The sequence below is a fragment of the Sabethes cyaneus genome, chromosome 3 (genome assembly GCF_943734655.1).
Source record: "Sabethes cyaneus chromosome 3, idSabCyanKW18_F2, whole genome shotgun sequence".
In the NCBI taxonomy this organism is placed as follows: Eukaryota; Metazoa; Arthropoda; class Insecta; order Diptera; family Culicidae; genus Sabethes; species Sabethes cyaneus.
Genome location: NC_071355.1, coordinates 217,330,067 through 217,393,805, shown reverse-complemented (window position 1 = coordinate 217,393,805; position 63,739 = coordinate 217,330,067). Strand labels below are relative to the sequence as shown.

The following is a 63,739-nucleotide window of genomic DNA, read 5'->3' as shown; positions in this document are numbered from 1 at the left end:
ATCCGGAAGCGGGCAGGTAGGCGATCATTGTTATATCTTGAAGCAAATAAGATATCATCATTTAACTGTTGCTATAAACTGATGGTATAAATAAGCAGTAAGGAAAACACATATAACCAACCAAGTTCACATATGTACCTCTGAAGAAAAACTTTTTCAAGACAAAGATACATTTTAAAAGCCGTTAGAAATGAAAATAATCGAATTAAAAAGTATATATTGACACAGAAAGTTGGAGTTAAGTATCAGCGATGGACAGATCATATGCAACCGAAACATCATCACACAAAACACATACATAGCTGGTTTTAGAAATCAGAATTCAGATACGAAACACAAACGCCATTATTTTGGCGATACACTTGAGAGACAACTATTGGTGCAGCTATTAGGTAGGATCCTAGATATGTCTGACAGACAAAAAACAGGATTGAGGATATTAGACAGGAACAAAAAGTCCGCGAGTAAAGAGTTGAAAATATATATTTTTTGATTCCTTGTTGGATTTGAAAACGCACGGAAAACAGTAGACTACATGCCGACTCTTATTTGAATAGCGAACCGTACGATTGTTCGATGAAAACATTAAAATAATAATAGAAAGTAGCTTTCAAATAACAACACAAGAGATAGAAGAGATGGCTCTTCACGCATTTCTTTAAAATATATAAAAATAATATTGTATTATAGTTGTATACATAAACATATACAAAAAATAGGGTACATTTCCGCACGTCTCCAAGATGTTATTAAAAACAAATAATGCACAGACATAAAATACATATTGGCTCATTCTGTTCTGTCAACGTACCCTAAACTATCCAGCCAGTTTAGGTTCATTGGCAGGATAAAATCATGCAAACTTTTTGCTATTTTCCCTTTTTAAAGGATGCACACAAATCGACCTTAAGATCGGTAAATTTCCACTCAACACCGACATTGAGCTGGTTTATTTATTTACTTTCGGGGGCCATACCGAAAAATTACTGATAATTCATAATTATTATCGAAAGCAAGCGTTGAAGTCTCTGGTTGACAAACGAAGGTGAGAAATCAAAGGAAACGAACTTCTGTTACAATGTTTTATTTGTTCTCATATGAACTGTCAAACTGTCCGAGACTTGACACTTTTTTGCTACTAAACTTTTGTCGAATGGGATAGCTGAAAACTTTTTAGCTAAATCCTTTTATTTTCAGTTCAAACAAACTGTTTACCGTTAATATTTCTAATTGAGAAACGAAAAGAAGAAAAGCAGCTCTTAACGATATATATATTCTATTCCAAATGAAAAAAATCCTATAAAATATATTCGATGTAACAAGTTTTAAAGAACTATTCAAAACATGCACTGATGTAAACATTACCTTTTAAGTATTTATTCATAGAAAGTAACATATTGCATTAGACAAAGTCTCACAAAGAAACCAACGGCTATATACAACAAAAAAATATCTCAAACTAAAACAAAATCACAAATGGGGCTTATTATTATACATTAATCATTGTTTGACTCTAGCTAAACGACGGAAACATTCTTATCACAATCAGTTGATGGTAAAAATTTTGTTGTTTAGTAGTCGCACCAACGACCGTGGAAACCAAGCATCCCGAATCGAAAATGGAAGTGCAGTACCAGGCTGCTGTCTTCTGTTTCCGACGGGAAAGTTTTCCGTCTGCCGGAGCGAATTGTTGTGAGAAGGAACATTGAAGGTGTTGATAAACAAAGAAGTTAGAATGACACAAAATAAAATAGCATCATTTAGATCAAAAGAAGAAGTTATGAAAGTTATGTAATCTGTGGTAAAATTAACAAAACAAAACAAAAAAAAATATTCATATATTCTTGTGTATAAATGTCCACAATAAAGCAAAACTATAACTAACAGAGAACAAACGAAACAAAATGTATATCAGCTAATCACAAAGGGATAATTCAATAACTGGAGTAAAGTGCTTGTAAAAACTAGAGGACACTTAAGTTTGGATTCAAGACGTAAGAAATCGGAAATTTCAAGCAAAGAATAAAGAATGATTTATTTTTTAAAGACTTCTATCAATACGTTAAACTAAACAACTTTGAACTGTATTTTTATGAGCTGTATTAAATGGTGACGTAGGACTGTGTAACTTTATTGTATCAGTTTATTAAAATTTGGAGCTTTTTCATTATTAGTTAGTTTTGATTAGTACAGTTTAATTTTACTTCAATCCGTCGTTTATCGTAAAGTAAATTATAAAAAAGCGGATTGCAATCATACAACCTCTAGTCGTTATCGATGACACTCAGTATGTAAAATTTGAACGCGTACACTAGTTAATAGTATGACTGAAGTTTTTGAAGCGTCTTAGTAGCATACGAAACCTGGAAATTAAATAAAAAGAAAACTTATCCAATTTAATTCTACTACGTATATTTTATTCTTGACAGATACGTATTTCGTCTACGACTTGCAGGCTTCCTCAGTGTCTGTGTTCGTATTCGAAAACAGACACTGAGAAAGCCTGCAAGTCGTAGGCGAAATACGTATCTGCCAAGAATAAAATATACATAGTAGAATTAAATTGGATAAGTTTTCTTTTTATTTAATTTCCAAGTTAATAGTATACCTAATTTAGTTTCTTTCACAAAAACACAAATACTGTCCTATTTCGCTTACATCCAAGATAAAGTCTGAAAGCTCTACATCAGCATTTTGTGAACCTTTTCGTACTTGCATTATATGAGTACGTATGTCGCAAATGTTCTGGGTATTTTTCGAAGCCTGTAACTTCCAAGAGTCTGTTCTCTGCCGAACTACGAATGAAGAAAGAAATCCCTACAGCTAGCTGGCGTGGTAAAGTTACTGAAACATCCATTTACTATTTTGGCACATGCAAGGATTACATAATCCTTTGCTAACATCTTTCAAGCAAACCATCACTGGTTTGGGAAATGATGAAATCTTTGGGAAATCTCAGTTTCCTTACTATTTAGTACTTGCATTAAAATATCACAAGATTTTCCCTCTAAATAAAATCTTTAGTTCGATTTTACGCCGTGACATGTTATAAATATTTAAAGCCTTTCATTTCAACGTTACACTATGTACCCGGTCTTAATGTCTTACCAGTATAGCAAACCGAGACGACGACGTCCTACGTCAAACAAATGTTTTGCAAAACAATGAAAGTAACTATCACTATTCCCAGAGAAAATTCTCTCAATTATAAGTTAAAACATGCAAGACGAAGCGAATATAATTTGCTACCTGCACTAGATACAAGTATTGAGCCTTTTCCAGACCAGTTTTCGACCTATTCAGTACGAAATATTAACAGAAATGGGAAAGATAAAGAATAAATCAATCACAATATCAAATTCCTTTATCGCCACAAATCTTATTATACACAAAAATAATTTACCAATAGAGATTATAACAAAAAGTACTAAAATCACAAACCATTATAACATGTTGTGTAATGCAAGATATATACACAATAAAGCAGTATAAAAAAGTATGTAAATATCTGAAAGTATTCTATTGGAGAAACAGGCATACAATCGAAGTGATTCTTACTCTCTGCAATCACTTGATTTAATTTATTGTGGCGATTCCTCCTTTAGTTTAGCTGCTCTGATTACAAATTGTAAGAGTGGCTTTGGTCTATCAATAGGGCTTAGTCGTGATGCCATATGTGGCACTGAATGGTTTGACTAAACTATTTTAAAAGTCGCTTGTCAGGCGGATTCTAGGATCCTCACGGGTGCGGAGCATCCTAATCAAATTATTAATACATGTTTCTCAAATAAAAAACGCCCAGTTAGCTTCGAGGCACGATACTAGTCTAACAAGCCAGTCGTCTTATGTTCGAATCGCGGTTGAGCGCTGCTGCTAGAGTCAGTAGAATCGTTGTTCTAGCCCCGTAATTATCCTTCTGAGTAGTCTGTCGATAAAGGAGGGTCAAGCCTTAAAGACGCTTATACCTTGCTCCGTTTAAGGCTTTGCTTTGCTTTCCTAAAACAAAACTTCTATGTTTCTGTTTCCTACTTTTAAAAAATAATAACAGCTGCTCTACAAAATAAATCTAGCACTAAAACTCATATGAGGTAGTGCAGTGGACAACCTGGAACATTCCCTTTTTGCTGGTGCTAGTGCATCATGAAAATCCGAACTACTCGGACGTCTGGTCATCTACAAGCGTGGATCGAGCAAAAAATTCAAGCCGGACTGTCGACTTATAAAAAGATAGTAACATCAAAATGCGATGTTAAACAAACCAAGTTGACCCGAACACGATTGCGGAAACAGAACGACGACGAGGCTGACGAAGTTTGATAGCGTGGCGAATGACTATGCTGTCTCTACGGCGATGTGAAGGCCAAACGGTACTGAATCCAACAAGGCCGAACATCCTATATCTTATATCCCCACGAGGACGCCATTTTTTCAGCCATGTTGGGATGCAGTACGGTATCACCTTAAACAGCCCTGGTGGTGATCGATGACTGCGTCTAGGCTGACTTCAAACAGCTTCTTGGGTACGATTTCCATACGGCAGGCAAAAGGATAAAGATGACAGACATTTTCAAGAATACAAAACTGTCTAAGTTTACTAAGAAATGTCTGGTTTGACAGGCTATCTATAGGGTGTTTTATATATTTTGTACAGACGGTACGCGTAACGCCTGTCCAAAATACATAAATCACCCTACCTGTGGCTTGGTAAGTGAAATTTTCATTGCAACCGGGACAGTAAACCAGAAAATTAACGTGAACGACGATTGTTTTGTTTTGTCTGGTTTAGCTGGATTTAGCATCCTACCATTACGGAGCAAAGGCCATGTAGTGGTATGACACTAACAACATGCAAATGAGATGGTGCCCAAGGACAAGAACCCTCCTAACACGCCAGAGCTTCGACCAAATGAGAAATATTGAACTATCGTCAAGCAAAACATGAAGAAGATCCAACAAACCGGTGGAAGCGAAAAGCAGTTTGAGGCAAACTGCCGTACTGAGGCTATTCGACAGTTCGATGGTTTTGTTCTGAGAGCTAATGAGATATGCCACAGGCGAGGAAAGAGCTTTGATGTGTTTCACTGATTTTTCCTTGAATTTTTTTCACCAATGTATCGATGTTTAACATATAACAAATTTGTTTATTCAACCCGAAATGAAATGAGATAAATTTTATCTATCAAATATGAGCAAATGAACACGAACAATTCATCCAATATCAACCTGGACTGAATAAATAAATTCGCTGTTATAGAAACATATCTTCATCCTCACCTTATATATGCTCTCATTGAGTAAAACAACTATCAATCTGTCAAACATGAAATGGTTCGCATTCTGAACTGACTTTAACCACTCGAGGAGAAATAACCACCGAACTGTCAGATTTTAACTAAAAAGTTAAAAATTTCGTGAAATGGTTCACAGCCTGAGGCCAACAAAGTGGGTGAGCGAGTAGTATAAAATAGGATGGCAGGAGGTGAATGAAAGGCGAGAAAATTCGGATTCCGTCAACTAGAAACTATGCTGAGTATTTTATCTCTATTCTATAGTAAAAAACTAAAACTTAGATGCTTGGATTCTACGCGAGCGCCAATTCCAACATCTTTTGCAAACTTGCTTTGTGGTTTTGGCACACAGGCGAACACGATGACAGAATCTGAATAATTCACCAATCTTTAAAAAGTAAAACTTCAGTAAAAATGCCGAATATTAGTTTTCAGCTAGAATTTTCAATAAATCATCCTCTTCTACTGCTGCAGTATCTTTTATTACCGAAATTCATCGCCATCACTAAACGCCTATCTGTATGCAATCGTTAGTCCATGTGCTATAAAATTGTTGCCACTCTAATTGAGAGTGACGCATTAAGACTTGCTGCCTTTCCGTAGCCGCAAAAGTTTTAATAGTCACATATTTTATTTGAAATGAAAATAGGAAAGAAAATAAACTGCAATCTTAAGGGAAATTTAAATTTTTCCATTTAATTTCCATTTTTCACATTTACCTACAGGTACCTACTTACTAAAATTCCACTTGATTTATTCCGCAAGCTTTCGTATAGCAATTGATACGAGCTTTGTTTTCCACTTCTGTTTTCAAGATTTACAAAGAATCATTTTCTATATGGCACACTTGTTTAACACATACAATACCAACAAAGTCCCTATTTTCTCCTTGTTTAAAATACAGTTACAAAATGGTTGAAGTGAAAATCGAGTGTTTTTGTTTCTTTTAAGGTGAAGGTCGTCAGAGTCCAGCTGCTTTTTTACTGATTTCAGTACTTGTTGCCACTATCGTTTTGTTTATGCAACGGCAGTTTTTCAAGGAGCACAGAGTTAGTAAGTAATAATCTGTTATGAACAATTATGAAACGTAGAACCGCCTATCTATTTTTGCTTTTGAAGTAGATCCGATAGTAATTCTAGTACATAAAATACTGTTTACGGTGAATTTTATTATCAGTGATTTTTATAAGTATATTATCGACACTCTACGACCCTTAATTTAATAGCGAAAATAATTGGTCAATTTCAAGCTCAACTGTTTACGTTGGCATCACTCCATATATAAATCCGTTCCCTTGGTAACGTACAGCAACGATGGTCGTGGTCTCGGAATTTCAAAATGAAGTGAAGTTTTTCCTATCAATTCAAGTGAACATTTTGGGCCAAATCGTTATAATACACTACTAAATAATGATTTGATTTGATGAATGGAACGACCGAAAAAATTAATGAATAATCGACGGCGAAAAAGTGAAAATATATCGGTTAATTTTAATTGGGCAGAAATCTCAGCATTTAGTGTAATTTATGGCCCAAAAAGTAAAAGAATCTAAAGAATGGAATGCTTAGTGCCTTGAGTTGCAAGATCTTATTACATCTAGCAGGTTAGTTGAACTAATTTTAATTTTCTGTTGTGGTTTCCCGAGCCAATAGGAGCATGTTGGTAGACTGAAGAAGGGAACGGAAGGGTGATATTCGGTGCCATACTGACAGCCATAAATGGACTCTGACGACCTTGTTGTTAAACACTAGAAATTGAAAATAAATTAAATAATGTAGGGGTCACGAGAAAATATTTTTCTATCTACAGGATGTCTGTACTTCGATTGTTGATTTCGTATGACTTGGTTTTAAATTATATGTTTAAAAGAACTGAACAAATTTGTTGCTTCAGGTGTCAGTACAATTTTAAAGCAAATCTATTTTTAGTTTCCTTCAGACAATACGCTTGCTGTAACAGCAACCAAACTATGAATTATATTTTCATTCCTTGAATTCTACAGTTTAATTGATTGTATTGTAGTTTTCGTTATAGGGATTTTCATATAGCAAAAAGATGCATACCTAGCTACGTGACAGAATAGAGAGCTGACTGGGAAGGAGCCGACATGATGGGGAGACGAGGAACGTTAGTATAAATGTATGTTCCTCCATAACTCGAGAACGTCTCGACGGTTCTTCATAAAGTGTTGCTTGTCACGCGCAAGTTTTTTGACATAAAATATTCAGCATAGGGGGGTTGACAAAACAGGGAGACGGTCTCTTACAAGGGGGGAGGTGGTTCAAATGGGTAAAGTGGTCCATTTTTCGCATTTTGGAACGATAGCAGTTGTACAAGTGGCTGGACTTCTGAAAGGGGGAATAGGGTAGTCATTAACTAGGGAAAGCTCCAAAAACGTAAAAAAGGCATTGTGTCGGTTTAGAGGGATTACCGAGAAGAAGACAGATTTACAAGTGGCTGAGAGACTACAGGAGGGAAACTGTCAAAGGGAGTAGATACATTCAAATGAAGAAAAAAGGTTTTGTTTCTTGCATTATGAGAATTTTTGGCTACAATAACAGATGTGCAAGTAACTGAGAGACAAAGTGGCCCCGAGTAAGACCGGGCAATCAGTTAGTTTATAATAATAATAATGTAAACAGAACCGTTGTTTCAGGATGTTTAAACAGATTCATTTAGCATTATTTTTAAAATTGATGAGATTTTCAGAGAAAAAACTGTATAATCAATACAACGCAAGTTGGTCTTTCGCAAGGTAATCTTAATTTGGTTTTGTATCTGAGTGCAGTCATTGAATTGAAAACGGCTTTGGCCAAGTACCAAATTTCGTATACACGACGATGATTAACCAGAAAGAAATCGACAACAAGTTGCCGCAGCAACTTTCATTAAATGGTTCAACTACTTGCAAGGTCACTGAACCGGTCGCATTACCTACCTACTAGTCGAGTATGAGTACGAAAATTAATTCATTCAGGCAGTACTGGGGATTTTTACCATTATTTTTAGTGATGGGCGGTGGTTTTGGGGGACGTTCAGTAAATTCACCTTTCTCTTGTTAAGGTTTTTCCAATTCTCGTGTGCATCATCGAATCCCACTCTAGAAAAACAGCTGTGGATTTGCAAATGTCGGCAACCTTATGCCAAAAATTTAATGCAAATTCTAATTCTAGCTTGATACTGACGGTGAACATGAAGCTGTTGTTTTGAATTTGCAAAAATCAAGAACAGAATGAACAATAAATGAGATTATGGTGCTGGCAATTAACACCTTATGCTTGTCTACTTGCGGTACTCACGGAGGACTAGGAAATTTAGCTTTCAACTGTTGACGAGAACACGGAACCAGCATATGAATGAATTCATTATTTCTGTGGACGTGCCAGGAAAAACTAATAAACAATTTACCTTCCAGATGATTTTTGTGCTGCGGCACTTTCGGTTTGAGCAGTTCTGAAATATTTATGAAGTACCGAGATGAGGTTGCGCGGCATGATGTATATTTTGTTGCTGTCATATGCAGATAAACGCTTGGGTTAGAAAACATTGTGAGATCATTTCCTAGCGGCTCGTGTACTAACTAAACTACTATGTATGTACGTCCATTTTTGAATGTATAATTTATGCACAGAAAAAAGTACAGCGTCTTCGCGTTTTCAAAAAAAACCTGTTTTGATTGCAAACTATCCTGATTTCTACACAAACGTTTGATATACTACCTACATGCAACCATTTTGTTATTGTTAATTGTTAATGGAATGTTTAACATATTTTTTCGTCTTTCCCTGTAGTTAAAAATTTAAAGATTCAAGCGATAAAAACCAACGCTTGTTGCGAAAAATGACCAAAACCTGTATTCAAAAATATATGGTCGCTAAAATCCTTGAGCGGAACTGTTGTATCCGGTAACACCTTTTACTGTATTTCAGTACGACTTCTCATGCGTGCTATACTAGATTTACGGCTCAACCAAATGACAAATCACGTTAGCTCGGCTGCGAAGATGTTTGTTTTCTCCAAATAGATAAATGTCAACTCAACTAACAACAAACGCGCTAGGGATGACGATATCATAAATGTTCGACAAACTGCAACAGCACCACGGCGGCGGGCGACCATGAAGATTCATCACCGAGCGATTGATCTCACGCAGTTGTACGCTTCTTTCTAACAGACGCATCATAAGGCGGCTTCCCAGTTAGAGTTAGCCACCTGCCACCCAAGATCCATCGGATTAGTTGCAACGTATCACAAAGTTTGAGAAACATGTCAGAAGACACTAATTTATGCAGATACAGAGCAATAATTCATATAGCGATGTAATAATCGAAACGTAAAAAATGCTAATATACAACTCCTTCGCAGTGAGGAACAGACTATGATACAATGAAAATTTACATGTTTAATATTGATGAATAAATGCGAAGAACTATTTCTGGCAAATTTTTATTAATTAATTTGAAGATTGACTATTTGGGGTTTCAAAAGAAGCCAAAATATTTCTATAAAGGTTTATCTCGAGACAAAATTATTTCGCAATTGAAATCGAAAACTATATTCCGATTAAACGTTTTTAGAAGAGAAAATTTTACAACGAAATATATTTTCTACATATTGACTTTAAACAAAATTATTCCAAATTTAACATGCCTCACTAAATTTAGTTTGAGACAGATAATCTGCCCATAAAAGCAAGATTGTCCCATACGACTTACGACTGCTTTGAGAATAGGCAAGTTTCCAGAAAGCCTCTGGAAATTCAATAGTGCATAGAATCACAGTAGACATTTGGTATCACGATAAATTCATTTATCTATATCATGGCGGCACCGATTTTTTTTTCTGTGTCGACTCATCACTGCGACCAGTATAGTTGATCTGTGATATCGCCCGGGTGTTTGCTGTATGACCTGCACTGCATTTCCTTTTGCTATAATCGCTATTGAGTGAGCGGTATGCTTATTAAATTTTATGCGTGCTTGTGTTTATTAGGGTTTACCGTTCCTTCAAAGCTTGATCTACTTTACGTACTTATTCCTCACTACCAGTACTATCCCATATTATAGCCGTCCCTGTCGAGAACTCATTCGTTCCTCTGACCAGTACATTTAACTATAGGAGGGACTTTTGCACTGTCAAGAGGCTGCAGTGCGTAAATATAGAATTCAGCGTGAAGGAGGGGTAAATGGAGGGGCCTGAGAATAAACCCATGCTAAAGTCACTTGACATCGAATGGCTTGATTCTACTAAGATTCGAACCTACGACCACTCGCTTGTCAAAGCAGACTCGGTAACCTTGCCCCCCCCCCCTTCCTCCCATGGCGGCACCGATATAAAAAACATCAAATGCAAATGATCATTGACCCTGGGCTCTGTTTGAAGAGTTCCGCTCCACTATACTCGATCCTGGACTACTCGTCGCCTATTCATTGAGCGTCTCGCCACACGCAAGTCGGGATCAACTAGTCCGGCCACCGTAGTCTCCCAACTTTCGCCAGGTTTCGATAGGAATCTGTGCAAGTAGTGTTGCTCGTGTTCATACACCTGAACCATCATCCGCTTTCCGTTTGTACTCCACCGCTCACTTATGTACTCCTCTCTAAAATAGTCACTGGCTGTGGGAAGCGAACGGTGTTTTCTCTGGAGGCTCTTCCTTACTTTGGTTTTCGGCGCATTGATTTGTAACCTTCGTTTTTGGTCTGGCGTAGTTGCCAGAATTTTCTTGCTATTGGGGATAGACGTCGTAACAAAATCTGGGAGAGCTTCTTGTGGAAGACGTTGATCATTGTAATGCCGTGGTAATCACAGCAGTCGAGTCGATCGCGCTTTCAATAGATGGGGCAAACCACACCTTCCATCCACTCTTGCAGTAGTTCCTCCCAAATCCCAAATTTTTCGATGAAGGGCGGTTGCTTGTGGTTCTAGAACCGGATCACGAAGCAAAATCCGGAGGCAAAAATACCCCCAAGAAAGCTTTACGACAACAATGAAAACAGAAGAAATACGATTGCGTCATTATAAATAATAAGATATAGAGCACGGTCATTTTCGGCCACACTGGAAAAGAATTGTGCACCTCGTCGGCCGACAGAGTTCTTTCAAAGACTGTAAAATTAACACTAGATTTACCAAACAAGTCATTTTGACTGATCGCGTAAATTTAACTCAAAATTTCTGCAACATGTAACATTTGTATTCAGAAATAATGTTATGACTTTGGTAGCTATAAGTAGAGAGTACATTTTATATACCTAATGTTACTTTATATAGATTAAAAATAAATACATTTTTATGTTATTCACATTTATACCGGTACCCAGGGTTGATTTGCTCTTTTTACTTCGTTTTTGCTCTTTTGACTACAGCGCCTCAAACAGAATTCGAAAAAGTGATTTATAGGACAAGTGTAGAAATACTTATTAACTACAATATTATTAAAGAAAGTATAGTTTAATCTTTTGTATTTATAGCGTTACAGAGCTGCAATGCCATTGGTAGCAAAAAGAGTGCTCTTTTGGCTACCAGGGGGGTATTAGCCCCATAGCGCCATAAATATAAAAGATAAAACTATACTTTCTTCAACAATATTGTAGATAATAATCAACTCTATAATTGGTCTATGCATCACTGTTTCGAATTTGGTATGACTGGGACGCTGTAGTCAAAAGAGCAAAAATAAAGTAAAAAGAGCAAATCAGGCCTGCCGGTGCCAGTCAGAATGACTAAATAGCTGGTATATCTAGTGTTAAAAAGAGGTCGATGTATCCGAAAAAGTTCTTCATTTGGCAGGCAAAGAGGAGTGCAATCATATAACTTAGCTGTTGACGACTATTTACTGGATCTATTTGTCGCGTTGTCGCCAAGGAACTTTTCCAATATTCACAATATGTACAGTCAGTCTTCAATCATGGGTCACACACAATTGATGGTCATTTTAGCTTTAGGACCCAGGTATGACGCCTGGGTATGGAATATCGTGCTCTGACGCCATTTTGGAATCAAAGATGGCGACCTCCGTTATTCTCAAAATGATCGCATAGGCCTGAAAATAATGCAAAATCCCCACAATATGGGTATCACAAGTAAGGGTAGAAGTCGAACATTGTGTTCCAATGTAGTTTTGAGTCGAATATCGATTATTAACAAGTCGCATGTACATAGACCATTATAATGCGGAACAAAATGGTCATTCTGTTCCAAACCTACTTTTTTGACATTTTTATTGTTTGTAGAGTACATCTATATGCAAAAAGATTGTGATTTATTTAAAAATCTCATTTTTGATAAAAATGGTAAATAGACCACTATAATTCGGAACGGCTAATATGTTACTACAACTTTTTGGCTTTTGATATAAACTTATATTAAAAATCTAACAGGAATAATTTTAGCAATGCTTTATGTAATTTTATCAACTTCGCTTTCAAGAAAATTAAATCAAGTTCAGATTTAAAGTGACAACTTTTTCTCATTGTTAACGATATACAGCTAACAGAGCTAGTTTATTTTCACTGTTTAGTAAAACTACACGTTTCCACGGTTGATTTGTAAATTATAAACGTGCGCCGATTAAAAATCCAACACTAAAAACATCGAAACGCCAACCCCAAAATGCCAACATAGCAACCAACCAAAACATCGTAAATCGACAATCGAGCACGTGTGTTTCAGCGGTTCCAGCGCTGAATCGACTATCTTCGCGCTTCGAACGAAAGCCTACGGCCGGCGGCGCAGCGCGGTGCGGCATTCCATCCAACCCACAACAACCACCATCGGAAAATCGCGATCCTCAACGTCGCGTTGGGGTGAGTCCAGTGCTGCTGCTATAGTGGCTCACTAGCTTGATCAGTCAGCCAGTTTAGTTTGCATTTGTTTCTTCCAGCGATCGGTCGAGTCGACTCGCTTGTTCGGTGTGTTGTATTTTGTCCCGCAAGGCGACTTATTCGAAGAAAGTCGACAAGACGGGTACCTCCATAACTGTTTCGTGTTCCGAATCCGTACATACGTGCTGTGCTATGTGCTTTCTCTGTTTGATTCACTGGTTTGCTTTATCGGTGGTTTATTAAAAGAAGACAAACGAAGCCGGAGGAATAGGTATATTGGTGGTCGTGATTGCTGACTCAACCATCACGATTGCGCGGAAAGGTGCTGAATGCAAGAGCAAGAAGTGAAAAAAAGAAAGTGATCAACCCGTTGAATGTGTTTATATCTTATTCGTGGATTTTGCGGTGTTTAGTTCAGGAAGTTGCTTCTATTGGATGCTACAAGTGAATGAAATTTGCATCTTTTGACAGAAGTGAAACACAAATCTGCCACGGTGAAACTGGTGCATTTGGACCGTTTTTCTACCCAGATAAACCAACAAGGAAGCAAGCACAAAATGGTACTCCAGATGGACAACATGCTCTATGAGAATCCGTTGGATCACTTCCTTACACTAATCGTGGATTTCATCATTTTCTTCTTCAAATCAATCTTCTACACGCTCGAAACCTGCCTCTTGACCTGCATTCCGTACCGCTTTAGGAAACATAAGGTACGTGAAACCAGTGGCTAAAAAATTTGCGGTACAAATAACTATTTGCCAAAGAGAAAAAGTATACGTACAGCCAAAAAGGGAAATAAATGCTAGGGCATACTATTATGGTAACAAATTCTCTTGCAAATTTGAGCTACATATTTAGGCGAATATATAGAAAAAGCGCATTAAAATGATTGTAAAGAAGGATTAATCTATGTTTCAGTTCTGTGAGATTATGCACAGTACATTTTTCTTCAAACATTTCAATGAGATGGCAAAGATCCATTAACTCTAGTAATACTTCGATGCGAAAGAGTGACTCTCTGCACACAACACTATGCATTTTTTATGGTTGCATTTTTTATGGTTTTTATTTCGCTAGCTTTATTTTACGTGTATTTTACCTTTGGTGTTCAGATATTTATTATTACTAATAAAATTTCATTATCAAGCACCGAATTATTATCGCATTAATCCGAGCTATTCCGTTTTAAGTTGGCCTGACCTACAACAAAGATGAATCATAGCGATATCTGAAAAAACTTACCGGCTAATGGAAAAATATCAGACAAACTGAGACCCCCGGAGATTGACGACTAATGAAGGCGTATGAATAATAAATCCTGACGAACAAGAGGAAAATATTTTCAAAATTTCATAAGGTAAAAAAACACTTGGCAAAATTTTTTGGAAATATTTTTCCAAAAATATATATAATGTGAGAAATAAGATATAATGTGTCTTGAGCTGCTGAGAAAATTTATTTTCATATTAAAAAAAATTTCTTTACGATGGTAAAGATAAGAATTTTTGAAACAAATAATGATCGAAAAAATTTCCTTTAAAGTTTTCTGGTAAATAGAAGACCTCGAATATTTTTAATATTGTTTTCGTTTGACCTCCACAGACTAACCGTGCATAAAATTTTATGCATTCTACAGGGCCTCGGCCCAAACCTACACGATAATTTTGCAAAATGCCCAATTTGTAGCACACAATTACTAATCAGTCTAGATGGAAATGTATCCTTCCTCGTTGTGCCGTTTTCACTGAAAATTAACACCAAAAACTGTTGCTTAAAAATTAACATAATCAATTATCAAAACAATCCAAACATTTTCCATTGCACAAGCTTTTGCTCTGATTCAGTGCATTTGTTGTGACAAAATCGATACTAATTGCTGTTAATTGGTTCAGCGTATCTCTATAGTGGTAGAAAAAATAAAGTTTGAATAGCTAATTGAAGGAAAATATATTTGAAGAGAGGGAGATGAATCTTTGTACATGATTATAGGCTGCACATCAAAAATGAACTGATACACTGATACAGGCGCATTCATATAGCAATTTTTCTGACACAAAATATTTCAGAGGTATTTTTTAATGAAAATCATGAAATAATTCATAAACTGATAAAATTAAACATTTCACAGCGCTATTTCATGACATTCATTTTCATTTCTTTTTTAGATGGTCGAATTTAAGTCGTCCGAACTAAAAATCACAATAATGTTTACGAAGCTAGCGCGCATGGATTTGGGTAGGATGGCATGACAAATGGTATTCTGCAAAATTTCTGCAGGTCATGTAAATTTTCCCGGCTGCATAATAACGACAATGCGTTGCGTGATGTATTTTCATTTTGCGAATGACGGAAATTGAAACGATTAGTCGACATTTTCTTGTCGCAAGAAAAAACGTAAGAAATTTGGATGCTAGGAACTCTTTAATGAAATAAAAAGCATTTAAAAACTTTTCAGCTCACTGTCATAATAATCGCTGATATTTTTAATCATTTGTGTTGGATAGGACATGAATAGGGAATTACGACGAAGCAGCAACATACCCTAAATTGTCTTACCGATACACGAGCTTCTGCGTCATTGTTCTGAACTTCAATATAATCTGATGAGTCCATAGGATCTGAATGCCTGGTCGGATTTAAACTATCAAGCATCCTCTCCCAAAATTGCTAGTAGAACAATACTCTAGATCCTTTCGTAGATCTAGCCAATAGATCGCAACCTTGGCGAATTCTAAATGTATTTGTTTATGCGTTCGAGTTAGATTTGGAGGTTTTTAATTTTAGATCGAATAATATTGTGACTGGTGTGTCAAATCTTACGAACTCTAACCTTCCAAACTGGCAGATTCAATTTACTTAGGTCTTTGATAGTAAGATGGCAGAAATTGACATCAATTTCACTATGGATCGTTTAACCTCCGATGAAAACTTCGACTTTTCCGACTTTTGTGTGATGGTAGCATTTTTTGGTCCTAGAAATACTTTCTTCTTTCTACTTCTACTTCTTTAATACTTTAGGCATTTTTAAGCCATCGGATTTAGTAAATTTCCAAAAGAAGTAGCTTAACCAAATAAAAACTTGGTAAAACACTCCGTGTGGCTGTATCAAATGCATACCTGCGTCTTTTTAGCAAACGCAAAGGAAACATAACAATTCATTCTCCAATGAATATATCGTCTGATCTCTGGAACAATAATTTACAGTTAGAAACAAGAGAATTCAAATCGGTAAATCCACTCCTAGCCAAATAGTCTGAGATGTAGGGGAGCAGGCAGCCATCAACTTCAACCAGAAAAAAAGAGAAGAAATCCGTTCCTAAAAAAACCGAGCAACAAATTGGTACCCTCTATTTTCTTCTTCAAACTTTTATGAAAAGGCTTGTATTTCGGGTGAAAGTACAGCTTTTCCGCACTGAGACGAAGAGAAAACGACTCAAATGCACTTGCGCAGTAGCAGCCTGCAGTCAACCCAATTTGCAGCTGCTTGCAAAAGTGGGCATCGGAATGGTACTGGCTTTTACCGTTTTGGTACCCAAATGTAACGACTGCTTTTATTAATCCAAAATCAACTGGTACATAACCAGCATACACATGTTTAATGCAGGTAAATCAGGTTCGAACGAACTCCAATTACATTTTCACAACAGTAACGTCTGAGTTGAAGCGGTCGCTTTGCACCCTTAACTTCACTGTTTTACTACTCTCAACATATACTCAAACACACCTGGACATTGTATATCTGAATTAAGTTGTTTTCATCGTTAACATTCTATAACAATCTTGATAAATGGGCTCATTGGGTTACTTTGTTACATAAAAGAATTCCGACTCCATGCAACATAAAAGTTGACATTTCTGCTGATTTTTTACGTAATGACTCTTTTCAACCTGACAGAAAGAAAGCAACGACCAACATCGTCGTTTTCATGAAACGAAACCGTCTACCGAAACAGCTTCCACTGAGCTCACTGAGCTGCATCGCAGGCCGATGCGGTGCGGTGGCATTTCGAACAACAAAATCTCCCAACAGCAGCATAAACAACCGAGACAATTCACAACGGTTCACATTCAGAGCATTCAACTGACATGGAAACCGGCGAACCGGCAAACACCATAGGTCCGTGCATAGAAGGAGTTCGCCGCTCAGTCAAATGAAATCACTAAAAGTTGTACACGACTGTGGCAGGCGCACCGTACATACAGGGCCTATTTCGAGTTCGTTCGTTGGAGTTAAATAATTGGCGTTGCATCTGAATTGCAATGCACCGGCCAAGACAATACTGATGCCAACATGAACGCACATAACTGATGTAAGATTCCTGAGTGCAGCCAACTATTATAATTATTTAGTGGCTCTATATAGTGTAATGTTTATATTTATTGAAATAAGATTGATGCCCCTTTTCAATTAATTGATATGTAACAACACGTTGAATGCTATAAACTTTAAGGTAAACATACCGAAGGCGCATGTAACCTACTCAGCAGTGAATGAAATGCTTCGCTCAATGCGAATGCTAATTTGTTAATTTTTAACATAAAATTGGAAATTTATACTGAGAGAAATTTTGCATACAAATAACAACAAAAAACTCCCCATGCAAGAAGTACAACGATCCAATCGCTAATCATTTCCTATAGAGGAAATGTGCGATGGGTAACGAACCCGTAATTACCACCTTTCAGAGCGACCAGTCGTATCATTTTCGATCACACTTCATCACACGCGTGTTTCGGTTTTTACGCTTTTGCATATAGGCACAGGGTGCGGCGCGTAAACCGTGGATAAATTGCATTTCGAGAAGAACTTTTTTTAATACCTTACCTCCAAAGCTGCAAAGAAAACATTTACTTAATGGTTGATGGTCGCCTATCGACGACAACAAATGGTACGATTTGCGCAATGGTTCATGATAGTTATTGTCACTTGCTCTATCTTGTTATCTAAAAAATTGAAGCTTTCGCATTTGTCAGAATTCGGTGCAGGTCAAACAACAGCGTTCAATTCACTTGGTCCTAATTGCTTTGCGATGGATCATGATATCGACGATTCTCCAATCAGGAAATAACAAAACTGTGATAAAGTTACAACAAATTACAACAATAACATGTATATATGAAATGCAGTTATCAGAATTTTCAAACAACGAATCTATGAAACATGCAAATTTTACAAATCACATTTATAACAAAGGTTGATGTAAATATAAACTGAAGCAACAATTTTGTAACATTTTCGCGTAAATTGTTCTCATCGGTTGGTTTCACACCCGCACTAACATTGATAGATAATTGTGCTTTTTAATTCATACTCCGCCTGGCTTAACACTATTCCGGCTCTTTCGAGGTTATAGGAGTTTCTTACATCCATCACGCTAAAACAAAGCAAGCTGCCGTACCCTGTCCATAGCCACTGCATTGACTGCTAAATAATTCATTTGCTGATTTCATCGTAAAATCAATAGGATTTCTGCGAATGAAATTTAACAAACAATAATTACTCAAGCATTGCGAAAGTGTGATTTTTCGAGCAAGCACCAATTGTTGATCTGCTTCTCCGAAATTGAACACCGGTCAATCACTAAATTAGCTTTGTATGAAATTACAAATTACGCCTTCCAGTTGGCTTCGAGGTATGACGCTGGCCTAATAAACCATTCGTCGTATGTTCGAATCTGGACTGGGAGAGGCTGTTAGAGTCAATAGGATCGTAGCAACTGGTCCTGCAATAGTCCTGCACTCTAACAGCTGGCTGCGAAGTCTGTCGTATAAAAACAGAAGATCAAGTTTCGATAACGGAATGTAGCACCTAGGCTTTGCTTTGCTTTATGAAATTACAATATGATGTCAATTCAAAGATTATTGCCTCCTACAAGGAGGCTTTCTTTGGTTACATTCTTTGGTACTGAGCTTTAAAAATAAATTAGACTTGACATTAGATCGTAGATTTTTTTTCCATGTGTGGACTCATTACTGCGACCAGTATAGTTGATCTATTGTAATATCGCCCGGGTGTTTGCTATATGACCTGCACTGCATTTTTTTGGCTATAATCGCTATTAAGTGAGCGATATGCTTATTTTTTAAATTGTATGCGTGCTTGCGTGTATTGGAGTTTACCCTTCCTTCAAAGCTTGATCTACTTTACCCACTTATTACTCGATGCCAGCACTATCCCATATTATAGCCGTCCCTGGCGAGGACTCATTCGTACCTCTGACCAGTACACTTAACTATAGGAGGGACATTTGCACTGTCAAGAGGCTTCAGAGGGTAAATATAGAATTCAGCACGAAGGAAGGGTAAATGGAGGGGCCTGAGAATAAACCCATGCTAAAGTCACTTGACATCGAACGGCTTGATTCTACTAAGATTCGAACCCACGACCACTCGCTAGACCGTAGTTTAGTTTCGAATTTGAATTCGGACTTGAAATTAGACGTGAGGTTTTATTTGAAATTAGTCATAAAATTGAACTTCAAAGTTGACTTGAATATGGATTTGAAATAGGACTTACAAGGGGACAATGAATTGGTCAAGAAATTATATCTGAAATCGCATTTAGAATAGTGCTTAAAATCGGAATTGAAATTGGAGTTAAATCAAACAGGATACCCTCCTGTCTTGACATTAGACATAAAATAGAATTAAAAGAGACTCGCGGCTGGGCTTAAGATGGGGCATAAAAATGAACTTAAATTGATTTCGAAATTAAACTTCGAATTGGGCACGAAATTGGAGATATAGATGGTCGTGAAAATAGACTTAAATTTGCAATAATTTGGGATTGAGGTTTTGCGTCAAATTGGACTTGACCCTGTTGTCGCGTATAGGGTAGGGTGCTATATCTTTGCATATTAGCTTTGGTAAGAGCAAATGCTTATCAACTTAGGGACTATATTGACTTGTTTCATCATGCCTGATTTTTATTTTCACATATAATAAATTTAAGTTTGTCACGTGGTTTTCGAGCCACCGAAAATCTCGCATGTGATAGTATTTTTTTATATAAATTAACCAATTAACCAATTCATATGGCAATTTAGCATCGTTAGCTTTCGTGTCTCGCTCGTTGCATTTTCCGGCAGCGGTTGTTTTTGAAGGTCATTTTGAGTTAATTTGGCCCACAGATATTACCCACAGGAACTTATATTGAAACGTTATAAACGAAGTACCTCGTGCATTGGAGTCGTGAAATCGGTTACCTACGAACATCACGCGCGTGATATCCATTATACGATTATCGAATATCTAAAACTTGATAGCTTTGAACAGCTCCCTGATAAAGTAGCCAGGGTTTTATGTTTTATGATCAAAGGATACCAAAAGGTATATCGCGTAGCCATGGTTTTCAATATAACTGCCAAACTGACACATTTGTCTCAGGGCGGCTTTCGTGCATAGCAACATTTAATATCTGTCGGTATCTAATAACCGCCAGCGCGCGATTCTGGATGGATCGAATAGGTTAATAGCACATAATCTTCGGTGTCAGTAAACTGATTTCTCACAGTTTTTTCTTATATCAATATTTCGGATTTACTAAAATTGAAAAGCATAATAAAACGCCTCCTAATACTAAAAAAAGAAAATAGAAAGCATCTTAAAGTTAATATATAATTATGATTCAATAATAAGCAATTCTAACACAAAACCATCATAAAAAAGAGCAAATAATAGTACATGAGACAAAACAAATATCACATAGAAAATATTTATATTAAATATATCCAAAATCTAAGAGAGCATACAACTATGACTTATATACAACTATGACTTATATATTTATAAAGATGATAAATAAGTGCAACAACAGAAGTAATTAAAGAAGATTATCTAAAAACCAAACTTTAAAAACTAGAGCTGCGGCAATACACACGTGCTGGGCACAACTTTTATAGTGATGGGCGAGATGCAGAAGCGGGAGATCAAGTGGTGGCCGATCAAGCCCCGAATGTGCAGATTAAAAATCAAGGGCTGATTTTTAATGTTAGCATAATTAACGTGCACAGCACTCACCCCGGGAGTGTCGATGACGACAAAGACGAATTTTACGCGCAGTTAGAGCGCGAATACGACCGCTGCCCAACACATGATATCAAAATCATCACCGAGGACTATAATGCTCAGGCTGGTCAGGAGGAGAAATTTGAACCGGTGGTGATTGGACGGTTCAGCACATACCCGCGAACGAACGAAAACTGCCCAAGACTTGTCGGCTTCACCGCCTCCCAGAACATGACCATACGTAGTACCTTCTTTCCGCATAACCTCCACCATCGATACACCTGGAGACCACCCAACCAGACGGAATCATAAATCGTCAGCACTTTTCACACATTATCGACGTCAGAACCTATCCGGGCGCTAACATTGATTTGGATCACTACCTAGTGATAGTAAGGATACGTCAAAAACTATCTGTTATGAACAATATACGATACCGGCGACCGCCACGGTATAATCTAGCGCGACTGAAGCGGCCGGATGTCACCGAAAGCTACACGTTATCTGTCGAAACCGCGCGAAACCAGAAAAGGGTGAGCTGGAACCTCTTATGAGGACTGTTGGAATGCCGTGAAAACAGCCATTAATAGCGTAGTGGAGAACGTCCTAGGCCGCGTGGGACCGAATCGTCGTAACGAATGGTTTGACGAGGAGTTCCAGCAGATCTAGGATGAGAAAAATGCATCGCGGATGCAAATGCAGCGCAAAGCCACCCGTCAGAATGTGGAGCGATACAAACAGAAGCGGTGACAGTAAACCCGACTCTTCCATGAGCAGAAATGCCACCAGGAGAAGAACTCGAACAGCTGTACCGCTTTCAAGACACACTGAAGTTCTATCAGAGACTCAACGAATTTCGCAAAGGTTTTGTGCCGCGGCTCGAAATGTGCAGAGATAAAAATGTAGATGATATTTTGACTGACGACTTTGCGGTGATCGAAAGGTGCAAGCAACACTACGATGAACACCTGAATGACGTGCAGGCGGAGTTAGTAGAGGAAGTGACCTCATTGGTGTAGCAAGCAACGAAGATGTGTCTGCCCGTCAGCCCCATCGATAAGGGAAGTTAAAGAAGGCATCCAGCGGTTGAAGAACAACAAAGCAGCAGTAAAGGAATTGAAGTGAACCTTCTCAAAATGGGCCCGGACAAATTGGACGGCTGTCTGCATCTACTGATTGAAATACGATTGAAAGACTACCGGAGGAATGGAAAGGTGGGGTTATTTGCACTATCTACAAGAAAAGCGACAAACTGGACAAACTGTAACTCCCGAGCGATCACTATCCTGAATGCCGCCGAAAAAATGCTTTCCCAAGTCATCTTTCATCGACTTCCATCGACCATGCAATGGACCATATCTTCACCCTGAGTGGGATCATCCAGAAGTGCCGTGAATTTCGAGTCCCTACACATCACCTGTTCATTAATTTTAAAGCCGCATATGATAGTATAAACCGACAAGAGCTATGGAAAATTCTGGACAAAAACGGCTTTCCAGGTAAAGTTACTAGATTTATCATGGCTACGATGGATGGGATCCAGCGCTACGTGAAAATGTCGGGTGGATTGTCGGACGCATTCAAATCTAGCAGGAGACTTCGACAAGGAGATGATCTTACCTGCCTGCTATTCAACATTGCAGTTCAAGGTGTTAATAGACGAGCGGCGATCGAAATGCGGGGCACGATTTACAATAAATCCTGTAAATTTATCTGCTTTGCTGACAGAACAACATTGTCGGCAGAACATTTGAGGCAGTGGAAGATCAGTACACAAGACTAAAACGCGAAGCAGAGAAAATTGGGTCGAAAAAATACGTCTAAAACGAAGTATATGCTGGCGGGCGGGACCGAGTGTAACAGGATCCGTTTGGGCAGTACCTTGGCTCACTGGCAACAGAGGATAATACCAGCTGTGAGATTAAAAGGCTTATCATCAGCGGAAGTCGGGCCTACTACGGACTCGACAAACACTTGCGTTTGGACAATCTGAGCCCCCGTACAAAGAGCATACTGTACAAAACGCTAATTAGACCGGTTGTCCTCTACCGGCACGAAACATGGACATTGCTAGAAGAGGACCTTCGAGCACGCGGAGTTTTCGAACCGCGGGTACTAAGAACCATCTTTGGTAGCGTGCAAGAGAACGGTGTATGGAGGCGAACCACGAGCTCGCGCGTCTTTACGGCGAACCCAGTATTCAGAAAGTTAGACCTTAGACAGGACATGTTTTAGAATGCCGGACAACTACAACCAGGTGGAGCGAGACCTGGAGAGCACTGGGTGGCTGCGGAACTGGAGACTAGTTGCCATGGACCGAATTAGATGGAGGAATTATGCTACGCAGGCCATGTCATAATACGTAAGACCAACTAAGTAAGTAATATATTCTCAATGCATTTGAAAAACACCTCAGCGCAATAAAAAAAACTCGATTAATGACCGATTTGCATATATTAGGTAAGCAATGAAAACGGATATTACCACCTCAATTCACTCAGTCGATTACGATCATAATTTCTTGAAACGTCTAAAAGTTGAGTAAATAGTTCGCCTTTATACAAAGAAAAACTGCCTCGAAGATATTGCACATTTCCGTTTTAGTAGACAACACATCCTCAATAATATATCAATAAAATAAACTACCCTACTTGAGAAGATACTTTCGTAACACTTAAGTCAATCAACCAACGACGTCTTTCCGGCGAAGGGCTAACAAATACACAAAGATAAACTCTCCCTATTTACGAGACACCAGCCACATTAGTCATAGGTTTACTATGCAAATCGTGCCATTCGTAATCAATGGATCTCCTCAAATGTCCGATCAAATCAATATTTATACAGCCTACATTGGTCAATCATCGAAGGGTAACTGTGAAGAGCATAATTCTACACTTTACACCCCAGACCAGACCACGGTAATGCAGTGGTCAGGATTGAATCTGTGCCAACGATCTCTGTTTACCTTTCGGTTCGCATCGACGAATCGAACTCATGTGGTCAGGTGTTAAAAGTGTTGACGAAATTCATTGTATGCCGCATGTGTACATTCTGGGTATGCTTGAAAATTACCAACAGGTGATAATGGGTCAACACAAGTGCTTTGCTATGCTGCGCCACTGATATTGATACGTTATGGTTGATTCCATTATTTATGGTGAGGGTTTAACCTTGGTAGTGAACTTTTTTTCCAAACTGCTACCAAATTACGGAGAAGCGTAATTATAGTCAGTGTCACATCATGAATACATTTACTATTCATAGAAGTTAATTCGTAATCAATTTCCATGATCGAAAAAAGGTATCTAATAATAACACTACTAAACTAAAATCGCAAATTTATGAGAATGACCTTACGATTTTTTGGAGAGATACTCTGAACGAATGGTTGCGGTCATCATAATTATGCGAAATTGTTAAATATGGAACGATCACCGCGCCTAAACCAATACGATGCTTTCCGTCTCGTAAGCATAATCCATCATAATTCATCCAACATATTGCAAGCTTTATCCTCACCAAAACCAACGTGACACAAGTCAATCATCGGGGTCCGATGTATCAAAGGGAGTGCCAAAATAGCTGATTAAAAATCAATCACGCATTGCTAAGTGGCTTCGCAAGCTGCATACGAAAGTAAATTGGTTTTGTACCTACAACATAACATGAAACACAACCAAACGTATGTAGGCTGTCACTATGATTAATGATCATAATTTGACCTCCCTTTGAAGCCTGCAAATTTCCAACAGTGAATTGATTACCGTATAGAAAACGTGTCGGTATAGCGTAATTCTGCTAATTGAATAAAGATTTATTGGACGTCTCGGTATGCATGACATTTTCACAATACAGATTAATTAGAGCAACTGGAAAAATAATATTTCGAATTTCAACAAAAACAATGCAGTAGATTTCTGAATCCCCTATACAAAGCGCAATCAGACATGATTTAGTAGGTCCAATGAACAATAAAATATCTAATGAAATGCAAATTACATTTATTTCTATTCCACAAAAAAAAAAGAAACTGAACGTTGATCAAAAATCATTCCTGTAAAATTTAAACTATTAAAATTCGTAAATTAGCCGTTTTTATGACATCCGCTGTAATCTAAAAAAATCCCAACAAATTGGTTCCCTTAGATTTTAAATTTAAATTAATTTCTACACGAACATTTCCTAATGCAAAGAAACCGGTTTTCGATTAAAAATTCCTTTTTGCGCAACTCAATAATCAAAAGACCTGGTAGGTTCGAATTGAATCAAATTTTAAACAAGAAAAAGCTAGAAATAAAATTCGCCTTTTTATCTAGGAGTTTCTGGAATTGTCTTTGGTGTATTTTTTAATATTATATTTTCACTTTCAGACAACTTAGGCATTAAAAATCAAATTTTTTTTTCTCACGGAAAATGTCTAACATCAAGATAAAAGATATAAAATCGATTTGAATTCGCTTTTATTTGGCATTTAAAGTTTAAGGTGGTTTAAGGAAGAAGGAAGGCACGCTGAGTGGATAAACAATTGTACCACGAGGTGCTAGAGATTATGCTAAACAGTTTCATCAAGCGATATGTAAGTTCATTTTTACGACGAAAATAAATGGACATGAATTGATCAGCAAACCGTAAAACGGCTATCGCATTTTCGAAGAAGATCCCATACGGTGGGCGTTTAGTGTCTATTATCTGAGATCTGCCTTTGCAATCTATATGAAGCATTGGCATTTTCGCTGAGGTTGAGCTCGAGCTGTGGTTCAAGTGGCGGCACTTGATGCTCGTAATGATCGAACACCCTGACAGAGTTTTACAAAGTTTTCGCCCTGTGGGCATCGTTCTTTCAGCTTTACCGAATGAGTCATGGCGAAAAATAATTACCCGCCTGGTGCATTGCTGGACATGGCGTAAATACATACACTCAAAATATTCTGCACATAACTAATGGTAAATTTCCATATGAAATCCCAGATGATTATCATGTGCCGCATATAAGCACAATTCGCCTAGAAATACACATAAAAAATATACGTATATGAATAGTATGTGCAAAAGTTTCGCGTACCCATAAATTATAACTGTTTGGCATATAAAGTTCATTGACTGGGCACATTGCAAAAATCTATGTGTGGGACACATAGAAACTATACGAAAAGTTTTCTCAGTGTAGTAACAGTAATAAGTACACCACGGATGATCAGTTCTGAAGAAAAACGGAAATTCACTCGCAAAAACAATGAATTTCGTATGAGCGGAGCCAGTGGTTCGATCGTGGAAGCACAACATCATTAATTATACACCTTTATCATGTCTTTGTAAGTTATGCCTAACGATGCGCATTCGAGTCTAGTTGACAAATTGACTAGGTTTAATGATGGATGTTTTATACAACGCCCAAAACACCTCAACAGCCACTGAGAAAAAACAGGACTGGCATATACAATATGCTAAACAATTTTTACAATTTATTTGTAAAGTTGTAGCTATAATTTTCATATGGAAATTACCTTTTTTGCCTTACCTCTTTGGCCTAACAAAGCTAAATTAATTTTAGCTGTCCTTATGTTAGCACAACTAGAACCACTATCTTGTAGTAAGCAAGATCCGCGTCCGGTTGTCTAACGTTTTCTAATCGAAACCAACGAGGAAGACACGACTGAACATTCGGCGGTTTTCAGCGGAAGGAGTTGCTGCAGAGTACTCTCGGAAGACTGATGAGCGTATCGTTGAACAATTTGAAAAAAAAAACCTGAACGGACAGTGGAGGCACATCGACGATGCTTTCAGTACTACAGCGCGAGTAGTGTTGGATACTACTGCTACTACGGCCTCTTCCAGTAAGTGGTTTGACGCAGAGTGCCAACGAGTGACTGATGAAAAGAATCGAACCAGAAGTTACATATTGGCTGCAACTGTGACACGCCAGAGCAGAGAGAGATACCGAGATGCTAGAGCTGCCGAAAAGAGACTAGAAAACGCCAACACTGGACACAGCATGGATAAGCTATCGATCCACCAACTTTGGATGAGGTTAGAAAAGCAGCGAGAGAGCTGAAAGACAGTAAATCAGCTGGTAAGGACGGCATCCCGGCCGAACTTTTGTTAGTCGGGAGCGAACAGCTGTATAGTACAATCCATCAGGTTATACTAAAAGGTATGGACTGAGGAGGAACCAGTCCGTAACTACTGGTTGGAAGGGTTATCGACTCGAATGCAACAATTAGCGAGGCATCACTCTCTTCAATTCTGTATACAAAATTCTCTCCGCATCCTGTTTCTCAGACTGAGACCGTAGCAGGCAACCTTTGTTGACGAATACCAGTGCGGTTTTCGAGAGAGACGCTCCACGACGGACCAAATGCTCACCTTGCGACAAATCCTCGATAAATTCCGGAAATTCAACTTGCAGACTTACCATTTGTTTATAGATTTCAAGGCGGTGTACGATTCAATTAAACGAAATGAGCTGTGGCAGATTATGTTTGAACATGGTTTTCCAACAAAACTAATATTATGTTGATTCGTGCTACCCTTGATGGTTCAAAATCAAGCGTCATTGCATTGGAGGGTGCTATTCGAAGCGCAGGCGTGCAGAAAAGCGGTACCATCATCACAAAATCTCATATCCTCCTAGGGTTTGCGGACGACATCCATATCATCGGTGTTAACCGTAGAGCTGTGGAAGAAGCGTACACGCATCTTAAGAAGGAAGCTGCGGGGATAGGGCTTACTATAAATTCTACCAAAACAAAGTTTATGATTTATGATGGGTACTAGAACATTGCAGCACCTTCGGGTGTTGGAAATGCGGTGGTGATAGATAATCGACGAATTTGTTTACCTTGGTACGTTAGTGACTTGTGAAAACGATGTTAGTCATGATGTAAAAAGTCGTATAGCGGCTGCCAACAGGGCCTTCTATGAATTACGTAGCCAGTTGAGGTCCCGTAATCTGCAACTCTGCACAAAACTCGCGCTTTATAATACGCTAAATCTCCCGGTAGTACTCTACGGCCCCGAAGCTTGGACGTTGAATGAGAGCGACAAACGAGTTCTTGGCTTTTTTGAGGGTAAGATCCTACGATCAAGTCTTGGCGGTTTATTAGATGAAAAAATGTGGCACTGACTCATGAATCGTGAAATATACCAGGAGTACAAAGATTCGAATATTGCGAAGCGACTAAAACATAGCCTGCGGTTGGCTGGCCACGTAGCAAGGATGCCGGATCAGAGGCCAGCGAAAACAATATTTAGCAGAGAATCCGATAGAGGCCGAGAGGCATGGTGTTACCTGCTTAAGGTGTGTTAGGGAGGTTCACTTTACTTACGGTCGGAAATTATAATCTCGTTCGCTTTTCTAAGAAGATGAGTATGATGGTAGTTTGTCGTCTGAGCCTGGAAACTTCTTTGGTTCAAATGAGCTGAGTGCCAAGTTTTCCGACGGATTAGCGGAGAGTTCACAACAAAAGTGTCCCTTAGCTGCGCCATCTCGTTCAACTTGTACACACCGTTGAACGAAATAGTGCACTATATTAATATGACAGCAGTTTCGAAACCGGTTAACCAAAGAACATCAGTTGGTTCCTTGGAAGAACATTAGTTGGTTTTTTGCGGGTTCTTGTATTGTTTTTTCCTAAGAGAGTTGGCCCCGATATCAAAAATAATATGCCTACGACCTGATAAACTAGTTTCATTACAGACATGCCTGTTTTTGATTTTAGCAGCTATTAAAGTGCTAACAGTATTTTTCCTTTGATCGAAAAACTACTAGAAACTCGAGCATTTTTAAGTTATTCGCCATTAAAAAGGTAAAAGAACAACACGTTTTTTGTTATCTCGTTTCATGCATTTTTAAGCCATTTCACACCAAAACTAATACTAATAGGTACTATAGTCTGTCCGTTTTTAGTATCAGCGTATTTAATTTTTTTTGTTTATTTATTTAAAACTGTAGAATGAAATAAATGCAAATTAAATTCTACAACTTGATTAGCATGCATATTAGATTGATATGCGCACCGAAAGTATTTGGATCTGATTCCAACCATCTCCCAACAGCATAGTGTCATGAATTATGAATTTCAGACGGTAAGATTCGGGTTTCCGGAAAAGAAAATAAAAATTCTGTCTCTATTTTTTGTTTTTGTTATTCCACATAAAGCGAACGCTGAACTAAAATATGCTGTGAAAAGTTTCACCTTCTTTTATGCGATCTGGCCACGCCATTGTGGATACCTTCATTACCTGACAACCTTATTTACGGTGAAAAATTTTTGATTTGTGAGCGTCTATTATCATTGATTGATAACACTCAATCTTGACCCAATCGGCGTGGACTGCGTGGCATAATAAATTAATTCAATAGATAGACCCTATTTCGGTGCCACTTTGAAACCCACGCATAGTAAATAAATTTGTATAATGTTCAAATGTCAGACTATAAACCGTTTTACAGCATAATGGTTTCTACATATGTAGTCACGCGAATTATCGTGAAACGAGCGTCAGTTTCCGAAACGGTGTCCATTACTGTCTAATGCGCGCGGTCGATGTGAAATTTTTTAGCAAAGTAGGAACATCGACGTGTTAATTAGAAAGCAAACCTTTGTTATGAACTTGAAATGATGCTCTCTGGGAAAATAGAGAACCTACGCAAATTTCAATAAATATCGTGAGCCCTTCGGTGTGTGCATTTATAATGGTGTATTATTTCTCCAAACAATGAATCTTCATTTCGATGATAGTTTTAGATAGTAATAAGTTCAAAGCTATTCTAATTGAAATGGTAACAAAACACATGAGTTACCATTTTTACTGTAACTTAACACGTATTTGATTCGTGATCAAATATATTTACATTAACAGACATATCAGCAATGGAAGGGTCAGGGAGAAAATAGTTTTACCAGTGGCCTGTAAAAGAAATATGTTCAGCAATATTTTATTAATGAATGTGACCTTCAACCGTAACCATCCGGAAACAGATTGAAATCCACACACACACTAAGCACGATCGCATTAGCATACCTTAAAGGGTATCGGTCGTTCACCAATAATATGCTAATTATATACGCAGCTTTTTCGAAACTTTGGGTTGTAAAACCGCAGAATATCCGTTTGATTATTATAACTTCGTAGAAAACATAGCTGTTGTATACATCACCAGTGACGATCACAGAACAATGGACTGAAGATTTCGACCGACCGACGCCCGCGGAAATCTAATCACAGCATGGAGTGCTATCTTCTGCTGTCTAAGTAAACCAGTTCCTTTTTCGGTTATTATCTATTTCGTGGGACAAAATAGCTTTGTCTATAAAGCGCCCAAAAGTTGTTCAGTAGAACAGGTGTCTGGAAAATTACAGCGACTGTGGTGACAGTAGCTTCAAAAAGGCCTCAGGCAAAGATTTGACTGATGATGACAGATTTCCAGAAAACAAGTTTCGCGAAATGACTAACACTAAGGTGACAGTAATCTATCACTGTTCTGCAGTAACTTAAAGCGTGAGCTCGACGTGTTTTTTCTCACTTCAAATATAGTTAAGTTTGGAATCGCGCCAAATGATTAATCCGATACTTTTTCGTACCTTTACAGGATGTCGCTGGTGAAGTTGTACTAATCACCGGTGGAGGTGGTGGCGTTGGACGTCATCTGGCGATGAACTTTGCACGGCTGAGATCAAGAGTGGTGATTTGGGATATTAACAAAGATGGTGAGTAGTACCATTTATTAACAATTGTGTTGATTTAGATCATCAAGTCATAAGAATTATCGATGGCGTCTAGTAACGCTGCATTTTGATTTCTCGCTGCATGAACGTGACCGCAAAATAAATTGTCTCAATCATGGCGGTAAACACCGGAACTGTCATCTTGTACATTCCTCCGCAAGTAAACCGGAATGGGCGTTGCGAATGCATAATAACAATCAGCATCATGCTTTTCACATTTTTATAATGTTTCACGAATCGGGACATATATCTCATTTGCAGAGGCCAATTTTGCTTGTAGATTACGGTAGCTATGAGATGGTTCTGTGAAAGGTAGAATGTTCAATTAGAGATGAATTAAAAAATACCCACCACAAACACGATCATACCTTTTCATCCAAATCGTCAACTAAGTGGGCGTAATAATAAAATTCACCAATCACTCCTAAAGCGTGAATAAAAGCAAGGAAGTTGGAAAATTTTTCATAGTTTATAATAAAAATTAGTACGGACACCGAAGTAACTATGTAAAAACCCAGTGCGAGAAATATTGGTTCTGCAATCCTTCGGAGCAGCTTTATCTTCCTGCAAAGAAATACAAAAAACTAAACACTGCGTCCCGATTGATTGATTACGAAAGACAACTACTCCACAATCTCCCCATGTCGACTGATGCAATAAACTATCCTGCGCTCGATGCTGGTCCACCGGATCTCTTCGCGCTGCAGTATAACCCGCTGTTCTAAACTCGCCCTCCTCAGAGCATACGGTGGCTTCTCGTGAAATACCATGGAAAAAGCGAACGCTACGATCTCCAGCTCGGTTTGAAACCAATGCATCAGATAGGACAGGATAAGAACCGAACTTAAATATATGCACTGCTGCACCATTGAACACATAGCAATCACCAGCACCAAAAGCCAGTGATGCGCACCGATCTGCTGGTCGTCAATTCCGATATACCGGCTACCAGGGCGAGTTGTTGCAAGGAATGCCACTGTGTTAAACACTATGTACGAGATGGTGACAACCAGCACTTTCCACGTGATAAAGTACGTCTTCCGGCGCAGATCGTAACAGTAACGATCGTCCCTGTGGAACACGTGGGCATTAAAATAGTCCATCAATGTTCTCGCATCTCGGAAGGTAACTCTTATGACAGCCATTTTAATTAAGGTTACCAGAAAATACATCAAAGTGGTACCGTGGTAGCTTACTTCCAGCGAAGTTTCTCCTTGAGCAATCTGGTGCACGTAGAAGATGATGGGTGGGCCGAAAAGCGAGAGCACGATTATCCAGCGTATGCTTCGTTTCCCATCAAGTGCTGAAATTGAAAACGGGAAATTCGGAATTTGATTTTATTTACATCGTTTTGATTTAGACATTTTCTTATTAATCAACAGTTGGCGTGAATGCCAAGTATCCATAGGCCTCCGTACATCGCTATTTGAAACTGTGGGTTTTCTGAACCCGGACCTTTTTCTGTGTTACACCATCTCAGGACACTGTCCTTGTCATTCACTTCAGCAGAACAAAGTGATGAAGTCAGGTTTCTCCACTATCGACGATCACTTCCCATGGATTTCACCACCCGTCTGGAAAGCTTCACATCAACCGTCTGAGTATTGTTGGCTACGCTATGACGCCATGAGCCTTTGGGTATGCCTCTTCTGCGCTGTTCCTGTTGATTCTAGTCAAGTGCCTTCATGCAGATTTCATTCGCTCCTCTCCTCTGTATATGTCCGATCCACCTCCACCTACGCTCGCGAGTCTTTATTTTTATCGAGCATTGGTTACATCGACGATGGAGTTCCGAGTTGAATCTTGAATATTTGAAGTAAGATTACCAAGGCTCAGTGACGGGCAACGAAGACCTACAGTTTTCGCGATGTCTGATTTACGCACGAAATATTCCGTAAACCTACGAGGACATACCAGGCCATCTTGATCCGTGGGTCTATATCAGACTCCTTGGGACTCTTTTTCGCCTTAGTGTGTCAGAGATGGTCTCGAGATGGAGTCATTTGCAAAACTATGAACAACATAAGAAGAGAGTCTTTGCTTACTTACCTACTCATCTTGGTGCGATAGCCGGTAGGATTTGACCTGCATTGTAATGTTCCGCCAACATACTCCATTAATGGCTGTTTGTCTCCAATTTCTTGACAGTCCCACTCTTCCTCAATCTTGCTCCACTTGATTTAACCACCTGCGTCCTATGCACACAACGACGAAAACGGTTAATGCTTGCTATGCAAATGTTCGTCGAGCATTTCGTACCCGTTTTGTACATGATACACTAAGTACGGCGGTGAAGATTACCAGATCGTAAAATCTTCTAGAGTACGTAGTAAGCAAACATACATCTGCTGCAGTTGTTATCCGAACACACCAACGACCCGAGCTCACTATACCCGCACGTTTCATATCACTTTCTAGCGCGATGATGAACAGGAGACAGGAAATACCGTCGCCTTGACGAAGTCTCTCGAGTGTATCAAATGTAATCCCCACACAACAGTATACACTATCCGTCGTAGCCCGAATCAGTCTGGTCAGCTTCCCGGGAAATCCGTTTTTGTCCATTGATTTCTATAGCTCTTCACGGTTGATATTATCACACGTGATGCGCAGTGACTAGATGCAAACGATAAGCCATGGGTATAAACGTCCTTCAGAACGTGACCCTTCTTTATCGACAGACTTCGCAGCCGGTTATTAGAGTACAGGAAAATTATGGGACTAGTAGATTCTAATAACTCTGTAGTGGCACCCCCCAGTCGAGATTCGAACATACGACGACTGGCTTGTTAGGCCAACATCGTACCCCGGAGCTAACTGGGCGGGCGTAATAGTGACTATAGGTATTCGTAACATTTTTGGAAGATTTACCGCAATATACAGATTTGGGCCCATTGTTAATAGCCCGTCCGCATAACCGGCAATAGACGGTGAAAGTTGATTCGAGATAGCACTTTATATGCAACGCTGCAAATGGTGATCGTTTGGTAGTTCTCACATTCCAACTTGTCGCACTTCTTGTATATTGGGCACACTATACTCTCCTGCCACTTCTCCATCAGGTGTCCCGTTTCCCAGACTCATATAACCATCAGCGCGTGCAGATAGGTAGCTAACTTATCCGACCCATCCTGATAAGCTTGGCAGCCTTGTTGTTATTGAGCCGCTTGGTGGTGTCGATCATTTAACCAATTGTGCGAGTCGATACATTTTCATCTGAGAAAGAGTCGCGAAGACGGTCTTCTTTTTCTCATGCTTTAGCTGTTCTTCTTCTGCCCATTACGTTTGCTTTCATTTTCTGGCGAACAATTCAAACTTGTGCGTGGACTCCTCATTAGACATGTAAATTGTGCGTTTTAGAAGGACATATTTTGGTGCTAATCCACGGGCATTTCAGTTTTTGCAAAAAAGTCAATTTACAACTAAGAAAAACAATAATAATTCAATCTCAAATGTGTGTTTTTCAAAAAAACACCAGCAGAAAAGTTATGTGAATTATCAATACTTTTCCATTTGCGACCAACGATAACAACTGACTGCATTTGACGTTGGATTTTTTCATCTACGCGAATCTCTCTCAGATTTTCATCATTCGCCGTTCTGATGTAGTCATACCCCTGCTGTCTTGGTATACTGTCTCTGCACCATTCAAGTGCTCATTGTAACGCTGCTTCTACCTTTCGAACGCCTTATTATCCGTCAAGGTTCCTCCAACTTTATTCGGAGTGTCGGACACGTTTCGGCACGCAGCACAAAGCCTTTGCGGGGTATGCTGAGTTTCTTGTAGAATTAACGTGTTTCCTGAAAACGAAACAGCTGTTCCAGTTCTTACAGGCAGCGCTTCCTATCCCGGAAAACCAAGGTGTGCAGTCTTCGTTTCTGTCTGTACCGCTCCACGTTTTAACATGTCTAACAACGTCTGGCATTCCTTGTAGAACCAAATTGCTACATCGAATTCTCTCCATGAACCCAATATCACCTTCCACTGTATTGTCAACGGCTGCTTTAACTATATCCCAGCCGTCCTCGAGAAGGGTTTCGGTTAGTTCCCCCTAAAACTGCAGCGCTGCCGGCCAGAGACCTAGAACTCGTTAATAGAATACGGAGCGTTGTCATATAGTCCACACATGGCGGCCTTTTCTCTCTTCTCACCTAGGAAATTGACCCAGGTTTTCTTGTCTCGTCTACAAGAATCTTCAAACCTTTACAGCTGGCATATCGTTGACGGGCTTCTGTGCTGGCACAGAGTGCCCTTCTAATTCTGGCTTGCGCCTTTCTACACTCATCGATTATTCTCCAGATTTCATCCGTGGTCCATTTCCTCTGGCCACTGCGCACCCTTCTGAGGATTTCATAACTCGTTGTGACGAAGGCGTTCTTGATGCTGGTCCATGTTCTTCACCGGTTCCACGGGGGGTAGTACTGAGGTGCGGGATGCTAGTTGTAGTAGTTGTTCGACGAAGGCTTTTTCCACTTCGGGATTTTCCAATCGGCTGTCGTCGTAATAATGGACAAGATGGTGGTCGTCAGTTGCAATGTTCAGAGACTGTAGATTACAGAGGCGACAAGACACTCATAAACCGCTAAATTTTATATCAAAACGGCGAGTACCATCACAAATAAAGGTAACTCTCAGTTTTGATTCAAAATTTAGCGGTCTTTTGAGTGCCTTGTCGGCTCTGTAATCTATAGTCTCTGTTATGCAATGTCAGCATTGCGTTTGTTGCGTACATCATGCAGGCTCCTTCTTCACTTTCGTCTATGCCAAATTAGGACACTCACCCCATCCTCTCTATGAAATTTAATGTAAAAATTATAATTTGTAACATTACAATCTGAATGTCCGAAGTTTTTAATCTAACTGTACGAGATTTTTGCGGTAAGCAATCAAGTGTGTAGAAAATAGATCCGTCATAATACGACTATCTGATTTTTCTAAGTCTGGAGAGGTCTGTATCCCATTTCTATCACTGTTAAGTTCTCGGTCAGTGTTCACAATATATGATAATTTTGGTTTTTTATTATGTAACCAATTTTGTAACGTAACAATAGAACATTTTATTCATTTTTCGAGCAACAATTGTTCACACTTACCGAAATAGTAGGCAAGCCAATAAATGTGACTGAAACAATTTGTGTGGTTTGAAAAATACATAAATCTCCGGTGGTAACGACGAATCTTAGCCTTTTGCTGTTCCAACAGTCGCAGTAGCATCTTTGTAAGTGCAGGAAATGGGTACTTCAAGAAAAGCGACAAGCCACAAACAATTTATTAGTTCAACTTGTGCAGTGATTTGTAGACGACAGACTGCACAATGCAAAGCTGACTAGCAGCCGAAGACTTATAAGTCAAATACGCGTGCTGCCTGTATTGAGTGTTAACTTTATCGACTGAATTATTAAACATAATTCATCCGAAAAGTTTTCATTTCGAATGCTTTAATTGAACAATTATCAGAGACATTTATTATTCAGTTAGGAGTTCAATAGCGGCATACTCAGCTCCTTGTATGATCATAATTCATCGATTTTATTCTGATCACAACTGCTGTTAAGTATGGATTCATTCAATTTTATAAGGATGGTGTTATTTAAAAAAATGCCGAAGAAACCAGTTTTTTATCATCACCGTCTGGCTTCGAAAGCTGTAACTTCGCAGCCTTGCTGTCGCCTTCAATATGTACACTAAAAGAGGGCACGTCTTGGCCACGACTGAACCTATGACGTTTTTTTATTTACCGGGAGAGCCACCATCAACTGAGGAGATGTAGTTTCGCTTGCTGAGGAGAAAAGCTGCGAAAGCGAGTTCTCATTATGTAATGAAGGCTTGGTTGCCAAGCAGCGCTGCGGCATCTTATCTACCCACAATAAAAGATCGAAGTGGCCGATGCGCGGACAAGTTGGGGTGCTTCAGCGAATTTTTGTCTCTTCATTCATTCCTAGATATCATGATTCCATGCTTGCTCTTACTATACTGGCAACCTGAACAAAGCACCGTTTTACGCGTTTGAAGCGCCGAAAGCAACCGGTTTCGGCATTTATGCAGAGGAATTCGACTGACATAGAGCAACCCACTAGTGTCCACTTTGACTTTCCAGTTAATTTTCAATTAATTTTTAAGCAATTGGTTTTTGCTACACTTTTTTTATAGGGTGATTGATCGTGGTTCGGCCTATTCTCATTGTTTTACATAGCACCCATGGACTAATGCACGTATATCTACAAAATCACAATGTTTTTCGCAAAAATTTTAGAATGTTTTGGAAGAATAACTAAAGACGATTCTATTTATTAATTTAGAAGTAACTTTAGAAGACCAGTTGATTTAGAATTTGATTTTTAATGACAGTCCAATCATGATCCTGGTTCGGCCTATGTTGACCGTGGTTCGGCCCATCGATGCTCTTGGTTCGGCCTATTCCGATATAAAGTTTCCAAAACGAATGTTTTTATATATTAATCAATTAGAAATGGTATAAGCTCATTTTTGGTGCCTAATACAGTATCTTACTTCAATTTTTCTACCTAGCAGTGTTAAATGAGCTTGTACATGGTCAATATTCGAACTATTTCGGGTTATATAAAATCAGACAACTTTTTACTTTCTTCGGAAGCATTACAAATAGTACAGTTGTATTTTTTTTGCTAAATATAGTATCTTTTTTCACTTTATCTACCTAGCAGTGTTAAATAAGCTTGTACATAGACAATAATGCGGTTATTTCATATAAGATTAATTTAGATGTAGTTTTTAACTTTCTCCTCCCAGTTGACCTAAAGGTACAACGCTGATCGAACAAGCCAGGCGTCGCATGTTGTAATTTCAACTGGAAGAGGCTGTAAAACTCAATAGGATCGAAGCACTAGCCTCGCAATTGGCCTGTATTCTAACAGGTGCCTTCGAAGAAAGACAGAATTTACATTTAATTTCAGAATATTTTCCAATAGATCAATGAAAATAGCTGCTTTTGAAATTACAACTGTGTTAACAAACAACCGGTCATACACCGACGTTAGTCATTGGTTTTTGACCTAATTCAGGAACAACAAATAATGCTAAATTCCTATCGTCAAAAGAATAGAAATTGGCGAACCGAAATACTTTAAAAAAAATCCAAAGGTAAAGCATACTTTTATTAAAAATTATTTACGAGCGTCTTAGTAGAACTCACGATATATTGCGAACTAATTGGAAACGAATTCCCTTTAGTTCTACTATAATTTCTGCAGAAATTTGTCTTGTCACGCAGATGAAGGTTGCAAGTCGTAACCGAAAAACGCGTATAAGTGACGTAAGACAAATTAGTAGAACTGAAAGGAATTCATTTCTAATTAGTTCGCAATACTACTTTTATTGATTTTTCGTTAGAATTCCCACAATCATGAAATGTTTGCGGAAATTTTTTTCCAGATAGTATTTTTCTGGATTGGTGAGTAAATTTGCTTACATTAGCATGAAAAAATATTTATTTTTCAATACTTGGCTCAACAGTTATTAATGTTTAAAATAGGGGATGTACACTCAGTCCACAATCATGGGTCACACATTTTAGTCATTTTAGCTCTAGCTGCTAATTTGCGTTTAAATATCACCTAATTATTGATCAAATTATTAGTGCTACTTATGAGTAACAATTTTAGCCATCACTTCGTATAATATTCACGCATTAATCAGTAGAAAAAGCTAGAATGATCCATAATTGTGTGTGACCCATGATTGTGGACTGACTGTACGTGAAAATCGGAAAATTTCCATTTTAGTTTTCTAGGAAAACACGATACCATGAATTTTTAAATATTGTTTCATGCACAAGCCCTGAAGCCTTTTATAAGGTTGCATAAAATTCTGAAACATTACAACCCAGTTTGTACGCTTCTTTGGCAAAAATACCTCATATTTATTGTTAAAAGAAAAACTCAATTTTAGGAAGATAATAATTTTGTTTCTGAAATGCATGAAATAATAAAATATGGAATAAAACACAACATTTAGATTTAACACAAGTGGTACGGGCAGCAAGAAATTGGTTAAAACGTGGGCGAAGCGCGGCACCACTAGCGGTGATTTAGTGAAGCTGATAGGCCGAACCACGATCATTTGTAGGCCGAACTAAGATCAAAAAATTAAAATCGTATTTTGTCAATAAGTCGTAATCTCGCTTTTTGTTTGGAATAAAACGTTCCAATAATGGAAGAATATAGATGAATCTATGTTTTAAAATGGTTTTCAACATATACTTTACAGACTAAAACACTTTCTAGGCGTTTAAAAAGACAGCTTTGATGGCGACATTGGAAGCCGCTTTTACATATGTTATAAATTTAATTATTTGAGCTAGTTACATTAATTTTTATGGCAAATAAATGAAGGCAATGCAAAGGAAAGTATTATAAGCTGCTTATAATTTACCTTTCGCCTTTAAATCTGTAAGTATTCAATGAATTATCGATGATTAAGCTGATGGGCCGAACCAGGATCAATTTTTGCATAGGCCGAACCACGATCAATAACCCTATGGTTAAATTGTAGATCGAGGTCTAATATGAGAAAATAATTGATCTCGTTTACAATAATTGACATATTAATAATGGTCAAACTGCTGTTCTATCAATGAATCTTAGTTATTTTTCGGATATGATGAAAAACGGTTTTAAAAAAATAATTAAGTAAGAACATAAACACTTACTAAGATTACAAGTAATAAATAAAATACGAGTACCAACACCTGCCGCAAAATTAACGGCTTATTTAAAAAAAACCTTTTTCTGATCTCATTAAATTCAAATTTTGCTAGGATGTTTGGCGAAATCTCATTAAATATGAACGAGTAAAATTTACAGAAGAAACTCAGTCACCTCGACCAAATTGTCAATTGTTTTGTTGTTAAGATATCGTCGCATCTATCTGAACAACGTATTGCTAAATAACGGAGATGGAAAATTAAACAGCGGCATGCAATTTAAATATTTACCCATGTATAACTTTGCTGTAACAGCACAGGTGCAGTTGTGCATGTGCCATAATAGTGTATTGCTACTTATTCATGTTTCTTTTATCTTTCCATCGCAGCGCTAAAAGGCACCGCCGATGAGCTGGCATCCGAAGGGTACTACTGTCATACCTACCTGGTGGACATTTCCGATCGGGAGCAGGTGTACGAGGTAGCGAAAAAGGTCAAAGAAGAAGTCGGTGACGTAAACATTTTAGTGAACAATGCCGGAATCGTCGCCTGTAGAACGTTGTGGGATCTGTCGGACAAAGCCATCGAGAGTACTTATGCGGTTAACATTCTTTCACATTATTGGGTAATTTTCATTCTTCCATTCAGTTTCAAACATAAAATATCAATTAAATTACTATTTGCAGACTACAAAAGCCTTTTTGCCGGAGATGATGAAATCCAACAAGGGACATATTGTGACAGTAGGATCTGTTGCCGGTTTGCTTGGAACCTATGGTTGTACGGATTACAGTGCCACCAAATTCGCTTGCGTCGGATTCCATGAAGCACTATTCACCGAATTGAGGGTAACATTTTCTCTTTCTTTTTGTTTTTCTGATTATTTAATTTTTCTTTTGCAATTATTCAGACCCACGGTTACGACAAAATCCACCTGACGTTGGTCTGCCCGTATTACATCAACACCGGAATGTTTGCCGGATGCAAACCCCGTCTGCTACCTATGCTGGAGCCTAAATACGTTGCCGATAGTATGGTCAAATCGATTCTAAAGAACGAAGTCAACTGCACCTTGCCAGATAACGTACGCATGTTCCTGCCCCTCAAATGCCTGCTACCAGCTAAGGTGTGCTGGGAGATGATGTACCGTATCATGAAAGGTCCCCAGACGATGATGGGCTTCCGTGGTAGGGGTAAAGCCACTGCTGGCTAAAATGTGGCACTTTTACCAAAAGGAATTTCTTGCATTACTGAATAGTTCGCTAGTTTAATAAGATAACCGTTTCTATTGATTTATCACCATGTCGAGTTCAATAGTATCTTACTGATTTATATTTCTAAAAACTAATTTATAGCAATAAGCAAACTTTGAAACTGTATTTTTTGTTGTATAACGCCTTGTGCAACAGCTTTTTGTTGTTATAATATATAAACGATGTTTCTTCGGAACGTTTTGAAATGACTCAAAATGTGCTACTGGTAACGTTGTGTGCTAAATGACTAGAAAAGGTCATAAAAGTAATCCAAACCCTGACCCAATTCCCACAGTGATATTCCAGTACCCAACTCGCGAGCCAGTTTCAGCCGTGCATTGATGGAATACAGTGTTGGGTAAAATACCATGTGACGACCAGTCGATGTTCTGAAAAGTAATAAATAAAAGATTTACTCGAAATTTAATGGCATATTTTAAAACATTTACTTCACTTCGAAAAAGTTCTCCACATCATGCTCGTCGAAAGTTAAATGTCCCTTGAGATGCTTCAGCAAAGCCAAGTATTCATGAGAGACGATGGGTTGTCCTCCGTTAGGGGTAAAGTCACTTCCATAGAGGTTTAAGCCGAGCAAAATTTTTGCTCGCTTCCGTTCTAAATCACTCGCAGAGTCTGGACAAATATGCATCACGGCGTTCTTCACCCAATAGAGAGGAGCATTCGCACCGGGCCTTTGTACACTAGAGAAGTCATACGTCATCAGCGAGAATGCCGTAACGATCGGGACAAGAGTCTCGAAATGCTTCCGGGAGAACAGATCATAAGTTTCTTTGCGTGCCGGAGGAATAACTAAGATGCAATCGAAATGAGCACTAGTCAGCGTTTGACAGATTTCCGTCACCAAAGCTATTAGAACCTCATCATCTACTCTGGCGGAAAGCTGAGACCACACCTCCAACACAATACCATCAAATTTGTATTTCTGAACAGTATCCAGGATCAGCCTGGACGCGGCGGTTCGCTCTTCGCCATACGTAAGCAGCTGCGAGAAGTCTTTGTCGGTGAATTTATCGAATAAGATGCGTGGAACAACTAAAATGTATGATTAGAACAAATATATATTTGAACGTTACTTCGACTAGACTGTCTGTATGTTAGGTTTACAAAAAAACCAAATTCTGAATCGATATGCTTTCAAACGGATAGTTTTGATATTTGGTTTCGCTTTAATGAAGGACCTAATCACAGGTGAATATGTTGCAAAACTCCGCTTGGGTTAACATGTTATTGCGTGGAGCCTATAAAATAACCTCGAAACTAATACCTAATAATAAATTAAATCATATCGACATTTGCAAAATTAAACAGTAAATATAATCACTTTATAATTACTTTATTGTAGAATACGAAGTATCATTTTTGCAATTGAATAAAAATACTATTTACACAAAAATGGTAGTTATTAATATCTAATTCGTTTGCATCATAGATTGACGCCGATTGTGCACTACTTTATACTGTTCAGACTACAAAAATGGATAAAAATTTCAAGTACAGTCAACCAAAAAAGTATTCGGACAGCAGCGCATGAATTTTTCTTTTAGTAATTTTGCGCAGTATTTTTGCAAAGAATGGTAACACATATTTTTTAAAACAATGTTTAACTAAAGCATATTTAGATGCACAACAAAAATTCGGGGAAAAGCTTTCCGTTTTGAAGATAGAGTACATATAATTTGAATTGCCTAAAAATGCAGCCAAAAAAGTATTCGGACAGTTAACTATTAGTTGAAATAAATGTCCTTTCTCGCTCAACTACCACCTTGTAGGACCATTTACATTCTTGATAACCTGTTTTAATCTGTTTGGGATAAAATTAACAATTTTTCAAATATCCCTCTGTGCATTGCTGACCATTTTTTTTGCAAGAGCTCGGTTTAAGTCATTTTGATAAGAAATCAAATGATTTCTCGTTATAGAAATGAAATTATCTAAAAAGATGTTCAAAAGGGTTCAAATCTAGACTGAATGCTGATGTTTCGATAGCGCTAGAACAACTGCATGGTGCCTACCGCTTACAATTATCGACAGTATGTTTAGATTCAACATCGCGGTACAATATGTATGTACCACACAATTACAATTTTGCTTTAATTTCACCTAAAATTGTTCGGATAATTGAGTTTACACTTAGTTCTATCCAAAAATATATATCTTTGCTACCTCGGAGCTTTCCATGCACCCCAGCAAGGTACGACAGCACCAACCCTTATGCAAGAATAACTAAAAGAGAAGGATTACAAGAGGAAAATCACTCGTCGGCAAGTAAACAAGCACCGCGGTTAGTGTCATACCTTGTTGGGATGCATGGAAAGCTCCGAGGTAGCAAAGATATATATTTTTGGATAGAACTAAGTGTAAGCTCAATTATCTGAACAATTTTAGGTGAAATTAAAGCAAAATTGTAATTGTGTGGTACATATATATTGTACCGGGATGTTGAATCTAAACATACTGTCGATAATTGTAAGCGGTAGTCACCATACAATTGACCTAGCGCTATCGAAACATCAGCATTCAGTCTAGATTTGAACCCTTTTGAACATCTTTTTAGATAATTTCATTTCTATAATGAGAAATCATTTGATTTCTTATCAAAATGACTTAAACCGAGCTCTTGCAAAAAAATGGTCAGCAATTCACAGAGGGATATTTGAAAAATTGTTAATTTTATTCCAAACAGATTAAAACAGGTCATCAAGAATGTAAATGGTCCTACAAGGTGGTGGTTGAGCGAGAAAGGACATTTATTTCAACTAATAGGTAACTGTCCGAATACTTTTTTGGCTGCATTTTTAGGCAATTCAAATTATATGTACTTTATCTTCAAAACGGAAAGCTTTTCCCCTAATTTTTGTTGTGCATCTAAATATGCTTTAGTTAAACATTGTTTTAAAAAATATGTGTTACCATTCTTTGCAAAAATACTGCGCAAAATTACTAAAAGAAAAATTTATGCGCTGCTGTCCGAATACTTTTTTGGTTGACTGTATGAATTATTCTATCATAATGTCAGCAATTATCGGTTTCATTTCAATTTATTAATAATAGCATAGTCCTATGCTGGTAGCAAGACCATAGCGTACGGTTGGTCAAACCGGCCCCCGGAAAAGCGCATGCTTCTAGGGGCCACCAAAAAGGAGATGAATTCCAGCAAATCACCAGCAATAGGCGTAGCAAAATATTAAATAAAGGGACGCCATACGAACTATGCATGATTGTATTTGACAGGACCGACTATAACCAATCTTGGCTTTTTTCGATTGAATAGAAAATTCATTTCGGAACAAATTTAAATACCGTGCAAGCACCATATTCAAAACAGTGCCTAATTCTGAACAGTTGCAAATTTTTCTTAAATATTGACAAAACTCTAGCTATTTAAACCAATTAAATAACTGGAAATAATCAGATGTAGTGTTTAAATTGTTTAAATAGCTGAAATTTTGTCAATATTTATGAAAAATTTGCAAATGTTCAGAATTAGGCACTGTTTTGAATATGGTGCTTGCACGGTACGGTCATCGTCAAATGATTGTTGAAATGATAAACTCAGAAAAAATAAACTGTAATATGTACTGAATTCCACTTACCTTTATTATTAATCGCCGTCCCGGTATGCTTCACATCCTTTACCCATCCTAAATCGATATCATGAGCACCGCCTAGCTCATACTGCTTTGCTCCTTTCCGAAGTATCTGAAGCCATACCGGCGACACATAATTAAATTTTGCACCCCAAATTTTGGCCACGTCATAACCATGATTGTTCCACTAAAACGAGAAACGAACCTGTTAGATAGGCATTATCTAAAAACTTCGAATGTCTACCATTTACCGGCGTTACATAGCCTAAAACAGTGCCTTTGAAGTTTTTCAACGCTGTCTCCTCGTAATAAGTTCCACTTTCTACAAGAATATCCTTAGCTAGGGGTTCCTCCTGGATTAAAGCTCGATCGATAACACTGGAGGTTTGAGGTCCCTGACGAACTTTTAGCTCCTTCGGCTTTTTGTTTTTATTTTTAACATCCGAAGGCGACAGCGTACCGTTGCACAGATGAGCCAGCACCAGTGTGAAGAAAACTATGCTCCCAATGCTTTTCATTTCACTCTTTTGATTGAATAAAGACGATTCTTATTTAACCTAGTTTTATCACAATACTTACACGGCACCGGAATTCTCTGATTTTATCAATGAAACAGGAAGTTTAAAGAAGTATGAAAATTGGATGATGGTATCGCATTTGTTTTGGTCGAATGAACTAGCTGTGATAGGGATAGCGGAGCGAAGTTTGAATGAACGAATGAACACGTACCAATGTACCAGAGCAAAGGTATTTGATTTCAATAAAACAAAAAACTAACTCCAATTTAGGGGAAATTAACTCAACTCGTGTGATGGCAGTTGGAGGCATATATAGAAAAATGCACAGATCATTGTGAGATTGTAAATGGCTGTTTGTTATACAATTACAATTATGAACGACGAAACGTTTGAAAATAGGATAACTTTGTTGCACCACGTCAACGCGTCCGTCATCGTTATCTCGACAGATTTTCCATGGGTTAACAGTCGAATTGACGCTGACGGTTGCGTTGACGCAACATTCTGTTTGACCTTTTACTCTGACTACTTTTAAACTTAAAGACTCCCATACACATACGAACATGTTGGCCGAAAATGTTAGTGTATTCATGTTCGGCCAACACGCTCAACCGCGTGTGAACGCCACGAACCAAGCTGGCAAAATGAGCTGTTTGGTTCGGCGCTCGTCCTGAATGACCCGCCAACATTTTGTTCTTTTCCAACCCAACATATGCGTACGTGTATAGGGTCCTTTAGAATAAGAACTTACTAAGAACGGTCTGTTCGAAATTTTTGGAAGATTAGTAAATAAAATAAATAAAGCCACGCAAATATGATGCGTATGACGTCCTACTGCTGAGATTTCTGGAAGGTTTGGTGAAGTGTAAAATTTTGATCCGTATAGTATCATGGGTTCCCAATGAGTCCATATAAAGCCCACCTGATACTACTCTACGAAATCTTTTACTAGTATGGATAGACGACGTAACAAGAGCATTGGGAGAACATCTCCTAAGCAGGCGGGGTTGATCAGCGTAATCCCGCGCTTATAACAGCAATCAAGCCGATGGCCCATTTTGAGATGGGACAGACCACACCTTCCACCCATCACCCACTTTCTCATCCTCCTAAAACCCTGTATCCAGCAAAGTAATCCTTTGCGGCGGTTTGTTTGTTCTCCCTCGAGAGTAGACCCTCTATTTGAGGCTCTATTTAGTCCGAGGATTTTCTATCGGACGTAGCTGAAGGCTTTGCGAGGGTTGGAGGTCTTTGGCGCAACGTTTATCTTCAGCCGGTGCAGCTTCTTCAGTAATCTCTTGATGTAATGGGCCGAGGCCAGTTCCGGCCAAAGACCATTTCTTCCTTCGCGTGATACTTCTTGAAGAAGGTGGCAACTTCCGGTAGGCGCTTCGTATATCTTCCCGTGCACCGCAAGGAAAGAACCGGAAGGAAAGAACAGCAGCAAGGATATTCCCTTCTCGTTGATCGTCAGCCGCAGAAGGGCCTTCTTCGTGAATTCGGTATGGGCGATATATTTGATGCCATCGCTTACCTCCTTAGCGGAGGACGCAAAGTTCTCGGTCCACTGCTAGCAGTTGAAGGTCATTAAATGTGGGCCGCTCCTTCTGGGTGATTGCCTGCTGCTCAGACCTCGGTTTCGACTGACGCTTCCGCATAAAAATGTCAATTTAGGTCAGGTACCGTTGGGCCTGTTACTCCTACCTCCCGCCCCAAGCCGCGGAACGATGAGGCCACATTGCTCTCGGTTCTCCTCTAAGCTTCTGCTGCACTTTACCATCGCGTAGCACCGCCGGGTGGTCGAATCCAGGCTTTCGATCGATGATTTCACCTTTCTCCAGGAGGGAGAGCCTGTTATAAATGCCGAATCGGCTATATCCGCCGTACACGAAGTGCCTTATGATGTCCAACTTCTTCAGCTTTTTTCGCCGCCATCCGAAATTAGTCCATTTCTTTAATGCATACGTTAAGAGAAAGCGCTGGCCCTCTGGCCATTCTATATTCCTGCCTTCCGTGTCTCGCATAATCATACTCGGAAGTACTGCAATTTGTAATTGAGTGACCGAGCTAGCAGTTGCGAGGTCATCTGGGTTCCGGTTGCTAATCTTATGACTACTGTTTTAGTAAAACCGATGAGCTGTGGCGACATGATTAACAAATATCATTTCCAGTGATTCATCGATATCTTGGTAGCCAGACAACGCTCGATGGTGGTACCAAGACTGATATAACCACACGGTTCAGGAATGTCAGGGGTGTCTTTGCCGCTACATACGAAAACCCGAATTTTCAACTCAAACGTTAAATCCGTACTGCTGTATGTCTGCGAAACATGGTGCGTCTCACCGAAAACAACGCAAAACTGCAGTTGTTTATTAATCGGTGCCTGCGATATATCATTCGTACCTGGTGGCCTGACAACTGGATATCCAATAGGAACTCCATCGTCGATGTAATCCACGGCCGATAGCAAGAGAACATAGGTGAACATAGGTGGAAGTGGATCGGACACACCTTGAGGAGAGGAGCGAACGAGATCTGCAGAGAAGCACTCGACTGGAATCCACAAGGACAGCGTTGAAGAGGTAGACCCAGAGGCTCATGACGGCGCAGCTTAGCCAATGACATCCGGGCTGTAGATTAGAACCTGTCTTGGTGACAGGTAAAAGCCATGGCGGGTAACCGTCAGCAGTGGAGATCTCTGATTTCATCCCTTTGTTCTGCCGGACTGGTGGACAGGGGCACACAAGTAAGTATAAGTAAATTTTCAGTGATTTATATTTGTATTTTGTTTTGGTTTCAGCACAATAAACATCCGCTGTTCTATAGGTATTGAAGTAAATTAGCAAATTCGTTCCACTATCTATTTTTTCTATTTATACATTTTGTCGTTCACTTGCTTTTCTACTATGGGCCGCAGTGAATCAAAAAAGTACATATAAATATTACAAATAAATATGCTGATTACTAAACGGATTCAAAACACTTCTACAAGAATGTTATTTTTTTTTGTTGTATTTTGTATTTTTCTACACATAGTTTCTTTTTTAATAAGCAAAGCAAAGCCTAAGTGTTACATACAGTTTTTGAAACTTAATCTTTTGTTTTCATTCGACAAACTTCGCAGCCAGCTGTTAGAGTACAGGACAATTGCGGAACTAGTGCTACGATCTTAGTAACTCTGAGAGCCTTTCCCGGCTGATTCGAACACATGACGCTTGCCGGCTAGTTAGATCAGCATCATACCTTGCGGCAAACTGGGAGCTCTAGATTTTTGTTAAATAAATTGTATGTTATGTCCTTAATATCCGTAAATTTGCTTTTTACAGAATCTTGTGCATGAAACCATTCATAAAGAGGTCCAAAAGCACAAATTGCGCTACATTCACTAGAATACCTAACAACTTCGTACCGTAACAAACATTGCAGAGAAAGAGCGAATACTGCATCATCGGAAAGAGCGGTTTTCCTCTGCGGATCAGCTCGAAACTGGTGAAAACTTTCAATCTCCGGTAGCTTTCTCTGCAGATCGCAGACCCCATGAGCCATGATATTCAGTCATCAACCGTCTTTCGAAACGTTTAGATCGCTGTGAACCAAAAAGGCAGACCGGGAAAAAGATTGTCATTGTTATAATATTTAATCGACTAGCCACGTGCCGGAGTCCCTCACTGCTGCTCTAGCAAAACGAAAACAAAAAAGGTTCCCATGTGTAGTACTCGAATGTTCCTGTGCAAGCAGCCAATCAGCAACCGGTCCGCGGGGTATGTCTGCATATTGTTGCATGCAACGTATTTAAACGGCGCACGATAGCTTCGCGATCTGCGCTATTAACTGGATGCGGTCGACATCCCACGATCGCGATGGCAAAGTGGAAAAAGTGAAGAAATTTTCTATCTCTTTGCACTCTAATTACGTCGGAACCAGCTGCAGTAATATCTAGTGTGAATCGAGTGGTGACAATTGTGTCCGATGTGCACATGTTCCGCGGCAAACTTAGACGTGATTGCATTACAGTTTTAACAGCGGAAGCGTTAATTAATAAATTTAAAAGCGGTTATTAATATAGGTGTTCAGTGTTGCGTGTATAAATGTTCGAGTAAAGTTTTATTACATATTCACATTATGTTTAGATCAAACATTACATCAACAATTTTTTTCAGAGTTTTATAAGCTCAAAAATGACTGAAAATTGGTAATTTACAAAAATAAACATAAAAAAATAAACGTTCAAATGAACTTTTGACTCTTTTTCCAAACAATGCAACTGGTCTCGGCTATAAAAAGTCCATTCGAAACAGTACTTCTAGAAAAGTTTTAGGCAACTTCAATTCTAGTGTATCTTTTCTCAGAATAAGACAAAACTAGCGATTTAAAATTTTGTTTTGCAATTCGTTTCCAACACTAATTCAGTCAGTACGATTTCAGACTTAGTGATGTAAATTGTAGATTTTCAATGCCATTGGTTTTTATGTGAAATATTTATAGGACCAGTTCAGTTGTCACGCGTTATTGTAACAAGGTGCTGGTGACAGTGACTTCAAAATATCTACAGATAAATTTTTAGATGATCTGCAATACATTTGCATTATCAAATTTCTCTTTCGTTCTTTGTATGTTTCATTGTTCAAATTGTTTCAAATAGGTTCATTGGCAAAATCTGTTAAAGGTTACCGATATTATAATAGAAAATCTTTTTAAGTAGAAAATAGAAGACTGTGCCGAAGCAGCGTGCTAATTACATTTTTCCATTTATAAATTGGTTATTGATGAACTTAAAAATTATTTACCGTGAGAATAAATGGCACAAAATCCATCCTTGCATCCACCATTCAGCTAATCTCAATTCATAATTTCATCTCTTTTCGCCAATCTGTATGTAGCATATACTGAATGGAGCAAGCGCCAGTTTCCCGCTGAGTAAGTGCGCGAGGAACGTTTATCTGCAACACCAACCAGCATCAGGCATCCAGCGTCGAAGCTGTGCACTGCACTGATGTAGTGCATCGGAAAGACCGCAGCGAAAGTGCATCAACCAGCGAACGGCGCGTTTTCACCCCGCCTGAACCGAACGATCGAAAGGGAAAAGGAAAAGTCGCATCCAGATCCAGTACCTAAAGCCTTGGCGTGTCGCGTGCAGCCGAAAAACGTTTGCAAATGTGAATAGATAAACGTGCGTGTTTACTGGTCTGCGCTTATTTTGTGTGAGAAGGTTCCTGTATTAGTAAAAGTTGTCCTCCCGCAAAACGGCTGTGTTTTAGCGGCGCTTCGTGGTAGAGATCAAGATCAAGTTTGCAACAAAGAGAAATTTTCTGTGAATGAAAAATTCGGTTTTTACACAAAGAAGAAAAATATCGATTAACAGGTGCGGTGGGAATAGCCTATTTTCATTGCGTTGTTAAACATTGATCAGTTTAAATAGAAGAACTAGCAGTAAAGTGCACAATTTCATCGTACCGTTTAGCTAAATATTTGTTAATCAGCAGGGCAGGTAGTTTTGTGTTAAACAGTTGGGCAAACGAATTTGTGGGAGAAGCAGTTCAAATAAAGACATGAAATTAAACCGTGAGAAAATAATGAACGACGCTTAAATAATTCATCATCAGTAAACAGTCGTGTTTAGCACTCAACTAATTCGGCCGGTGCGAAGCCATAAACACGGAAAAATCAGCTGAAGATACAACTAACTGACCGGTCCGGTCCTACTGGGGCAAGGTGCCGAAGTAGAGGCAACAGAAAATATCAGACACGGCCGGAATGGATCTATTTTTACTTTTTGCGGTGGCTGCGCTGTTTACTTTCACTGGAAACGGTACGTAATCAAACTTTGTTGCATTATGTGCAAGCTATATAATGTATGTTCTGAATTTATTGCTGAAAATGTAGCGCGAAATTGCGTAATTTTGCAAGGGTAGCATGACCAAAAAGTAGGATAACGTTTCGAGGAAAATACTTTTTGGCCACATGGTATGATATGCAATCTCGTCATTTGAAAAGGTGACTTACAGCTTCCTGCTTAAAAAGTTTTGGTTAAAATATCGGGTAATCACTCTACAGATTTTGGTCTAGAATAATTGAGACGAGTTTTCATGTGATATATAAATTACATATCAATTAGTAGTCTATTTTGCAACACTTGGAACATCTGGGAGATACACAGAGCTTTTAAACTAACCAGTTACTTGCTAAACTCTTTTCTAAAGCTAAAATTTTAGTCAAAGAAGTTATGAATTTTACTACTTTCTTCGAAATCTGTATATTGTTTCTTAAATAGACAAATAAGTATAGGTATTAGTATGTCAAAGGACTCAAATCAACATGAAGGTTTTGTTTTGAAGCTTTATAAAACAATCTCTTTTACAACTTATTTGAACTCCAGTGAAGCGTTAAAACGAAATGATAGAAAACTTATTTCGTTCCGGCACTTTATGCCCGACGTATGTAATCTGTACTTCCAATTGTAAACCACAAGATGCCACACAAACAATCCGGTTGAACTGCAAGTTGTATTCTCGGAAAGCATGGCCCAAAGCAACAGAAGTGCGGCACGGCTGTGCCGTGTGTGCCACAGACTCTCGGAAAACGGTTACAATCAGCAGTGCAGTCGCAGTGCAATGATCACACTACAGTCTAGTCCAAACCGGACGCATAAACCTCTTCGTTATTGACTCTTTCTAAGATCAAGCCGCCTGCCTGCTCGATTCAATACCTGCTGTTGAATAACATTCGCAACTATTTTTCTTTCAGGAACAAAATTATGCGATTTTGTCGACAATAACGCGACTTCTTTCACCGTCGTCGATGACTACAGTGACGGTAGCATTATGACCGTCGCAACGCGACGGTTGGAAAATCTTTCTCTTCCACAGATACCTGTGGCATCGAGCTTTCGGTTTCGATTGGAACCGGCTGGAAACCAGTTAATATTAAAATCAAAATATTATCGCTTTGCCTGCCCACAAATTAGCTAGCGTGCGGGTGCGAGGCTCTTGGCGCCGCCCAAATTAAGTGAGCATATCGTGTATTCCATACATGTTTTTAAATACGGTATTTGTTACTGGTTAAAATTCTGTTTCCATGCTGTAATATTTTCCTGCTGCCCCTATATACAACACAATCGGAACAGGCAAAATTTTGACGAAATTCAAGCGGCCATAACAGTGGCAACTATATTGCCACCAACGAAAAATATTGATTTTGCTTCTATAGCATTATCGATATTATTGTGGAAGTAAAACAAATATGTTTCGTCAGTGGCAATATAATAGTTGCCACTGCCTTATAAATGGTTAAGGCATGACGCAAATCATTTCAATATAGGTATACCGCGATAGTACGTACACCTTTGCTTCGTTTAGCGTACGTATTATCGAAATGTACGTACTATCGAATCATAATTTTAGGTTTTGAAACATTGTTGTATTATGTTTAATATTGCATAAAATTTGCAAATTTGCTTACACTATTGCTTAAATATATATTTTAGTGGTGTTGATTTGGCATAGCAGTCAATTTTTAATTTTTTTTTAAATCAATGATATTGCCCTTTGAGAAGCTTGGAATGAAACAAGTACTAGAATCAAACTTCAAGGTTTTTTAAGCTTTTCCTGGTCCGCACCTTGCCACGGAAACCCTGAGAACATGGGGAACTCGACGGAAGCGGTCCATAAAGCCAAAATGTTCATAAAAGTAGGACATTACTGACAGCGTTTCCAAAACTGATTTCACAGAAATGACCGGTTTTCGACAGATTTCCGTTCTCTTTTCACCAATCGACAGGAAATTAATTCTACTTTTTGGAGAACATATAGATGTGAATGAATTTTTATACTAGAAAAAAAAAAGAAAAAATCAAAATAAACTTTTGACACACCCCTGGATAACCCAAAATACCCATGCAAAATTCAAGATCTCAGAATGTTTTAAAAAAACTTGAGAAATTTTCTCGTCTAAAAATCTTTTTTATTGTAGAAGTTATGGACGTTTAAATTTTGTCAAAATTTTGACTGCCCGAATAATTTTGTCCTGCCCATGTATTTTCCTGTATCATTCCCGTCCATTACCACGGTACTGCCCAAGAGGGCCCTGTCGCGCTCGTCTTATAATCAGCTCCTTGTCGCAGTCCCCTGCGAGATTCAAATGGTTCCGACTGTCCACCCAGGATTCACATTCAGCACAGGATCTCACCCATCAAAGCCATAATAAGTCTAGTAGGCTTACCCGGAAAGCCGTTTCCGTCCAAAATTTTCTATAGCTCTTGTCGGTTTACGCTATCATATGAGGCTTTGAAATCATTGAACAGATGATGTGTGGGGACTCGGAATTCTGGACTTCTGGAGGATCTGCCGCAGGGTGGAGATTTGGTCCGTTGTAGACCGACTCTCCATGAAGCCAGCCTGATAACTTCCTACAAATCTATTGGCTAGTGGCGATAGTCGATGAAAAATGACTTCCCAGCTAGCAATTCTAGAAGTATACAAAAGCTAAAAATCAGATGTCCTCAATTTTACCAATTCGGCAAATAATTTCTTTTGAGTCTACCAAAAATATGCAAAAAGGCTTTGGATTCATCAAGCTGGCGAAATATGGATCCTCTACCCTATCTCAAATGACGCCAAGTATTAGTTTGAACGTAATTCACCTCAAAGTTGGTTATAATGCTGGTTTTTCGTGCCTATGTCGGGAAAGTAGACGAAAGACCACCGTTGACGAAGCTAGCAGCACTCTATATCATTGTAACTTAGGTCCTTTTAAAAAGTTAATGGAGATTTTGTAACTTTTTTTTTGCACGTTCCCGCAGATATCAAATTAGTCAAAGCTAAATCGTCGTAAGTAAAAAATCTTCGACCTGCGTCGACGAGAAGATTTTCTTCCTAGCGTACTTCTCAAGCACAGACATTTTTTCCCCCTGTGTGGACTCATTTCTGCGACCAGCATAGTTGATCTATTGTAATATCGCCCGGGTGTTTGCTGTATGACCTGCACTTCATTTCTTTTTGCCATAATCGCTATTGAGTGAGCGATATGCTTATTAAATTTTATGCGTGCTTGCGTGTATTGGGGTTTACCCTTCCTTCAAAGCTTGATCTACTTTACCCACTTTATTCCTCGCTGCCAGCACTATCCCATATTACAGTCGTCCCTGGCGAGGACTTATTCGTACCTCTAAACAGTACACTTAACTATAGGAGGGACATTTGCATTGTCAGGAGGCTTCAGAGGGTAAATATAGAATTCAGCACGAAGGAAGGGTAAATAGAGGGGCCTGAGAATAAACCCATGCTAAAGTCACTTGACATCGAATGGCTTGATTCTACTAAGATTCGAACCCACGAACACTCGCTTGTCAAAGCAGACTCGGTAACCTTGCGGCTACGGAGCCCCCCCCCCCCCCCCCCCCCCAAGCATAGACATTAGTTAAGGTTTAATTGTCGTAATGTAAACGTAGAGAATCTTCGACCTATTGGGACAAAGAGACTCTGTCTTTTTTTAAAGGAAAGTAATTAACGACAAGGTCGGCAGAGTCCATTTATGGCAGTCAGTATGGCACCGAATTTCACCCTTCCCTTCTATAGATCCCTTCTATTCTTCTTCCTTTGATCCTATAGACTCGGGAAACCATCACAAAAAAATAAAATTAGTTCAACTAACCTGCCAGCCGTAATGCGTAATAAGATCTTGCAACTCGAAGCACTAAACATTGCATTCTATAGGTTCTATTACTTTTTGGGGAATAAATTACACTATATACTGAGATTTTTCGTTAATTTTTTTCGGCCGTTTAATTCATCATATCACTCGCGAAACTTAACTTGAAACATAGAAAACTTAAATTTATCACCCGAACAGTTATTTGGTAAGATATTATAATGATATTGCCCAAACAGTTCACTTGAATTGAAAAACTTTACTTCGGTTCGTTTCGATTGCAATTCCGAATCCACGACCGTCGTTGTTGTATGTTACCAAATGGAACGGACATATATATGGAGTGATGACAACGTAAACATTTGAGCATGAAATTGACTAATTATTTTCGCTATTAAATTAAGGGTCGTAGAGTGTCGATAATATACTTATAAAATTCACCGTAAACAACATTTTATGTGATAGATTTACTGTCGGATCTAGTTCAACAGCAAAAATACGCGATTCTACGTTTTATAATTGTTCATAACAGATTATTACCTATTACTAGTGCTCCTGGAAAAAGTGCCATAGCATAAACAAAACGATAGTGGCAACAAGTACTGAAATTAGTAAAAAAGCAGCTGGACTCTGACGACCTTCACCTTAAAATCGCAGTAAACATATGGTGAATACACCGTCGTCCCTGTCTGTGGAGCAAGGCGATCAAGAAGAAAATGTATGCAGAAATTTGACCTTAAAACTTTTCGTTAATAGTCACAATCTTACCTTGCGTTTATCTTAATAGCTTAATTTTTAATTTTAATTTGGCGTGTTATCACCGCCGTTGCAAATAGATTGTTTACACGCGCCACAATAACTAAAATCGATAACACCCTGCGGTAAGACGAAGTCCAACGTACTACTTACAACTTATCGGTACAACCTACCGGTATTTTGACCCCCTCACGGACTTGTTTGCTCCTAAGGGAATCTAGAATAAGAGAATAGTCAACGGCTCAGTAGCTCGCGAGTATTTGTCTTCATTAAGGTTCAAACACGCGTCATTGATTTCTGGGATTTCAATACCAGTTTTTATGCACAAAACATAAAAAACGAACACGAAAATTTATCATTGTCTTCTCACAGACGCAAAGCATGAAGTGAAAACAATTTCACAAACATAATTATTATTCTGTGCATAAAAACTGGTTTTGAAAATTCACAAATCAATGAAAAAATAATAATTATGTTCGTGAAACTGTTTTCACTTCATGTCTGTGAGAACACAATGACAAATTTTCGTGTTTGTTTCTTTTGTTTTGTGCATGAAAACTGCTTTTGAAAACCCAGAAATGAATGACGCGTCGTTATCATGATCGTTAAGGGGAGGTAACTAAACACGTGTTAATGATGGTAGGTAACTATGACCACCGAACTTTCACAGAACGCGTGTTCCCCACAACTGGGCCAAATCAGCAGCAAGAAATGGCAATTCTTCTGAAATCCTAAGATTTCTTGTGGTGGCCATCAGATTATCTTTTCCATAAGTAAACTCAACACACGAGTGGCACGATATTCACGAAGTCCGTCCAGCTTCTTGGTTTCGCTGACGACGTTGACATCATTACACGTACCTTTGAGAGGATGGCGGAAACGTACATCGGACTGAAAGCTGAAGCCAAACGGATAGGACTTGTCATTAATGTATCGAAAACAAAATACATGAAAGGAAGAGGTTCTAAAGAAGTGAATGCAGACCTCCCTCCCCGGATTCATTTAGACGGTGATGAAATCGAGGTGGTAGAAGAGTTCGTGTATCTGGGCTCACTGGTTACCGCAGATAACGACACCAGCAGAGAAATACAAAGACGCATTATGGCAGGAAATCGTGCCTACTTTGGACTCCGTAGGACGCTGCGATCGAACAAAATTCGCCACCGCACGAAGTTAACAATCTACAAGACGCTGATTAGACCGGTAGTCCTTTACGGCCATGAGACATGGACTATGCTCGTGGAGGACCAACGCGCCCTTAGTGTTTTCGAACGGAAGGTGTTGCGCACCATCTACGGCGGAGTGCAGATGGAAGACGGAACGTGGAGGAGGCGAATGAACCATGAATTGCATCAGCTGCTTAGGGAACCACCCATCGCTGCCACTGCAAAAATCGGTCGCCTGCGATGGGCTGGGCATGTCGTGAGGATGTCGGACGACTGCCCGGTTAAAAAAATTCTCAATAACGATCCGACTGGAACGAGACGGCGGGGCGCACAGCGAGCAAGATGGATCGATCAAGTGGAAGGCGACCTGCGGACCCTACGTAGACTACGTGGCTGGCGAATTGCGGCCATGGACCGAGTAGAATGGAGACGACTTCTTCGTACAGCAGAGGAAACCACGGCCTGGAGCTGATTAAGAAAAGAAGAAGTAAACTCAACAGCTTTAGATAACTCCCGATTTCGCCTGCTGCAGTTGACCGTCCAAATAACTTCAATACATATTGAAACGAAATCTTCATTCTTGCTATCTAGTAACCAGTTTTACGAACTAAAAATGCGTTCAATGAGAAAGCATTGAAGGAAGGGTAAAACCCAACTACACACAAGCACGCATGAAATTCAAAAAGCATATCACTCACTCAATAGCCATTATAGAAAAAAATGCAGTGCGGCCATACAGCAAACACCCGGGCGATATCACAATAGATCAACGATACTGGTCGCAGTGATGAGTCCATACAGGAAAAAAAACCTCTGTTTCGTTTCCATTATAGCGATTTTCATTGAACAAACCGACGCATAACTACGTGACAGAAGGGAGAGCTGACTGGGAAGGAACCAAAATGTAGGGGGACAAGGAACGTGAGTACGGATGTATGTTCCGCCATAGCTTCAGAACTTCTGGACTGTTCTTCATCAAACGTCGTTTGTCAAACACATGTTTTTTGGCATGACTCTTTCATGCCACGGGGTTGATAAAAGAGGGAGACGGTCTCTCACAAGGGGAGAGAAAAGTTCAAATGGGTAAAGGAGTGTGTTTCTCTTGCATTTAGAACGATAGCAGTTGTACAAGTTATTCTATTTCTGAAAGGAGGAATAGGGTGGCCATTAAAAAGGGGGAGGTTCAAAACGTAAAAAAGGCTTTGTGTCGATTTACAAGGATTTACAAAGACAGATTTACAAGTGGTTACGGGACAACGTGAGGAACTGGCAAAGGGAGTAGACACAATCAAATGAAAAAAAGTGTTTTGTTTCTTGCATTATGAGAGTTTTCGTTACAAAAATAGATGTACAAGGGGCTGAGTGACAAAGGGGCCCCGAGTGAGATCGGGCAATCAGCTAGTTATTAATAAAGACCGTGTTCGATATGGTACGGCTTTCGAAATAAGTCTAATTTGACGGCTTGTAACAAAAACCATCATCAAACCATCAAAATGCATAGGCTACATAATTAGTTGTAATTAGCATCATTTTAACTTAACAACATATCGATAACAAGTAATTATAAGTGCATCTCATTGTTCCATTTTAACGTCAGTTGTAAACTTGCTTGTTTACGAGACTCATTCACACAAATTATTTTGACTGGACTGACTTCGGCTCATTAAAACTAGGTGTTTGCAACAATAAATGTAAACGGCATCATTATTGGCCTTTTACATATACAGTCAACTTTCGCTCGTTGCACTCGATGCACTGAATCCACAGTCCAGTTCAGTGAAAGACTTTCGTTGATTGAGCTGAGCCGAAAGTCCGAGAGTTGATTGAGGAATACACCGATTGTTTTTGTCGAAATCAACGCGTAAATGTTTAGCAAAATATACTCATTAAAAAAACGAAATGAGGTTGATTTCTACATTTTTTTTTGTAAGTACACAAGGATGTTATACGTCAAAGCTTACAGATACACTCAAGTCGCTTTTTACGCGAAGGATACATCCTGCGTAAATCAAAACCGCGTAAATTCCGAATTTCGCGTAAAAAACCGCGTAAATTCCGAAAATCGCGTTAAAAAACCGCGTAAATTCCAAAATTCGCGTAAAAAACCGCGTAAATTCAGAAATTCGCGTAAAAATAGTCACGTAAAAGCGACTTCAGTGTATTAGCATTTTCAACTAGTTGATCGTAGAGCTAAAAATAGAAGGATCAAGCTGAAAACTGATTTAAAAAACACGATGGGATCAGTTGCATTTGATTAAAATAATTGTATTTTCTATACTTAAAATATTTCTTCCAAGCAGGGCTGTCCTGCACCTTAGTGCACCGGTTTAGCTTACTGGACTGTACATCTCAGCCGAGCCAAATTCTAAAAAGTTATGTATGGAGCATTTATAGAGCTAATTGTTATGTATAGAATTGCCGAACTCACGGTGCACTACCGGTTCATACCCGTTGATACACAAAGAGCGCTCTTTGCGTAGCAGTCAGTGTAAACTCAGAGTGCACCGTAAATACATAGGATAAAGTAATGCCTAATTCAACAATTTTGTAGATAACTATAAGCTCTAAGTGTCCCATACAATTTTTTTTCAAATTTAGGTTGGCTGAGGTGGTATGACCAAATAAGTAAAAATATGTGAATTCGGAACACAAAAAGCAGGACAGCCCTGCAAGAGTACCTTGAAAGAAAATATGCGCTGTCAGAAATAACGTTTGACTACATTTTAGATAGACCATTTGACGGGAACCCGATTAGAACGTATAGCTTTAATTTCATACTAACGCAGCCAATTCTTGACAGCATCATGGAAAGATAATTACTTGAATCAATCATTTTACTTGTCAACGGTCAAGCCAACTGCGCAGCATGTATCGCAAAGAGAATTCCAAGCAATCAAGTGGAACCAGCAATAATACCTAATTCCCCTTAACTCCTTGAACCTATCCCAACAAACATTTCTGTTGAATAACAGCTAATTAAGCGCGTGTTACTCGGTAATTAGCTATACAACGGTTGAATAAACTACTATTCAAAAAAATGTTTGTTGGGATGTTAAAGGAAGAAAGCATGAACCTCTCGTACCAAACGCTTCCTAGTAGCGCCTACTTATGGATCAAGTATGCGTTATTTAGAAGAAATTATTTTTCTTTCACCGAAAAATACCGTTTTTACACGATATTATGCGCAATCTCCACGTACAAAACTCAGTATCTGAATTAGGTTAAAATTTCTAACATAAAAGATGTATTTTAGTATTTACTACATCAGCATTTCAAAACACTATTTGAACTCCGCCAACGCGTGTATGTTGTACTCTTAAGCATTCCCAAAGACTACTTGAACCTCGCTTTATCTGTATTAATCATTGCACAATTTCTTAAAATAACAAATTTTTTACATAGGTTTTTTTATCGTCATGATTATAGGCTAAAAAACACCGTGGACATAAAAACGATGTTGTTTCGAGAAATGACGCAAAACAAATCGCGTAAGAAGATAGTTGACTTTCTGTAACGTGTTTTTATGATAAAAACTTTCCACAAAAAACTACTGTGGCGCGAATTTCAGTTTGATAGCCTAACCTAGCTAACATAGAAAAAGGGAGAAAGCTCCTATGATGTGTCTCAAGAAACCATAATACGTTGAATTTACCTAAATATTTCGGATCAATTTAGCGACTGGGTCGCTGTGACACCTTTCTGATTACGAGCTTGTTTGCCAACTTTGAAACAAATGTATATTGTTAATATGATAATATCGCTTAAACGGGTTTATAATAATTGCTTTACGTTTGATAGGTAAATTTATAATTTCACATTTTAGGCAAGAAAGAGTCCATTGGCTATAGCGTATACGTCTTGCGATTGTGAGGAACGTGCTGCTCGAGCCAAAGATGCTGATACCTGATATCTGATACGTCTCGCAACGCAAAAATGTTGCCACGTGAAAGTACTGGCACCGGTCGTTATCATTTATCATGCCATCAAGTGACATGTCAAATGTCAAGTTTTTAACATAATTTAGTGAATTTAGTAAATGTATTCATTACCAACAGTGTAACTGTAATTGGTTAAACATTACATCAGATGAGTATAATTACAAAATCTATAGAAACATAAGCACTAATAGACCCTAGTGGTTATTACCATACCCTATGTTTGGTCTTGAATGAAACATACAATTTTGAAGAATAATTAATTTATTCGTCTTGCATAAAAATAAAAAAAAAAAAGATTAAATATTTTCCATTCCAAGTCATGTATAGCAATCAGAAATTTCTTTCTATCGGTTCATGATTTAGATGATACATAGATGTATAAATCGATTAATGCAACTTTAGGTACGTAAATTGCCGGTTTCAACTCAAGCTGTGTTTTTCCACTTTTCACTTCTATATTTCACATTTGAATAATGCTTTGTAGCAGAAACAATTATTTACTCGTTCAATCATTGCATCGAATAAAGAGTGAAAGAAAAAAGCTCATTCAGATACGTATCTAATCGTTTGGAAAAAGGCAAACTTTTTCATGATGTATACAGATGAAGATAAACCAAATAATTTGGGTACACTTAGGTACTATGGTGTGATATTTTGCTTGTGTCTGGTAGTGAAACTCGTATCTATCAGACCGTATTACATGGGGGACATTTAATTCATACTTTTAATTGTGGGTTTTCCTTTCTATTTTCTCCACAGCCCATGGTGGCAACCTAGTGAAGCGAAGTCTGAAGAACACAGTTCCCTGCTTCGAAGATGGACGATTTTACAGGTCAGTTATTGGTGTCACTGTTTTTTTTTCTTGTTTCGATCGCCAACGGAAATGCACCTCACCCCCTCAGGGGCCGGTCAATCAAACTCGTTGCATTCAATTATCTCGCTCTCATCGATTATTATCTGATATAGCAGCTTGCAGCTACAGCATACCGAATAATCGCTGGAAAATTTCACGCAAGCCGGCCGATCATTTGCAAACGAAATGATGATTAATCCAATTATTATGCTCATGAAATTTGATAATCATTGACGATTTCATGTTGTATGATATTGAAAGCGAATGCTTCGTGTACATGCTGGACAGCTCCAAGCTGATCAGCTTGCAGTTAGAAACGAAAATTTCATATAAGTTAATTTCTATTATCACAGAAATCCGGAACGACCCATCCAAAAGATGTGGACCAACACCGAATGCGCCAAATACTATCTCTGTTTGGATGGGGAAGTATTCGAATTTAAGTGCTCCGTTGGCCTGTTGTTCGACGTTACCCGACAAATTTGCGACTTCAAGCAGAATGTTGATAACTGTGAAGTCACAGCAGGTGGGACAATCATACTCTAAGCTTCTTACGAAAATTATTAACTTATTACTCTTTCCATAATTATGCAGAGGCTCGTGTCCCGAAACCGCTTCTGGATGCCGCTGAATGTGAAGAACGGTCCCAGCTGGGCTGTGGGGATGGAACGTGCTTCCCAAATGAGTACTTTTGTGACGGATCGATTGATTGCCCGGACGGCTCGGACGAAGGCTGGTGCGATGTGGAGAATGATCCGAACGCAGCGGATCCGTGCGATCTATCCGTTTGCCAATTGCCGGACTGTTTTTGTTCGAAAGATGGTACCATTATCCCATCACGGTTGGAACGGACACAAACTCCGCAAATGATTCTATTGACTTTCGACGACGCAATTAATTTCGAAAATTGGGAGCTTTACACGCAGAAAATTTTTACCCCTGGTAGAAAGAACCCCAATGGTTGTCCCATTCGTGCGACCTTTTTCATCTCTCATCAATATACTAATTATCAGCAAGTTCAGAAGATGTGGAACGATGGCCATGAGATTGCCATCCATTCGATCACCCATCGCGGGCCGGAAGAATGGTGGTCTCGAAATGCGACCATCGAAGACTGGTTTGATGAAATGGTAGGGCAGGCTAACATTATCAACCGATTTTCCAATGTTCGAATGGAGGAACTTAGAGGAATGCGCGTTCCATTCCTGCGTGCTGGTTGGAATCGACAATTTCTGATGATGAAAGAATTCGGTTTCGTTTACGACTCGTCCATGGTAGCACCATTTTCGAATCCACCTTTGTGGCCTTACACGTTGGACTACAAAATGCCTCACGCGTGCAACGGCAATAATCAGTACTGTCCATCGCGAAGCTATCCGGGTATTTGGGAAATGGTTATGAATCAACTGGAAGCCGGAGAGTATACATGCGGCATGGTTGATTCCTGTCCACCTCACATGAACGGAGAGGACGTATACAAAATGTTTCTACACAACTTTAAGCGGCATTACCATTCGAATCGGGCGCCGTACGGACTCTACTTTCACTCGACATGGTTTCGAAAGCAAGAATATTTGGAAGCTTTTCTGGTGAGTTGAAAAGTAAAAGATTTTAATTACCTCAACGCGTTATAATATCAATACAGGGACAAGGGACAAACTGGTAAAAGTATGACAGTCAAGTGCTCAACATCAAGCGCAATCAATATTTGTCATAATAGTTTGATTAATTCAATAATTTCCTTTTCTCTACTTCAGAAATTTCTAGACGACATGCAGAAACAACCGGACGTATACTTTGTTACCAATTACCAGGCCATCGAGTGGATTCGCAATCCTACCCCGTTGAACCAGCTCGGACATTTCGAACCATGGTTCTGTCCACCGAAGCAGTTGGAACCCAGCGAGGTGGCATGCAATCTGCCACGAACCTGCAAGCTGCACAGCAGAGTGCTCCAGCAGGATCGGTATCTGTTCACGTGCAATGAATGCCCTGCGCAATACCCCTGGATCCGCAATGAGTTCGGCCTGGACTAAACCATGTGTGCTGGTGTCGAGAGTTGTCTTTTCGTTCTACGTTCTACAAAGAATAGATCAACCGATGGTGGCACCGATTAGATTAAGAAAATTTCGCATTTTGTGAATTACGAGAATTCGTAAATGTTTAAACATTTTTGTTACTTTTATTCATTATGATGTAAGAGTTCTATAAAGTGATCTACAAATAAGATAAGCAGAAACCAACTGTTTAATAAAGATTATTTTTTGAATCTGTTTGAAATATTGTACAAAAATTATAAGGAATTTTGTAGATAAGCAATTACAAGAAAAAAAATGCTCAGAAAATGCTCTGACTTTGTATATTTGATGCTTTCCGACACATTTCCGTGGATCAATACTTTTTCAAATTTTGTGATCAACCATCGTACAACAAAAACTTTTTTCTGCGATTTTCCTTGGATTTCT

The 63,739-nt window shown here is 38.8% G+C and overlaps 3 protein-coding genes across 4 annotated transcripts; 2 read left to right on the top strand and 1 right to left on the bottom strand.

The window, feature by feature from the left end:
- Positions 1-13,163: 13,163 nt before the first annotated feature.
- On the top strand, positions 13,164-41,203 carry LOC128744745 (estradiol 17-beta-dehydrogenase 11). The gene is made up of 5 exons (XM_053841956.1): positions 13,164-13,825; positions 30,718-30,835; positions 39,924-40,159; positions 40,221-40,382; positions 40,445-41,203. The coding sequence occupies exons 1-5, from the start codon at positions 13,670-13,672 to the stop codon at positions 40,745-40,747; spliced, it is 975 nt and encodes a 324-aa protein (XP_053697931.1). The 5' UTR covers positions 13,164-13,669; the 3' UTR covers positions 40,748-41,203.
- Positions 40,759-45,049, bottom strand: LOC128744744 (chitinase domain-containing protein 1). The gene is made up of 4 exons (XM_053841955.1): positions 44,647-45,049; positions 44,402-44,582; positions 41,237-41,840; positions 40,759-41,176 (listed from the first exon to the last, which is right to left on the bottom strand). Exons 1-4 carry the CDS (start codon positions 44,911-44,913, stop codon positions 41,035-41,037), a joined length of 1,194 nt encoding a protein of 397 aa, XP_053697930.1. The 5' UTR covers positions 44,914-45,049; the 3' UTR covers positions 40,759-41,034.
- Positions 45,050-48,643: 3,594 nt separating this feature from the next.
- On the top strand, positions 48,644-63,504 carry LOC128742493 (chitin deacetylase 1). 2 transcript variants are annotated; one of them, XM_053838872.1, is made up of 6 exons: positions 48,644-48,677; positions 49,797-50,725; positions 61,181-61,253; positions 61,628-61,800; positions 61,869-62,863; positions 63,032-63,504. In XM_053838872.1, the coding sequence occupies exons 2-6, from the start codon at positions 50,671-50,673 to the stop codon at positions 63,308-63,310; spliced, it is 1,575 nt and encodes a 524-aa protein (XP_053694847.1). In that variant the 5' UTR covers positions 48,644-48,677; positions 49,797-50,670; the 3' UTR covers positions 63,311-63,504. The 2 variants fall into 2 exon arrangements, with proteins under 2 accessions (XP_053694847.1, XP_053694848.1); XM_053838873.1 differs by lacking the exon at positions 48,644-48,677 and adding an exon at positions 48,962-49,012.
- Positions 63,505-63,739: the final 235 nt, after the last annotated feature.

Coding starts and splice junctions, on each gene's coding strand:
- LOC128744745 (XM_053841956.1), top strand. CDS start 13,670: ATGGTACTCCAGATGGACAACATGCTCTATGAGAATCCGTTGGATCAC. Junction 30,836..39,923: donor TTGGGATATTAACAAAGATG/GTGAGTAGTACC, acceptor TTTCCATCGCAG/CGCTAAAAGGCACCGCCGAT. Junction 40,160..40,220: donor ACATTCTTTCACATTATTGG/GTAATTTTCATT, acceptor TACTATTTGCAG/ACTACAAAAGCCTTTTTGCC.
- LOC128744744 (XM_053841955.1), bottom strand. CDS start 44,913: ATGAAAAGCATTGGGAGCATAGTTTTCTTCACACTGGTGCTGGCTCAT. Junction 44,583..44,646: donor TTTTAGGCTATGTAACGCCG/GTAAATGGTAGA, acceptor TTCTCGTTTTAG/TGGAACAATCATGGTTATGA. Junction 41,177..41,236: donor GAGAACTTTTTCGAAGTGAA/GTAAATGTTTTA, acceptor ATTACTTTTCAG/AACATCGACTGGTCGTCACA.
- LOC128742493 (XM_053838872.1), top strand. CDS start 50,671: ATGGATCTATTTTTACTTTTTGCGGTGGCTGCGCTGTTTACTTTCACT. Junction 61,254..61,627: donor GAAGATGGACGATTTTACAG/GTCAGTTATTGG, acceptor CTATTATCACAG/AAATCCGGAACGACCCATCC. Junction 61,801..61,868: donor TAACTGTGAAGTCACAGCAG/GTGGGACAATCA, acceptor ATAATTATGCAG/AGGCTCGTGTCCCGAAACCG.